The following is a 72,089-nucleotide window of genomic DNA, read 5'->3' on the forward strand; positions in this document are numbered from 1 at the left end:
GTGAATTCTAACCATTCTCGTATCGCAGAATGATGAAGTGTGGGCAACTTGAAGTTAGGTTTAGCACTGACGAAATAATTAATCTTCATCGACTAAGGTCTTTGGAGCATGCGTTACGTAGTCATAACCATCGTCCATATCGATGTTAGCTGCTGTATGATCAAGTTGGAATAAATCTAGGTATTCGCTAAGAAAGACTTAGTATCAGATCAGAGGTTGGATGACTGTTGGTCTGCACAGTATTAGATAGTGTAATTACCTAGTTGATGTTTGAGAGTTGGCCCTGTTAGTAGTTGAAGTTGATTATTACATGGCTCAGAATCTGTGACAATGTTAACGAGTGTCAATTAGGTGAATGCGATCAGTTATTCATCTTGTCTTTACTTACTCTTTTATTGTATCTCTCTTTAGGACCAATTTATACGAACGCTTAGCTGGTACTTGGAGATGCTTATTAAAAACACTCTCTGATAACGTAGGAGGTAAAAATATATCGTATGAAAATGTGACTTTGCACTGCAAGTAAATGTAAGCTAAATGAATAATTGTTTTCCGATTTATTAACTTCAATGTGTGTTTTAAAAGATTTTATAATGAGATATGTGACTTTGCTTCATTTCAGACAGATATTAGCAGTGAGGAAATACACGACTAGTGGATAGCAAGGCAATCCAAAACGAGTTATGTCGGGCTCATCAGCCGGATCTGTCTTCATCCTAATATTGATTCTCATGTCAGTACTCCATGCTGGTACCTTTCACTTAAAAGGCTAAACGGGTTATCCATATATCTTCATTGTTGATGTTAATTATCCTAGGAAATAGTCGGACAACCTTTATAAACGAATTGAACATCACCTTACTGCACAAACTAATGTTTATCTGAACTCTATAGCTCAGTGGATAGTGCGTTGAGTGTTTGGAGCGAAAAGTGCCGGGTTCGAGTCCTGGTGTGGGCATTAACTCCAGGGTGTAGCTACTCCCAGCCAACGAGTTTCAAATGGAATGAAACACACATCCTGGATTTTACTGCAACCCACTATCCAACTATGTTTAAAATCATGAAATATATCGTTAGAAATGTATCCGAGGTATTAGGTTTTGGAAAGTTATATATTTGAATCAGTGTGTTAATCCAAGTTGTTTAATGTCGATTGAGTGCAGCGGCATTTGTGAAGTAATTTGTTACTTCTAAGGAAAAGGTAATACGATCTCACGAGAATCCCATTCAGGGATGCATAGCAAACGAGATAATTTCTCTTTGTTTATTAACCGACTGGAAAATGTAAAGATACGTTTTTGAATACGTTCAATGAGATAAGCGGTGATAAGACAGTCATAGTGATTATGACCACAATGTTCACCTCTTTATTGAAACAAATCTGTAATGAGTTTACGCAATCAAACATGCATTAAATTTCATAACCAGAAACAGTATTTCATAGTTCGAAGTAATATTGACGTAAGACGTACGATTGGTGGAGAACTGAATGTACATGTACTTGTAAACCGCTTTTCACATGGTTATGTAAATCTAACAAGCTTCAGTTGATTAATTCTATTGTGGATGGATGTTTTCGGAGGGAGATCGTAACAGAGTTGAAGTTGAAAACTGGCATTCCTTTTAGTTTGCCTCAATATTGTCATTACGTCACAAGAATGTTAGCGTGTAGGATAGTGGCTGGCAGGGTGATCAAAAAGGCGTGTTTATTATTCCGGGCTCGTCAGCTGGATTCACCTGCATCCTAATATTGATTCTCATACCACGACACGAACCTCGTACCATTCACTTGAAATACTGAACACGTAGTCCACATAACTACATTGTTCGAACAATCACTAGTTTGTTCAACAGGGTAAATGTCACTTATATTAGAAAATAGTCGGACAACTTTTACAAACGAACTGAACTTCGCCCCGTTGCACAAGCTAGTGGCCATTTGAACTCTGTAGTTCAGTGAACAACGTGTTGAGTGTTTGGAGTGAAAAGTGACAGGTTCGGATGTCAGTATGAGCATCAATACCAGGGTATAGCCACTTCTAGCCAACAAGTTTCAAATGGAATGAAACACACATCCTGAATTCAACTGCTAGCCACTATCCAACCACACTAAAAATATTGAAATAAGTCGTTATAAATGTATTCAACATCTTGGATTTTGAAAAGACAAATGTTTGAATCAAAGTGTTAATCCAGATTCTTTTAATCAGTATTTCGTAGTTTAAAGTTATATTGAGGTAAGATGTACGACTGATGGAGAACTGAATGTACATTTAATTGTAAATCTCGAAATTGTGAATCGCTTTTCACATGGTTATGTAAATCTAACAAGCTTCAGTTGATTAATTCTATTGTGAAAATTCCCATTTTGCCATTTGGTAAATAAAGAAGGAACGAATCGAGCGAAGAAATTTCTTTTCAATTAGTTTTTCATCATGGCTCTACACTAATATATATATGTTTTACAATAATAATATAATACTCATCGAGTGGATACGTTACGTAATAATTACATAATGACATTTAAGTTAACATTGAGTAATTGGAAGAAAGAGGATTATTAATATTCAAAGTGATCAAGAAGTTGCTATGTTGCGTAATATAAGAAACAATGAAGGAATGGAATTTTACCGGATGGATGTTTTTGGGGGGAGATCGTAACAGAGTTGAGGTTGAAAACTGGCATAATAGTTCCTTAAATGTGTTAACATGAACTTACTTTAATAACCACTGTTAGACATAAACACTTGTAGTATAATATAATATTGAAGTGAACGACAAGTGGCGGAAGATCAATTGTTCTGTCTAGTGCAAAATCACACAGTGATTCATTAGAATGCTAAAGTCATACTTCAAATGCATCATTTGCATATCTGTCAGTTGTCCTTCACATACTTCATAATTCTTCCAATTCTGTTTTTATTCTGCTTCTTCACTATTTTCATTTCTATTCTCTTCAGTTTAATATTCTCAATGTTGATGTGATAAGCATTCCACTTCTGATTGGTGTTACATACTGATTACATATGTCAACACAAGTAGCACACACCACACTAGCAAATATGTTAGTGATATTATCGTATATACGGAGTGACTGAAATGAACGAACCGTTAAAGCTGGTTGTTCCACGTATGTAACACCTTACTGAATGGTGAGAACAGCTATATTGTGTTAAATACTACTTATGTTGACAGATATAAGTAATACGTGGCAGTAATCGGAAGTGAAAAGGATGTATTAGAAGATTGAATTGAAGACAACAGGTAGTGAAACAGATAGCAATTAGAATAAAGACTGAATTAGAGGAAACATTTTCAAGTCAGTTTGCAGATGAATACGTGATACATTTGGATGATCAAAACACAGTGACTGAACGTTCATGAAGTTTCCATTAAAAACTATGAGGAAATAACTTTAGACAGATTAATGATTCCATGAATCCAGTTGAAACGTCCACTACCTTGATTCAAACCATAGACTCATCATCAGTCTTAAAAATCTGTGTATTAGTCGGGGTATGTGTGTGAATGCAATAAAAATGGTCTGAACATCAGTTAATTGTCGACTGCTTTACTATCTTTTCGACACAACTTTAATGAAGTTTATTCTGGACTAGGTGTTAACACTAACATTTAGTCAGAATGACCTTTTCGAGATGGATAGATTTGTGTGATCCCTTCAGTATAGTATAAATATATAATGCTGTAATGTTTGTATTTCATTCAAATATATCTGAAACAAGACTATCTATGTATACTAGGAAAGAATGTAAATTGATCGCATCATAATATTTACTGAATCGATCATAATTCTTTGTTGAATTATAATGGAGACAAATTGTAATGTTTGCAATGTAATGATCGCTATGTACGCTAGATCGACCAAATAATTTACCTAATATATTAGCTAATATTCTTTTTCATTCCACTTGAACATTTCAAGCTTATCATCTGAATACGTTTATACTTCCTTAGTTCCGCGCTTCACAAGTGACATCTATATTTGAGAGAGGTGGACTGGAAAAATAAACTAATAATAATCATAATAATCTTGAAAATAAATCCATAATCCATGCGGACATATAGGTTTGATCTGGTTAACACAGAAACCATTGTCAAACGCAAAAAGTATATATAAATGTCAGAATATGCTTAATTTGTTGGAAATAATAAGGTTGACAGATTGATTTTCGCGGATATCTGTCACCATCATCCATGATGTAGCGGTTGGAAGACATTAATTCGTAGTAGGAGAGCTAGGACGTCCAGAATTATGTATCAATAGGGTTATTTCAGGTGACATTACACTGAAATTGTAGTCATCAATTTCATTGATCATATTGCGTGATCGTAAAGTAATGACAATGATTTATGACAGTATCCATAAACCATTATGAGTAACTAGTTATATCATCGATACCTTGCGTCCGGTTTCAGGGATCGTGTGGTTGAGAATCAACAACTCTACATAGAATCGAAGATGCGAAGCCCAAAATCATGTCATTAACACATGTGTTGATGATGTTGTCGCATTTACGGACTGACTGAAGGGAATGGACTGGTGAGATATGTTATTCCAAACAAGTAACACCTCAGTGGAAGGTGAGTATAGTCAATGTTGTGGTGTATGCTACTTATATTGACTGACACAAGAAGTATGTAGCAGTAATTGGAGGTAGAATGGCTGCAGCACAAAACTGAGATGATGGGAGCAGGAGGTGAAATAAAGAGCAGTTAGAATAACGAGTGAATTGGAGGAATCATGAATTATGTAAAAGAAAAATGAAGGAAGATAGTGTATTTGATGTATGATGTCCATAGTTTATGAAAGCGCTGTGTAGTTATGGATAGATCGACAAACTGATTTTTCCCCGCCACGTTTTCATTCACTACAATATAACGTTATGAGGTGTGGTGAGTAACCGATACACCTACTACACCGTTTAATATTTTTTTGTTGTGTTCAAACTTATCATTAATGATACAGTTCAATCTCGTACTGTATAATTCGAATTCGAGTCCTTGACTGTGTTTTGTTGAAGTTCTAGACTAGTTGAGAATAATTCTACTTTGTGACATTGTTCTAAATATACTTAAGGTCAAGTGAGACGTGAGAAATGCAGGTGTAGATCTGTTGCTTCGAGTAAGCGAATCAAAAAGTCACCTATTTTCACTGGCCACATTTATTGGTAAATGTATAAATTTCAATGGTTAGGATCATGAGTCAGTTGAAGCTAGACAACCATGGAAAACCTGGAAGCACTGGGCGGCCGTGACTGGCCGCACGAGGTATATCCTGGAGTTCTAGTGAGAAGTAGTGACCAGTGGAGTTCAACCAGGTCTATTGTGAGACAGTAACTCACTGAAGACAGTGTCGCTCAATTTCGTGGATTGGTTGAATTTTGACACTGACGCCGTTGGATGGTCCAGTGATTAAGTGCTCGTGCGCGAAACCAGTAGGTCCTGGGTTTGAATCTCACAGGGGCGGGATCGTGGATGTGCACTGCTGAGGAGTCCCACAATAGGACGAAACGGCCGTTCAGTGCTTCCAGGCTTCCCATGGTGGTCTAGCTTCGACTGGCTCATAATCTTAAACATTGAAATGACTATAATATCCACAAAACCCATCAAATGTATAAATGTTTATCAATGTGGGTAAGATGTGTATCATGTGATCCAGGTTTCACGTTACCTTTGAATTCTTGACATCTTAATCAGGCGAAGTGGTTAGGAAAGCTCCATGAGACGTGCTTTGCAAATGAATCTGACAGAAGGTCATAGCACGGATTCACCACGTAATTGTTCATCTTTCCGTCATACAATTACACTGACAACCGAAAAATTAATAGATGTCGTTATTCAACACTGACAACAGTTCACGATGAGCTAGTTTTGGTGATCGTATATTTGACTCCAATTAGATGGTATTGTGATTGTTGTCGAAATATACATTCCGACTACCCTCTTTTATAATCATCAACTTAAATGGCGTAAGTGAATCATGGAATTAAATAAGTGAAATACGTGAGTGGATTTCGGATATGTTTATTTTGTATAGTCGTTGATCAGAACAGACAATAAGAGAAACAGAGCGAAGGAAGTGAAATGAAATAACGCGCAATGGAGAAGGCGAGTGAGCCAACTCAATTTTATGAAGCGTGGTTTAATATTCATATTCAAACAAAAATAGGTTACAGATATGTGGCGAGTAGGGTAATGGATTGACACGCTGTCATATAAAACAGTCAATGTTAACGAGTGAATGAATAACAACGTCAAACAATGACTTAAGAAGAGTGATTAAATAGGCTCGTCTTGAAACTAGTATAACCTATGTGAGATTAACATAGTACCGGCCACTATAAAGTCACGAGATGTCGTTGCATGAACTTATAACTGATTTTCACACAATGATAGACTTAATGTTTCAGCTTTCATTCTCTCTGTCAATCAGAATTAGTGATTCTTCAAATTATAGTAGTGGACATGGTTTTACTGTACTCTTTATTTTTAAATTAGTGTAAATACGTTTCTCTCACTTCTTTTTAGCCAGGTGTAAAATAAACATTTCCTTATGTTTTTAAAAGTATTCTATTATGTTCTAGACATTGATATCAGTGCAGCATTTGATTATCAGTTTAAATGACCACACATTGAAAGTGATCAATGTTACTTTCATGGAATTTCACTAGAGACACTTCCACTTGAGTTGTGTTCCTATCATCTCAAGATATAGGTAACACAACAAACGAAACAACTTTAAACATCATGACATAAGTCATTTCGAATGGTAGACCTTTGGCTTTTTGGAGCACGGCAAAAACCTCAGACACTTTCAAAGCCGCCTCAACGACTTTGAATGGCCTCACAAGAGGCAGTTATTCCGTATTTCGAATGCTAGGGGTTTGTTGGGTGTCCGTTGGGTTGCACGAATATCAAGTATTCTCATATTTAAGTGGTCTTTTGCTGCAGCAAAACCACAAAATCATTGCGAAGAACATTGATTTAGCTCTCTCTATCCTGTAGTACACACGTTGGATCGATTGTTGCTCCGTAACTCCCCAATCCCTCCCCAATTTTGGGGAAACTTTTGTCCGGTTCGGGTAGATAATTTTGGTCGAGGGCGTCCTGTTATGTTTTCCTGGAAGCAAAAATTATTGCGAACAGATGTAACCTGAATCGTAGATGAGTTAGGACATGCCGGTGTCCTTGACATCATATGTTTCTGGCATACATAAGCAAACGAATTCTTACAGGCAAGCTCGATCAACTACGAAATATAAACTGTATAGTTCATCGTATTCTTAGACATTGCAGTCGATGGAATATAGATAACACTCACATCTATGATAACCTTGGTGAAAGTCATTTGACTCCGGGGATTTCCCCAAACTTGGGAGATTGGGATGTGACTTTCACGTAAGATCTTACAGAATAGACAGTTATATCATGACAAACCTACAATTTTAGGATTAAGTCTATTATTAGAGAAGTACTAATAACGAAGTGGACTATAATTCTACATGGTAACCGTTTTTGAAAATTAAAAACAACTAAGTGTTTGCTCTATAAGTGTCCGTTTCGTTAAGAGAGCTTGTAGTACTGCATCATTTTAGACGCTTTACTGGGATGTTGTGTCGTATATTCAAGTTCCTTCACTATGACAGTGTATTCGGATGGATACTTTTAATGGCATTGTTTCCTAACCACATGGTCTTCGAAGCCAAGAATAGTGACTGAAAAGATGTATATTCGACATGTAGGACTTAAGGAAGGTCGGCAATGGTGGACGGGAGACATTCATTCAATCAGATATCATGGCCCAGCCTTGTTGACGTACTCATTATGTGTAACCCACCACTATTCACATTAAATATATCATTCTATACCCAGCACAAATATATTCTTCAGAAGTACTGGGTATCACTGTTAATTGTCACGATACGATGAGTCACTGTAGATAGTGATGCGACTTCCACGTAAGAGTTTACAGATTAAACAATCACATGACAAATTTACCGTTTTCGGATTAGGTCTATTAGTACCGAACGAGACTTTAATTATGCATACTAACAGAATTTATAATGCAAAAGACTGGGTATAGTTGTTATACATATATTTAAATAATTCATTAGATGAATGAACGTGGCAGTAGTCAATATAAAACAGTTATCGTCAACTTGTAAATTCGTTCTCCACATAATCTTCCATATTCATAAATTCGCTTAGTTGTTCACTGGCAGAAATTCAGTTTCAGGTTGGAAGAGACAGGAGGCTTGATGGCCTGTGTTAGTCCTGGCAATGGTGGTCTCTCAGTTGGTCCAACTCTCTTTTGAAAGAGTCGACTGAGTTGATGAGTTCCACCCGTTGATGATTCGATGGGAAAGTCGATAGTCAGCTGACAAATTTGTCCAGGGCTTGCGAACTTTTTTGCAGTGTCCTCGTAAATTCTCTGTTTTAGAAGACAAGAAAAACGAAGGCGTATCAGGTGAAAATTTACCACTTAGCAATTTGAAAATTGTAATCAAGCCGCCTCTAGTTCTTCAATATGACAACGGGAATAGGTTTAGCTTGGCCAATCGAGAGTCATACGGGAGCTTCGCTATTCCGGGAATCAGCTTAGTTGCTGTCCTCTGAACTTTATCCAAAAGCTCAATGTCTTTTTTAAGCAGTGGCTAGCCGCTTGTATGCAGTACTCAAGTTTAGGACGCACGAACACTGTACACAAAGTCAAAAACGTTTTAGCGTCGACACGACTAAAAGCCTTACGTATTGACCATAAAGTTCTAAAATCTTTGGCGGATATTGCACTGCAGGGTGCAGTAGTTTTAAAGTCTTGACCGACGATGACTCTTAAGTCATTGTGTATCTGGACAACAGGTGACTCAGTTGTCTTCAACGTGTACGCATCTGTACATTTATGGCTGATATGCATCACAATACACTCTATGTCATTTTGGAGTTCTGAGCTATTATCTTTACTTCGTATCGCTCTCCATATCTTGACATTGTCAGCATATAGCAAGACCGATGATGATAGAAGACAAGAGAGGTCATTTACATACAAGAAAAAGTTTGAGCCTTTCGATTCGTTGACAGAAGCCATAAGTTTCATATCAGAAAACGTATGAGGACTTCCTCAGCTTAATGCAATTCTGTTAAACAACAAATAAATCGTGAAACAAACGAACAAACTTCGTTTTCAGTATCAAATTCAACAAGTGGATGAAATAGCAGCTAACAAAATGTATCTATAGGTGTCTTGCTTGTCGTATACAGTGCTCTCCATTTTCTAATTCTTCTAAAATGTACCCAGTCATTTGGTATCAACAAAGAAACTGGCAAGCACCATTTAGATATTACTAATCAACATGCACTAAAACTTTGTTTATAATTTGGTCAGTAATTGCGGATTTAGTTTACAGAAATTTATTCGTAAACCCTATAAGCGGCACATCATAAATTAGTATTAACTGCGACACGGTCTAGTTACCATGCTCAAAACAAAAGCACATCGCTTTACTTATGAAGAACGTGTGACTAATTAATGTGGCACTTACAGTAACATTGTACACAGCTCCTGTATATGTTCATAAAGTGAGGAGAAACGGCTATCAACGTCAACTCTTACTCATATAATTTTTCTCAGATACGTTACATAACAATATGTCAGTTCAGTTGAAAACGATTATACTTATAATGGGTAGAACGGTGAGGTTATAATTTATGGACGAATCAATCACGTATAAGTTTACAGGTCCAAACTCAATGAATTATCTGCATAACCCTGAGTATGCACTGGGTTGGGATGACGTAGTAATGTAGTGGAATTTTTTATATCCTTATGAATCACTTTACAAAATCTTCTTTTACTGCGTTCGAAATTTGTATACTGAACGTAGTCTAGCAGTAGTTCCTTGAGAGCTGTATAAGGAAGCAAAGTGGGCTTTTCCGGTAAAGCCAGAGTTTCTAATAATCTATATGCTTCTTCATTAGGAAAAACCATATCTAGTACAATAACATGAGAAATCTGATAAGTCGATTGACTAGAAAATGTTGTCTCGCAAGAATTCTGGGTTTCATTTAACTCTGAACTGCTATATGACTCTACACTGTCTTTTAAAATCGTTGATAAGGATAAATAGTCAATAGGAACACTGGACTTAATAGAATCAGAATTACAAGACTTAATATTCGTTGCAGCGAAATGAACAGTAGTATTACAAACTGACTGAATATGTCCAATATCACCACATTTAAAGCACTTAGAATTACGAAATTTACATGGATTAAAAGAGTAGAACCTACCACAGGACAAGCATTGACCAGTCTTGTGTCCATCTTCGTGAACTGCATCGCAACTCCTCAATGAATTATCTGCATAACCTTGAGTATGCACTGGGTTGCGATGACGCAATGTAGTGGAATTTTTTATATCCTCACGAATCATTTTATTAAATCTTTCTCCTTTACCTCATTCGGAAGTTGTACACTTAATATAGTCTAGCAGTAGATCCTTGAGAATTGTATGAAAGCGAAATGGGCTTTTTCGGTAAAGCCAGAGTTTTTAATAAGCTATATGCTTCTTTTCCAACGAATGTGAGAAAATGCGCTACAATATTAACATCCTCATCATCTTCCTTGGTCATAGCCTAAATTTCGAACCTTTCAAAGTAGTCCTGAAAAGCTTCAGAAGTTGAATGAATATCTAACTTTTCCATCACAGGCTCCATTGCGACGCCAATATGATATTCGTAAGTATTTGAATTATAGTATGAACTAAGAATCCCAGCAATAACGTAATCGGATCAAGAAGTACTAGATAACCACAAACGAATGTACAAGTACAAAGGAATCATCAGTTCATTCAAACACCACAAGATCTCGGATTGTGGCGCGAAATCCACTCAACCATTTGGCTAAATAGAGTCTTCGCATTATAGCTGATGTCAGTTCGTGATGGAAACCCTAAATCTAATTCCTATCATTAACCATATTAATAATAATAATCATGAATCGAATTCCTCACACTGATTTATAACCCTCATTTGGTCCTGGTGATCAGATGGACACACACAGGGTCAGTTTGGCGTCGCTCAAAGGTTGTCCATGAATTATGGTCTTAGAGTTCACTTTGGCATAAAACTCTGATTGCGGTCTACTTTTGATCTGTTAAATGGTGAATTTCATTTGTTTGAGTTGGTAATGTTACAAACAACCGCATTAGGATGACTAAACATTCACCCAGGTTGTGAGCAACAAATACGTCAAACTACTAACAAACTGAAATAAAAGCTATGTAACAAGCACAAACATTGCGAAAAATTGACGTATGACGGAAAAATTCTGTTCATAGCTGACAAATAATGACATCCCAAAACTCCCGACAATATTTAATATGTTCGCAAAAACCCATGGACCAGCGTCCTGACTGTTCTTTTACAAACTGACTGGATCAGTGAATTTCCAGGAAGTATGAACATGACGTGCTAGCACGTATATATATATATATATATATATATATATAATACAAGTGACAAACACTGCAATACCTGGCAAGCACAGTACGATCAACGGAAACCTGGTGTTGGGACATGAAGAGATGCAATCAGATGCGCCTTCTGATATACGGCAAGTTCCTTTTGATACATCTTCATGTCATGGCTCTAATACTAGGTTAGTAAGTAGGCACAGCAAAATTAGCTCAAGCATCACCTTAGCAGAGTCAAAAGAAAAGCAGTTGAGGGAAAGACAATTATTAGGGATTAGAGACTTGAAAGATAGGTAGAGGAAGCAACTGTTGTCCCTTTAGAGAGAGTTAGGGTCGTTAAGGCTAAAAGAGAACATGTGTAGTAAAGTATCTTCTGCCTCCAATTGTGATAACAGAGGGCAAGAGTATGTTCACAGTTCCGTAAGCCGTTCTTATGACCTTAGAATCAAGTCCCCAGAAAAGTCAAATCTGTTAGACTATCCACGAACGAAGAAGAGGGAAGTGACCTTGGCATCTGTAAGTGTGGGTCTTGAGCTCACAAAAGTAGAACTGAGTAGTTTTGGTGGGCAACCATCAAAATACTGGAAATTTATCAGACAGCTCGAGTTATATGTGGTATCCAAGGTCGAAGATGATGGTCAACGGCTCTTGTTCTTGTTACATTATTGTAAAGGAAAGGCTCGAGAGGCCAGAGAAGAATGCATAATGCTTCCACCATGATCGGGATATCGTAGAGCATGTGATATACTGAGACGTTTGTTCGGTAGAACACATGAAGTAAACCGAGGTTTGCTAAACGATTTGACTGAAGGTTCCAATACAAAGCACAATAACGGAAAAAGTCTGTCTAGGTTAGCAATAAATATGGAAAGTTAATCTACAGCCTTAGAACAAATAGATTATTCAGCGGATCTCAACTCTGTAGGAACTATAGAAAGCATAGGGAAGAGGTTGCCCACGGCGTTACAGATGCAATAGGCATATTATATCAAAAATATATTTGCACCTCTTCGCTTCTGACTTCTGATTTCACTGGGATGGCACGGTTCGATTATAAAAGGTGTTACTGGTCAAGATGTTGTCAAACTCCGGATACCTGTGGCATCTTTCAGTCAAGTAGCTGCGGAAATGAAGAGGTAAAAACTGGAGTTGCTACGAAAAGGTAAAACCCATTCAACTCAAGCTGGACATAAAAGATTAGATTCATGAGCCGTTATGCACTCTCGTCATAAAGAAGTAAATGCATCGTACAGTTGCGCTCATATTATCCAAAGAAGAATGCTAATCACTTATAGGATGTTAGTCTTGTGGCTTCAGGGTCGTCAGTACATCATTTCAAACAAATAACGAAGTAATTACCACGAATGTCATCAAGTGCAATGCACCCACCAATGATAACAACGAAGACGATCAAAATCAGTTTTGAGTCTAAATTTTATCGTGGAAAACTACCCCGGGTTAAAACGGGATCATCCTGATGGAAAACCTGGATGCCGAATTCGAAATGGACAACATCGAGTATGAAGATATCATTTGACGACATAGACTGGGCGAAAGAGACGAAAACGGTGAGAGATTTGCAAGTTAATGAATCTTCAACAAAATGGTTGTAGGCAGCACGATATTGCTCCACGAACGCATGCAAAAAGCTACATGGCTTTCACTTTCAGTGGCTACGAAGTGCCAGTGGGTTCTGGGTCGTAAGAAACATCATCATAAGGAATGGATCACCATCGGAACCTTTAGCAGGATTCAAGAAGGAATAAGCAAGGAGACACCTGTTAATAACAGTGATGCATTTCTTATCCACGGTCTACTTTGGTTAGTTCAGAATAAGCATCAACTTATTTTATGGTGAGCGATTGATTTTGGTGCTAGCAATATGCTAAAGAGTAGTGAATGAGTCAACGTTTGCTCATCAGATCAGAAATTTAATAGCACTGCATAAAAGCTAATTCAAAACTTTAGGAATATGTCCATGAAATAAGTAGTCTAGATATCCTAATCACTTAGTCTGCAGTACCATCATCAATGAGCCTTTATACAAGCACTGACAACCGGTCATATATACGCGATATTTCCCCTCTAGCTCAGCAAATGAATAAACGAGCAGTATCGGTCGTTGTTAGACCTACATCATCCAGTATATCGCATTTTCTGTTATTGCTACCTCATTTTTTCTCATCCAGTGATACTTCCTTTGAACCTCCTACGGAACTCACTTGATATCCTCTACAACTTCGGCCAGACTAACAACTTCCAACATCAAAGAAGAAGTGATAATTTCTGTTTTCAGACCAACTTAACAGGAAAACCAAATGTTTGGTAGTGTTACTTAGAATCACGATGAACCTCCAAGTAAATTTATTCCTTTCTACTGGTGAGTCATACGAACACTGAACGAACTGCCACTTAACATGGAAGATCATTAAGTGAGGCTTCTTCTATCCCGTTTTTAACTTTGGATATTCAATAAGGTTTGAGTTACGCTCTTAGCGCGCTGCTTTAGAAGCTGCGCAACGAGATGTCTTAGGCAGCGCTCCAGGGGTATCGCGACACTTTTTGCGCTACTTTTTTATCTCTGCTTTGTGCACAACCAAATTTTGAAATTAATTACGAATAAATTTGAAAGTCTGTTTTCTCTTTTCATAATTAAGTGAAAAGGGGTTTTTCCATTTTGCGTTACATGGTATCGCGAAGTCCTTGAAAATTCATTAATCAGGTGCTGCTATAATAGTTTTTTCATGTTTGCATTACAGACTAGCAATTATTTCTACTTAGATATACACTGGTGGTAAACAAATCTTTTATTTTTATATGAAATAGCATGATTCAGGAATATATCGTCATAAAAATTGTATTGTCGTCAAGGCTACCAAAACTGCGTTACAACTAACGATACCATGGTAAGATTTATCGTTTTTCCCGTCTTTATCACAATTTCGGCTGATTTTCACTGTTTTTTCGACTTTCATGGCATAAATAGGTTGATAGTGAAAACATTAGGTGTATCGAGTGTTGTAAGTATTATATTAATGCTATAGATGATAATAACACATACCAAGATGTTAATATCACCTTCTACAGTTAGATATATTAGCCACTAGATGATTATATTGCAGGAAATAAATCACAATCATGCGGAAGAGGTATAATGTGGAGGTTTTATCAGAGACCAGTTTGAGATAGCATTACTACCTTTTGTATAGATCTACACAAGTATTTGGCTGTACCAAAGCATGTCATTGAGATATGGTTGTGATTTTTTTCTTTTTTTAATTCATAATTCACGGGACGACTACCTCAATTCTCAATAGCCGTGCAATTGTTTTGATGTCCTACCTACACTTCAATAAACATTATTACTTTTTTACTTACATGGGAACCTGTAGAAGTGTTGAGAATGTGTGTTTGAGTGTCAGTGAACTTTTGATTAAATGCACATTCCTTATAAATAATACATCACCTGTTCCTTCTTTTGCAGATAATTTCAAATAACAATGAAGTAGCAATTGCATTGGATATGCAAAACAATCGATGCTTAAGCTTCTGCTCTAGTGTTGTACAATAATACGCTTTACCTTTTAAATAAAAATTTTCAAAAATATGCCGGTTTTCCACTGCATTGCAGATTTATTTTGGTCTGTTGTTGAAAATAAAGGCGAACATAGGAGACCTTCGGGGTTATGTCAATGGATGGAAAATAGGGAGTTCTGTGTGTATTTAGGCGAAAAGTAGACAATTCAGCGGACATTTAGGCGAAAAGTGAGTAATTTATCGACAAAACGGTGAAAAAGGGGGAAATCCACATTATTTCCCCCGGACAGGTGAAAAAGGCGACATTCTGATGCGTTTTCCCCTTTCGCTACCAAAGCATTTACCCCTTTTTGGGTTGTCTGGGGAGCTACAATGTTTTGGCTGCCGGTATTATTGCAAAAATACCTAATAACAGAAATAAGTACTGACATAAAGCTGTCACGAGAAAGCACTGAGAAGTATGATTCGATAGTCAAGATATCTTGATCTAAGGTGACCAGATTGTGTGAGATCTGTGGTTGAATACTGGTTTCCGTTTTTATATTAGTTTCTGGTAAACATTTATACTGAAATAACTTTCCTGTCTATCTTATTTCCAGATAGCTTCGCAAGCGTTCACAAACCTAACGGGAACAATTCCTGAGAAATAGAAGTTATTTATTAATGGATCATCTGTGCTAGATTCAAACTTTAATAAACGTTTTCATTTATAACGCACCAGTCTTTTAATTACGGCAATTCTTATCTATCGTGACAGGTCGAAATCCGAACTACTAGTATGGTACACCATGTTCAAGGTAGCAGTATTTGGTAGACGGTATGCATGACTAATCGCGTGTGCGCCAAACTGGTAATTATTACACAAGAACGCGAAACAACATCCCTGTCTCACAGCCACATAAGACTGCACAGTATACTCCCTGCCGTTACGCTATAAGAATAAGTCAATGGCCATATAAATGAATTTATGTAAAACTAAAAAGATTACAGTATTAGAACTTCTTGTTATCAAGAAGCATAGCTATGGTCTGTATTAACAATGGATTCTGACGTTGTAGCTTCATCATTAGCACCGATTGAACTCATCACTTGTGCGCATATGTCTTCCGATGCTTCGAGGCATGAACGGATGAGTTTACTTGCCAAAGGTTCACTAAGAGCATGGATTGAGTGGTAGTTGCTAGTGAACTTCTCTAGCAGATCATCTCTCTGTAGAGATTGAGATGTTGTCCAGCGCACGAAGAACCAGGTCCATTATGTATTTTCTTGTCCACCGGTTGCTATGTCGAAATAAGCCTACAAAACTTAGAGATAAAGGAACAAAAATACCCCCACGAATCAGATCTTTAGAATGTGCATACAAAATATGACCACAGGGCAGCATGTAGTCATTGAAACGCAATATTTTAACCCGAAGAATAAATTCATTTGAAGTAAGGCATACGTAGATGACCGATGTCGTCTCCTTTGCCTAGGTTGTGTTGGCGAGTTAGACGTTGTACGCTCTTCAGAAGAATGATTATTACTATCATCATCTACATCCTGAACGCAAGCATCTGACTCTGACGAACTGCGTTTACGTCCATATGTAGTGACATATCTCACGAAAAAGTACTTTAGAGTTGGATCATCACTGTTCTCTTCGCAAACTGACATAACGTAGTTAGTATGCGTATACTAAAAAAATAATTACTAACCACAGAAGTCGTATTACCTTATGTACTTCTTTCAAACAGGTCTCAAAATTGTCCCAACTTGTAAATCTTCGAGATAACATAATATTCAAATGGTTCAAATGGTTGTGGACGGAATAGAAGAAGCTTTCGCTTAACAGGCTTCCGTGTCTAGTAGCAGGGGATCACCAAATCCTCCAGGCAGGAACCTAGGTATGTTAACAATAAAAAAGGAAAAGAAATTGGTAAATCATAATGTGATGCTGTCCTTGGTCCTTAAGAATAGGTCAAGTTGCCTCTTGAAGGACTCCTGAGAAGTCGCTTGGACTAGCTCGGCCGGCAGCGAATTCCAGCTTTTGACAACTCTTAAGGAGTAGAAGTTGCGTCTACATTCCGTCTTGCTATGTTGTGTTTACAGTTTCTGGGTGTTACCCCTTAGATTATTATTCGAACTAAGCTTAAGTAGGTGTTTAAGAGGATGTCCAGAAGTGTTAAGAATACTATAAGCCATTAGTAAATCACCTCTAAGACGCCTATATTCTAGTGGGTAAAGGTCTAGTGAACGGAGGCGTTCTTCGTAAGGCTTAGATTTGAGTCCTCGAACTGATTTCGTGGCTCGCCGTTGGATACGCTCCAAAGTGACCTTGTCTTTATGGAGTGAGGGGGGGAGTACTATGTTTCCGTACTCTAAATGGGGACGGATGAAACTATTGAAGATTGTATGGAAAGTTCGTCCGTCAAACTGTCCAAAAATGCGCTTCAACGTTACCAGTGCAAGGTTTGCTCGGAAGGCATTTTTGTCACAGTTAGCGTAAGACTTTAAGTCATGGGGCACCAGGACTCCTAAATCTTTTTCGACTTGGGATACTACTAGAGAGGAGTTTCCTAAGTTGTAACTGTAGTTTGCGACATGTCGCAGATGGACTACTTTACACTTTGAAGTGTTAAAGGTAAGTCCGTTGTCGTCTGCCCAACTTTGAAGTCGAGTCAGATCCTCCTGAAGTGCCTGTGTATCGTCTTGGTTGCGTATCTCTCTCCAAAGTTTCACGTCGTCGGCAAAAAGTAGTAAGTCTGACGTTACCTGTTGAGGAAGATCATTTATGTAGATCAAGAAGAGAAGAGGCCCTAGTACTGAGCCCTGGGGGACCCCACTAGGACATTCCATAGCCTGAGATAAAGTGAAATTAACCCTAACCTTAAAGTGTCGATTTTTAGGTATGAAGTAAGCCAATCGATTAGAGGTGGTTTGATACCTAGTCGTTTGAGCTTGTTGATAAGACACAAGTGGTTAACCTTATCAAAAGCTTTTGAGAAATCAAGGTAAATGACATCAACCTTTCCCTTGCAATCGAGGATGCTTGTCCAGCTGTCCACCGCAGTCAGCAGGTTGGTTATACAAGAGTAACCCTTCCTGAAACCATGCTGTTGGGGTGAGAAGAAATTTAAGGACAGTAGATAGTCATTTAAACCGTCGCATATCAGGGACTCCATGAGTTTTGAAGGTAATGACAGAAGAGCCACCGGCCGATAACTTGAAGGTTCATTGCGTCGACCACCTTTGAAAATTGGTGTGATGTGAGCCAACTTCCAGTTTTCCGGTAATTTGCCTCGGCTAAGCGAGTGTGAAAACATCACGCTAAGCGGCGTTGCCAGGATTGAGGCTGCCTCCCTCAGTATGGCAGGATGAACCATATCCGGGCCAGGAGAAGTGTCAAGTCTTAAGTGCTGCAATTTCCGGAACACCAAGTTAGCGCTTAGGTCCACTTCAGAAAGTCCTGTGGAGTTGGAGATGAGACTGTCGTCAATAAAGTTGATGTCAGCCGGTTGAAATGTTTGAGAGTAATGGGCCGCCAGAAGGTTAGCGGCGTCGCCATCGTTGTTGGTCGGGCCGTTAAGACCTAGCAGTTGAGAAACTCCTGTTTTGGCTTGACGAAGAGAGGCTGCATAACGGAATAGGCTTCTAGGGTTAGAGGCGAATTTGTCCATAAGCTTTGTTTGGTACTGAAGCCTGTCTTCTCTTATAGCCTTCGTGCATGTGTTCCTGATATGTTTGTATTGCCTATACGCTTCATCGTTATTAGTTCGTTTGTATTCCGCCCAACAGTGCCGTTTGCGGCTTAGGAGGCGAAGGGTACGGTTCTTGATTACTGTAGGTGGCTTGAAGCTTTTGGGAACCGTTTGAGGAACTGAATGGTCTGTAGCACATAAGAGCGTGTACAGTAAGAAGTCCCAATGACCATCCACATCGATTTGAGGGTGAACATCCCAAACCACCTGTTGTAGATAGTCATGTAGAGCTGGCACATTCAGCCGTTTAAAATTCCAACGCAAATTATTGTTGGGATACCTTAGCTTAGTTTTGATGACAAAACTGAAGGCTATGACGGCATGATCGCTTTTTCCCAGAGGAGCCAGGATTGAGAGGTTGTCGACTAGGAATTCTTCGTTAGTGAATATACAGTCTAAGCGCGATGGTGTCTGACTGTTTCTCCAACGAGTTGCCGACCTCACATTTTCATATAAGCCCAAGTCATCGATGAGGTTGAAGAACCGAGCTTCAATTGAGTTGTCGCCTCCAGTGTACGTGTGTTCCGCGAAGTTGACTCTAGGGAGATTAAAGTCCCCTAGAATCAGGATGTGTGTGAAACCGAGACGGATAGAGCGGGATAGTCCTTCCAGCATACGACTATCGTACTCGGTGTCGGCAGTTGGCTTCCTGTAAATGACTCCGACTAGACACCTGGAAGTACTAGACAATCTTACAGAGCACCATATGGATTCCTCAAGATTGTTAAACTCGAGGTTGTGAACCTGGTGCACCTCCAAGCAAGAGCTTATGTATATGGCTACTCCGCCCCCAATTCCTGTTTTTCTGTCGTTGCGAAACAAAGTCATCCCAGGCAATGCTAACTCTTGGTCCGAGAACTGAGAAGATATCCATGTTTCAGATATTCCTATCAGATGGGCCTTATTAGCGTTGCTTAGTTCACGTAGTTCATCCAGTTTGTTTGGTAGACTCGCGGCGTTCATATATAAGCAGTTTATGCTTTCAATTTGGAACGCGTGAGCTTCGTCCTGTTTTTCTGTATGAACCTTATGTGAATGGACAGGTAGCCCACCTATGTGAGGTTTGCCGAGGTGGTAGGCCCTGTCCTTTACACGTTTTTTTATCGTTTAGACAGTCCACAAGTGGAATGGTCAGCTCCAACTTGTCTTTGTTCTTGGTCCTAACTTCGTATGGCCTATCCGGGTGCATGTGGATTCCAGGTGGCAATCGACGTCTATTAGCACGAAATGCTTCCAGAACTGCAGCTGCCATGTGGGAAGATGGGAAGGTTATCTTCATTAGACGGGGTCTAAGATCACCGTCCTTCTTGGCTAGTCTCGTCACATGCTGAGTCAGTATGTGTTTGAGCCTCAAGGACTGTTTGATGAATTTCCATTCCCTGATGTCAGAATTTGATTGAGTAGGGTCTGCATTTTCCGGTATACCTTGGACAATTATGTTTCTTCCGCGGAAAAACTTCTCACGAGATTCTTTAGGGACGTTTCGTATGATACTGCGCTCAGAGTACGGTATGTCGGGCAGTATTCTTACGTTACCATCTGATTTCAGCAAGTGGCTTGCTAGCAAGACGTCCTCTACGTCGGTAGCAGCCTTAAGTGTTACTCGGAGAAGCCTCGGGTGATTTAGATGCTTAGAATCCTTTCCTCGAGTGAGCCGGGTGACCGTCAAAGGCTCTATTCTAGGAAGTTCGAGCTTCTTGTTCCATTCACCCCAGAGCATCCTGTCGTTTTTGTCCTGCAGACTGAGAGGAAGATCAGGCTTGTCAACGAGGTTCATGATAATGAGAGAATCGTCACGAACTGTTGTTAATTTACCAGGTTTCACGATGGGTTCAGGTTTAGTAACTTGTTGTTTGGAGGTCAGTGTGCGTTTATGAATCATGGGCTCTTTATTGACCGGACGAACAGTCTTGGGGGTAGACTGTGCGACTAAATTACCAGTTATTTTCCGTGCAGCAACTCTTGGGTTGCTCGGCTTAGGCGGTGATGCCTGGTTCTTTTGGGCTCTCTTAACGTGAGTCGAATCACATGCAGGGTTTTTGGAAACCACTGTTGTGTTCGGGGACCCTGAGCTGGGAGACCCGAGTTTGCCTAGAGAGTTCAGTACCGTCGACGTAATGATGGTACTGAGCCTCGACACGTCGTCGTTAGTGTGGATGGATGCTCCATCGATGGAATACCTATCGATATCCCTGTTTTTGAGTCCGTTGCACTCTCTTGTTTGTATATCAGTTTTTTTACTATCGTATTCCAAGTTAACTGACAACTTGTTCCGAAGACTTGTCAGTAGGACAATGATGTTACTCAGCAAGACTACGGAGTCTGTGTTGCACGTGACACACACCCACTTTTGCTCTGACTTGCTGAGTCTGTTGTAAGCAGTTGCTGTCAGATCTGTGCATGCTTCGTGGAACCAACCTTTGCAGTTGTCGCACTGCATGCCAGTTGTGACAGCAAAACGGCATCCCGGACGTTTGCATGAGTTTTTCATGACGGTGTTGAAGCAAATTATGTTATAGATGCTTGCAAGAGCCTAGGACCTTTTAAAAAAAAACACTAAAAAGCACACTGAAAACGGACAAAAATGGACAAAACGAGTGATATAAACTGAAACTAGTCTATACGTGAAAAACAAAAAAAAACCGAATAGTAAGCTGAGGCAAAACCACAGGTAACTATTAAATATAGTGAAACTCAAAAAAAAAGTAATCTACCGAACGTATAGCTCAGGATAGATTCTTTAGAACTGAAATGGTACTTTTGTTGCGTAAGAACACAGCAAAAGTTTGATAAATGCAAATCACGTTAGGACTAAACTTCCCGTTTGAAGATTCGTCCTATATCATGCATCATCACGATGGCATCGTCTTCGTTACTTGAAGAATGGACGTTACCAGACATGCTGTGGCTGAACTCAATTCAAATCTAAAAATGTCTTGATTTGACCGCTTCTGAAAATTTTCACGGATTGTCGATGTGACGCACCAATCATTATGTGACGGTTTGACCTTCAAGTGCTCTCAACCCCCATCAGTGGACGATACCCTAGGAGCGTTGCTGATGTCTTACTCTGAAGCGGATGCAGTTAAGAAGTTGCAAGGTCTAGATAATTCTCAAGTTTCGGTAGAAAGTACATCCCAGTGGTTTCTAAGTAATAAACAAATGGCTAAAGACTTGGTCAAGCTCTGGTTTAAAGAGTTTCGCAAAGGTAATTCATTGGGTAAAATTATTCTTTTACTAAGCTGCTCCTAAGAAGAAAATCGCTTTTCTGCATCTGGCTAACGATGTTATACAAAGGGGTATAACTACAGCTCCTCAGTTCAAGAAACTGTTTGAACCAGTTTTGCCTACGGCGTTTAAAGAAACATCAAAGTGAGTTTGCTAATTCTAGTCTCTGTCCCGACAAGTTCTAATTTGCTATCCTGGTTTTGTTATATTCAAAAGTTTTTTTCATAGTATTTTCTGACCTTGCACATCTTATATCTATGTAACGGTCACAAAAAAACGCAGCTAGCTGGTAATGAGGCATCTGCCTCTGTATGGTGCGTACCATATTATTCTATAAGGCGCCCTATAGAATAATTGTGGAAATTCAACTCACAAGCCAAGTACTCGCTCTCTTTCTACGCTTTTGAAAATGTCCACTGTGCAAGACCCTATAGCTTTTAAAACTGATATGGACATTGCAGTATAATTATTGTCTCCAACTGAAATAATTATGCACAAACAAAACGAAATATAAATTCAGTTAATGGTTAAATATAGTGCCCAGGTAAAAGATTGTGTACTTTCGGCTGGTTACCTTTGCATCATATTGTGAGAATTTCCAGTGTATCACGTCCAACCTAGTTATCTAGAACTTAATTACCTCGTAACTAGCCGATCGGAATAACGTTAAATCCCGAACAGTATTGTTTTCAATTTCCATAGTTATAACGAGTAATTTTAAACTAGTCTACCATGAAAACGAGTAGGGTTTTTATGACAAAATGTTCAAATTCTCCGGTAGAGTCGAAAGTATCCAGATTTCTGCTATTATTTCTGGTGTATGTCATCCAACACCAACTACCAGATTCTAACACACTAACAGCAGATAAGAACGATAGCGATATATTCACGTTTAACAACTCTATTGCTCCATCTTTACTACTCCCGATATCATACTACTAAAGTGCCCTTATTATCCTAACCGTATTTGGCTTAATCATGGTTTACATACGTTACTTAAAATCGTCACTCAGTAATTCTACCACACAACGAATACTTATACGACAGGTTTACTCCATCATTTTTACATATGATAAGTTAAATTAGTATTTAAGTATTAGTTTATTTTGTACATTTGTGTTATTGTTGCCCATTAGCTGTAACTTGGTCTATTGTATACTTTCTTTTGTATGATTGATCAGGCGAGTAGATTTTCTGTTTATCTGATTAATAATTAATTTTAGAGTACAGCGTCATTCAGTGCGTTCATCTGTCGCTCATCTTTTAATCGTATGGGCTACTCGTCGAGTGTATTCTAAGAGTTTTCTTAGACAGTTACGTTTTATATGCCAACGAGCGGTCGCTGAAGCAGATACGCCAGATGCTAGTGAAGAGATTGTAAGTTAATCCTACTAAGTGAAATATATACCTATAAAATCGTTCACTTCTACCCGTGTACATTTTAAAATTTAAATCTGAGGTTAAAATTGTCTTTATTTAGTATAAATCTCACTAGATTGAAACTTGTCGTAACCTAGATCTTCTATTTGACGTGTGCATATTTTATTGCTCTCGTTTTTATTAAGATAATGAGTAGTTTTATCTGGATTTGTGCTGGAGTTTAACTGACCACTTAGCATTGTAACGAATTATCCACTTTTTGTGTCTGATGGTACACTAGTTTAAACGTAGTTTTTCAACAATGAATACATGTATAATATGTAGTTGGATATATCGATTCTTCTCAGAATCGGAGCTATTTTAATAGTAATGGAATGGAAATGGTATTACACCATATTAAGTCTTTTCCGCCTACTTGACAAAATGTAATAATTTTTCTTAAAATCACTGAAATTTAATTTCAGTGCTATCAGTCAGCCTAATCCACAAAAATTGGAAACAAACAACACGTTTTCACTCCCGAAAATGTTCTATTGCTTCTGCTATTATCAGAATCCACTGGCCACTATTCGGCATTCTGCTACCAGTTCAAAAATAAAGTTGTAAACAGAGTTAGGATGTCCATCAAGGTGCATTCTTTTAAATCGCCGTACTTTACAGCATGATCAATGTATTATGTGGTCCTTCATGAAACCACCTAGTTCTTAGAATTGTACCAGGAAATGTAAGCCCGTTTTTGTAGAGCCCAGGTTTACTTCAGATTTGTTCTTGATACGTAATAACCCGACTTTATTTTATGTAGCCACTTCTTGACATAGTAGGAAAAATGATTACGCATACATCCTTAATAATGGCTTCCGCTGTTTCACTATTCCATAGCTTCTTATGGGTCTGTGAATGTACGCTCATAGATTTTCACTAGTGAAATATAAAACTCACTTTTTACATAGTGTGAATTCACCTCCTATAATAATCATTCATCTTTTTAATTTTTGGCACAGAAACGTAACATCATTGCTGCATCACCATTCGCTTTCTCATTCACAGCAGTTTTGACAAATTCATCAGGATTATCAGGGAATAAAGAATCATCTGTTGCTGGTAATAATCTTCATACACCCAAGTTAATTGACAATAACAAAGTGAATCGTAAACGACACCGTTCTTCAACTACAAAAGACATCTCAACGGCTCCAATATGCTTTGACCCTAAAAATTATGGAGATAGTAATATGTCCCGTAATTCAATTTCTGCATTCCGTGAAGAGTTAGACCTTGAACTACAAACTGAGGCTACCGAACCTCCAAAGGTATGTTGTTGTTTTGATAATCATCAACTAGCGTGCTTAGTTTTAAACTGAAATCATCTTACGACTGACGATGTGATCTGCTTCTGTTTGGGCATATGTATGCATATGCGTATATGTATTCGGCGCCCCTTTGTACCAATATTCATGTGTTCGAATAATAATAATATTAATGTTAATGATGATGATAGGACTGACGATATCAACTGACTGCCTACATCTGATTATGTAATGTAAGGCTCGGGCGCGCAAACTGAGTCTCTGAATCAACAAGTTAAGTCCCTGTCACCAGTCATATCCAGCGTAGAACATGGCACATATGTGTATCAGTCCAAGTTCCCGCTACACATTACAGTCCCTGACATTTTAATAAATAAATAACACTCTTGAACATATTTCATTAAGTTCCCTCCTGAAGGATAAACTCTACAAAGTAATAATTAATGGTTACATGTAAACAATTTGTTCATATGTGGATTTATTTATTTGTTTAACAGAGCTAATGTGAGCTGACTTTCTGCAGTTGTGAGTGTCGGATTTAAAGTCTTTACGTCTTACAAATGTGTCAATCCAGAAATCACACGTATCATATAGACTTCATGGCGTAGGATGATTCTTTTACCGGCTAAAAATATCTATACACTACTAAGCAAAACTCCATGGACATTCATATCACTTGTTATAAAATATTCGCGTATTCAGTAACAGTCATAGTTATTGTACAACAATATGATTTTATTGTGACGTTTGGTGCCCGAAATCTGATACTGATACACGGTAAGCAAAGATGGATAGTGGCTAGCACTGGAGTCCAGGACGTGCGTTTCATCCTATTTGGGACTCGTCAGCTGGATGTCCCTGCATCTCAGAGTTGATTTTCACTCTGGGGCTCGAACCCAGTACCGTTCGCTTCAAACGCCATCGTGTTATCCACTCAGCTACTGAGTCCTGATAGCCACTTGCTTGTCCTTGATTCCACTGCTAGCCACTATCCATCTTCGCTTATAAAAGCTTGTAAATTAAGGTAATATCGAGGCATACGCACAGTATGCACATGTGCCAATAACGAACTGATCAATTTCAGTCCTAAACATCAATGGGAAGATACAAGCTAAACAATACCAAGTGATACACGGTATGCTAGCGAGTGAAGTGTATTGAACTACCGAATGAAATGCACAAATACTCATATATATCGGGATTTCATGCATTTTACTGGTGCTAACCTGTCGATTAATTGTCTCGTTTTTTTAATCTACATGTAACTCAAACATAATCGGATGATGATGATGTAAATGAAATATCTGGTGTGTCGGTGAAAATAAACAGATTTTCATGTTTAGTTTATCTGAGGCCTGTGAGGTCGAACCGATAGACAAGAGAGCAGTTATATTGATCTAGTCCGAGCACTGATTAGCTCTCCTAGACTGTCTATCTGGCATTACTAACCTTTGGCTATCCAATAACACGATAAATGTGAGCTAACAGCCGAGAGTAGCACTAGATGAATATTGGTCCAGAATACAGTTTCACACATTCGCTCGCCTGTTAGTCAAAATAAAGAACAACTCACCAAGGCTGATATTTTCTGATTATACAGTTCGACTTTCTGAACCATTTATACAGTAATATAAAGCACAATGCTGACAACACATCAACAGAATTAGGAAATCATAATATGGGCACAACTACACGACAGGTGGAAGAGGACTGAGTGATAGGTCCATAATAAAATAACAACTTTGGAAAGGTAAAACAAGTGTTTATGCGACAAACAAAAGCTCACTAGTAGGAGAATATAAAAATACAATAGTTTAATTATTTAATGAACAAACAAAAAAATCCAAACTATAGCTTCAGATCGGATTGTCCAATAAGTTCCGCTTTACCTAATATTCATCTTGACATAACGATATCCTATTTACTTCTGTCGACAAGCCATGTTTATACGGGCCGTATCTAGGATACATATATTTCAGATATGGTAACATTAAATATTAGAGATGCACATCAAAAATCCAACAAGTATATAAAGCATTTGAGTTCGGTAATACACAGACTCCGCGAATAATAAGGTGACTCGGTTTTTCTCATTTAAGAGAACTACTTGGAGTGGATAGACCCCTACATGCCATCATTTATTTATTTAAACAAACATTGATACAAAAGGACATCAATATATATATACTCCACACAAAGTACTTATCTCTCAATTAGTTTGCGGGCTAGCATGCCATCCGAGTTCCCAAACCGAAACAGGTGGTTCCCTTAGGGGGCAACTTCCCGAGCCTTTGACCTAGGAATCCAATCCACAAAACAGTGGAGTAACCTTAGGTGTGACCAAGAATAGGTTCATACGCCATTTGTTCCTCAACGATCCTAAAGCCCTTTTGAACCATTGGTTTGAAATCTGGGTTTTCTTACTCCCGATTGTGTAAACAACACCTCACCATAATAAGTCAGTGTGTAGGACTTCCCTCATGCATCTGTATGTAAAAAAACACTGATCAAAGTTGCACCTGAGTAATTGGTAAGGGTAAATATATATGAGTGGTGGAATAACTTGAAAGAATATTGTAATTAATCTACCTGAAAGCTAGAATCAATCACGTAGGCGCTATAAAAATGGAACTAGTAAAGCCTCCCTTCAGATTACATATTCCGATACACCTAGTATGATGGCCTATTGTTTTCTCGTACGTAAAAATACCTTATGATGTGATGTTCATTATTAGAAAACGATTTTTTAAATTCTTTTTATCTTTAGGTCAGTGAACTTATTCAACTTTTAGAAACTCTTCAATCAGCTGCTTCTGCTGATGCTGCTACACGCCGTGAAATAGCACAATTCCCGCCGGAAGTTTCTGATCCTAATAAAGCAATGGAAATTATGAAGTCATGTAAGATTTTTTTAAAAATCTTATGAAGATTATATATATATATATATATATATATATATATATATATACTACTGCTTATTTCAAAAGCCTATTGATTGTTTGATTGCTTATGATATTTCACTTCACCTTCATAACAGTAACATAGACTATTGAGAAAGATATGTGTAGTTATAAGTCTCGAATTTTTAGACTTATCCCATTGATTTGATAGAAAATGTCAACTATATCATGAATTCTAGATGACTAAGAAATTGAGTTACTATGAAGTAAATTCAAGTGTTTAAATTATTAACAATGGCGTATGAATAGTATGATTCATTTGGGAAAACCATTTGCAACTGTTTAGCCTTTTAGCGTTTTCCTATTTTCATTGCTAAAATATCCACTTAATCAGTTCATTAGAATTTGTTTTTCCGGTAGTTTCTTTTAAGTAAGCTTACTGGGAACTAAACATGTACTCAAAAGGCTGTGTTCACTTTTTGTAATACATGTATGTGGCTCATTATTCAATAATTAGTACAGACCAATATTCAGTCATAGACACCTTCGAAGCATTACTTGTGTATATTGGCATCACCGAGTAAACAATGCTGAGGTTAGACGCAGAATACTAAGTAGTGATGGCAGGTCAGTTGATGAGATAATAAATCTTCATCGATTTTGGTGGTTGAGACATATTCACGTTATGCCCAAGCACCACCTACCTTGACTTGGGACGCTCGCTGGTGTTGGACTAGGTTTGAAGAAATCTAGAAGCATCCAGTCCAAGATATAGTATCAATGAGTGAATACATTGTCTGTTGAACTGGTCCGTGCTGCTAGATTCTTACTACCTGTCCCAGGTCCTCGTGATTATCGTAACTAATGGCTGAAGACTTTTAAGGTGGTGGTTAAAGGTAGTTGACCTTACTGCCCAACATAGTGTACTCGATGTCAGGTCACTTCGACTAGTGACCACATTGTGAATTGCTCGACAGAATCCGGTTAGCACTGAAAACAAATTGGCATTCATGGCATTGGTCACTTCCAAGTGATTAATCAACTTTAGATGACATGGAACACAATCGGTCACAATGATTTTGATGCACTCATTTCCCCCTTTAGATGTCAAGTCTCAAAATTACTTTATACTTACTCCGTGAATTCATTTTTTCTCGAACCTTGTCTATACCTGGTCTACCACTGATAATACTATTATATTGATATTCATCTTGATCATTTCAAGTCTCTGTACTTATGTAGGTGTGACAACTAGGACCGATTCACATATTTTCCAGATTCTGTGTTGCTTATGACTGATTAACTGACTTCATCCAGTCTACTGTTACCGGCCTACAGTAATGTTGTGAAGATTAATAAGTAAACATATCTCATCCATCTTGTCTATAAACTAACATTTTGTTCGTTAATCTCAAGTTATATTTAAAACGATATCTGGTGGTGTCGTAAATGCACATTGTCTAGGAATCCCTCAAAATTAGGACAAAACAGCTATCCAGTCCTTCCTAGTTGCCAACAGTTGTCCAACTAAGATCAGCTCATGATGCAAAACTACAAAAATTCAATAATCTCCACATATCTTTCTGGTAAACTAAAATAGACAATTATCTTACGCAACATTACCCCTCTTATTCTCATATTACACTTTCTTTTTACCAGCATCTGAACAAGAACAACAAGCATTAATAGAACTTATCAGTAAATGTTCCTCTCGACTAGATGTCTACAATCAATTGTTAGAAGAAGAAACAACTAAACGTAACCAGTTAGCTCTTCAATTACGTGCTTTTCATAGTCATTTGAACGAACGAATTTTACAGGCTAAGATTGAAGTCGATGTAAGTGTTCTGTTGCTATTGTTATTCTTAGAAAAGATGATTTTAAACTGACTTTTTTTGTTGATTTACCAAATTCCATTAACTTGAAAAATAAGTAGCATAGCTTATGTACATTTGACCTAGAACAGCCACACATTTATTTAAATCAGAGTTACCTATATTGAAACAGTTGAAGTAGGATTCGAACCATAATGTAGCGCTTAGTTGTAGTTATCCAAGCAAAGTGATAATTCACTGGATAGTCGTACAATCTTTTTTCTTTTCTCGTAATTGATGTCTTGTCGATCGAATGCTACTTGTTATATCTGATCGTCTCTGATTGTTGTATCGGAAACGCCTATCACTTATAACCGAAACGAGAGACCTCGGCAATTCTCACGACGCGAAAGTAAAAGTACAAAGACTGGTATAAGTAAAGATTTATTAACCCCCAAAACACGACGACGACAACCCTAGTCAAAAATACACATTTATATATTGATTGTACTCACACTTGGATTAATAATTAGGATGAAATGACATATATAATAAATACTCAGTTATGACAAATCATATGTTGAGTATAGTTCATGTCAATGGAATACACGAATATCGTATGTTATACAGAATAAGATATCATACGAGAAAACAAAAAGTACTGCATTGAGTAATCATTACATTGAATCAAAACGGAAATAATGTTGAACAAAACTCATAATAAGTAAATCAGTCGAATTTTGACTTTTCTTCCCGTCATATCACCTTCCCTTCTTTTTTTTGAAGACTCAAATTTTAGATCCTGACTTTATCCTCCCCCACGAAATAATGTTGGGTCCTCATATTCCCAAGTTATAGTTAGTGTGACTCTATTTAAAACATATTTCCCGCATTGAATAGAGAGTTCACTAGAACTGACTAGATGATGAGGATCAACGACACTTGATATGAGGTCATTAAGGTTTGATTCTTCTGAAACATTTTCATCAAATTTCTTGAAAATCTCATTGGTAGATAGGGGATCACTAGGATAATCAGCATCTATCAAATTTTCATTAGGTTCTTGATCATCATCCCACATATTTTTCTCATTTTCGTAAGAAATTTGATCAAGATCATGTGAGTCATTAAGATAACTCATATCTGGTAAAACAACTAGAGAACCCCGATGAGTAGATTCATCATAAACTTTTGTCGTAGAATGATGAGCTCCATTTGATGCAGCTGTCTTCATTATGCTTCTTGATTCATTTTCTGTTTCTTCGTGGGCGATTACTGCATCGATTTCATGTGCATTTAACAAAACATCGTCCTTCTGTGAGTTGGACAGGTCAGTGTTTGTACATAGTGTTTCGGGGACAATGGGATTTGAACCCGCTACAGAGAATGTCTCTGAAATAGACGTTTCTGGACCACTGGGCGGATCATGAATGACTGCTACTGCTTCGCTTAAATTGCTGATTGTCAAGGATTCATAGAGGCTTCTGTCGACACATTCATACATTCTGCAATCATTTTCCAGCTCTGTACTCAATTTAGATATTAGTTCATTAACTCCTGTCACATCTCCATGATTCGGTAGCCGTGTTTGTAATTTGTCTAAAAATTTTCAACTGATTCTTTTTAAAACGCTGCTGTTGTCGCTGAAATAGCAACTGTAATTGATCAGAAGGGAGAGCCATTTTCTCTTTCTGGATGAATCAACACGGTAATAGAAAATATAGCATGACAAGTTAATAGCCTATGTCGTTCAAGGACACCGATGACAATTCTGTATGCTGATTGTCTTGGCTTTTTTTCACCCCATCGCCACTGATATGTTTCAGTTATATAATTGAATCTTATAGACAAATTATTTATTAACTCTTAGATAATCACCTAGCCTATTACCATTGTTTATTACGTCAAAATGACTTACAGTATATTTCGATAGATGATTTATCGCTTACTTTCCATCCTTTTGTCAAATTATACAGTTTCTCAGTACATCTTTACAACTATATATTCACGATAACCAGTATTTGTGTTCTTGTTGCAAATTAATTGCATTAGTTCAGTCAGCGAGACTATGATTTATGAACGAACCAATTAGATTTATAATGCCACGCCTTGGATTTTGGCGCGAAATTCATCCGCTTATTTGGCTAAATACCGTTTTGACATTATAGCTGATGTCAGTTCGTGATGAAAACATTAAATCTATTTTCTAACCCTAGCGTTCAATTGTAAATCCTAATTCTAATTCCTCGCACTAATATATAACCCTCATTTAACCTTAGTAAGTAGGTGAACATTCCAAGGTCATCTTAGCGCTGCTCAAAGGTCATCTATAAATTATAGTCTCACCGTTTGGTCTCTCATACCCGTGCTATGAACTTCGTAAAAATATGTTACAGACTGTCAGTTATTCAGTCGGTCGGTCATAATCAATGTAGAATCTAGCCATCATCTAGCCATTCGTCCTAGTTATTACATCACATCAGAACAACGAGATGACTATCAATGTAGATAGACGTCGTAATAATAATATCAGTAATACAAAGTAAATTAGGCGGAAAAATGGATTCACGAAATAAAATGTATGAAATAATTTCAAAACTTAGAACCTGAGGAAAAGCAAAGAGTGAAGTCATCTCCACAACTGCAATTGATTTTGAGCCACATTACCCAACATTATAGATGAGAAATTTTATGGATAAATAAATGGTTTAAAAACTGTTATAAGAAATGCTTAGAATACCAATTAATAGATAGAATGCAATAATATTATTTAACCGAGTGATAACCCCTCACGATAATGAAATTGTTCATGTAAACCTACGAATAAACTTAACTTGGAAAATTAAACCACTAACTATAAAAATAGGTCGTTTATCTAGTAAATAACACGTTTCTATGGGAAATATTAACGTTTTACTTTACGGCAGCGAAACATGGCCATTAAGAGTAGGAGACACTCGTAAGCTATTAGTATTTGACCACAGATGCCTTAGAAATATTGCTGACATCTGCTGGGATCACCGGGTAAGTAATAGTGAGGTTAGACTCAGGGTATTAGGAAATGATGGTAAATCAGTTGATGAGGTTATGAATCTTCATCGACTGAGATGGTTGGGCAACGTGTTACGTATGCCTGAACACCGATTACCACGACGTGCAATGCTATCCGGTATTGGAGATGGTTGGAAGAAAGTTAGGGGCGGCCAAACCAAAACGTGGCATCAGTGCTTGAAGACACTAACTTCTAGTCTGAGCCATGTTGGTAGATGCAGACTACTTGGTTGGGGTCCGCGTGACTATCGTAACCAATGGTTGAAGACTCTTGGTGACATGGCTCAGAATCGATCACAATCGCGTCGGTGTATACACTCTTTGTCTTCCCTTAAACTAAGAGATTAAAATCACTTCATATCTTTCTTTTTACGAACCAATTCTTTCTTCTTGTACTATATTTCTATATGCAATCCTTCTCATATATTACCACCTTTGACCTAATCACTGCTATGAATCCGGTGTTCATCTTGTTGTTCTGATGCGGTATGGCAACCTGGACCGATGCACATATGTGCCTGGTCCTACGTTGTAGCTGACTGACTGACTGACTTATGATTAGATTATTATAAGCAATTAGAGAATAAAAATTTTGTCGGTCACTCACTTTCAAATGAAATTAAAACGTGGTTGTCGGGCGTAATCCTTGTCTATTATCAACAGTATTCAAATAAAATTTCAATTGTATTACACTTTATGAATAGTAGGGCAAGAAATGTGTCGAAAAGGTACTGTTAACCAGTAGTAATCGCGTTCACTTCCATTCGCAATAGCGTCTACAAATTATCGATCACTATATGGTGCGATTTTAGGCGGTAGGAGGTAGTCGGCATAAAACGCTAAACTAAGTTTTCGTACTAACCGATACCCGTTAGTAAGAAGTGTCTAGAATGTAGAAATTGATTCGAATCTCACAAGAAGCATCAGTTCCCTCGAAACTGCACGTACGCCTCCATGATAAATGCCAACTAGTATAAAGCTTGAGTCCAAGGTTTCTTCCCCCACTACCTTGAGCAACATTACAGCGTGGTGGATGAAATTTCAGCACTACTGAAAAACGAATAGATAAGCGTGATATTACTCAATACTCAGTGATTAATCGTTTATAAAAAAGTTAATCAGTTTGTTCCCTGTTCTTATTATCTACATCAGTTTATATTTATTGTTGTTTGTGTTTATTATTCTTGCACAGGACTTGAAGTCGAAATTAGATCATGGTCACTCATTAAAAAGTGAACTGAATAAACATATTTTAAATCTTCCTGATCTGCATCTTCTACCTGATATGACAAATTTCGGTTTAGATCCGTTACCAACAGTTGGTGATCTATTCGGTTAAATTTCTAGTCTCAAGTTATGTAATCATCAGTTCATGTAGTATTGTCTATCTTCCTTCTTGACTTACTTTTCTATGTATATCAGTCCAATGTATAAAGCTTAACATTTTGTAAATATAAATTTTATTTCTAGTAATATGAATTGTGTTTTTCCCCCGAGTTTATATTATATGATATCTGTGTATATCTGTTCATATGTTCAGCTCCTCTTCAATTTCTTTCACGTGTATGTATGATTGAATGAATGAATATGTGTATGAAACAGTTCATTCAAGTTGCACACCATTATTTCATTGGTGATTTCCTTTCTTTCAATAGACAAATGTATTTAAGACTTTCTTTATTATTTCAAGAGCTCTACTTGACAACTCAGTTTAATAAAGTAGAAGTCTACTTTTGAATAACTTTGCCAATATTGTTTAACTTCAATTAGTACCTTATACGGAGTATAATTAAAACGAACTATCACTGGCTTTCAGTTTATTTTGAAAACACTAGTTAATATTTTTGGTTGAAATGGGAAAAAAATCTTTTTAAGAATAAGCACATTATACTAGTTTTCTATATAGCTCCCTAAACTATGAAATCCTAAATCCTACACAAATGACTAACTTCTAAGTAATGATTGTCTGATTAGGATTTCAGTTTACGGCTTACTACTGGTTTAAATTAAAATCTGTTGGTAACTAAATTCTGCGGTAAAAGTATACTATACTGACGACCTTGGACAAATTTTCACTCAATAAGGAAATTCTGACTAGTCATAAAACAATTAGCAATACAAACCAGTGAAATAACAGAGGAGTAATAGCTTTAATCTGAATAATTAAACATCTCCAAACCCTAATCTTTCCGATTGCTGCTTATACTTTTATTGTCTCTACCACTACGGGATTTGAATCAACAACTGCATCTCTGTGCTAATATGGTGGGGCAACTCGAACTGATGTACGTACGTACGAAGTTCTACGTTGTTACTGACTGACTGACTGGAATTAAACCTCATATGTCAAATTATCCCTTTTAGTGAAATAAATAGGTCAAGTATACACATATAAATACAAATTAAGAGTCGAGCTAGTATTATCACCCCTTAGAGTTTTCGTCACTAACTGACATCAGCGATAATGCAAAATGTTTAGTGTTAGGCATTATAGGTTTAGCTGGAGTTCTGAGAAGGGTTTACAAAATCGGGTTTTCTTCACGAACTGACTTCAGCTATGAGGTAACATTTTGTCAACCTTCTGTTTATGAACCTAGTAAACTTAGAGTTAATATTTAAAATAAGGGTTAGTGGGAGAGAGCACTATCTAGCTCCACAAAGCACTCGACTACGCATCGAATCGTGTAAATTACCTTAATACACAATCTGCCCAAAGGGCAAGTATATTTTTCGTAGTTTAGCTTGAGCATCATCTTAAGTTCACTTTTAGGTTACACAATAGATACTTTTGTTAATTTTAAGGACCAAATATTTCCAATACGTTTTACTTTATTAATAATAACACACAAGATATCTATCATCGCACTTTAAATTTTGCACAAAATACATGAGGCGTTATCTTAGTTCTGACTGGTTAGCCCAAGATCATCAGTATACTATACTTTCACCAATTCTGCTCATTGATGTGCAATGTTAACCAAATTAAAAATTCAAAAGTCAGAAAATACTAATCTCAAGACCAAATAATTAGCTACTAGTAAACTTGAAGGGATCCTGGTAATTGTGAAATTTTATTACTTGCACTACAAACCGGCTTCAGTTAAGACAACCAGTAGGATCTCTGAATCACTGGATAATTTTTCCGTTCCAGTAAACCACTCGAGCAGTGGACATCTACAATCCCGCAGTGAATCGAATCTAGAACCTCCAGGTCTCACAGCGATCTCTTAACCTTTAGATAACCGTGAGTCGATTAATGTTAGTAACTGTCTTGTTCTTAAACTCAGTACCGTTTACCTATAAACACTTTTTAAGTGACGTTCAAACCTAACATGTTATCTCTAAACCGATTAATAAAAATTCCGCCACCTGGTGTCGACACCAAAACGTTCTGTTTGTAGTAACATAATTCCTGAAACTTTGTAATATGTTAAGATTATTGACTTTTGGAAACTGACTAACCATAACATGTTAGCCTGCATTTCTTGAGTTCGTTCTTGTCAAGGTTCCAAAACTTGCAGTGTCCACTTAGTTGAATGATCAATAACCTTGTGACGTGAAGATAATCAGATCTTAAAATGAAATCAACCTGCTTTGTTATTAATTTCATTGGCTAAACTGACAATAATAAAATATACTTTTTCAATTGCCATGTATGTCCGAAACTTGTACTCCCTATATGTATGGTTATAATCTATCTATCTGTAGTTGTTATGACTTGTAATGCTAATCGCTATCACGTGTTAAATTCATCAATTAGAATTCCGACTATAATTTCCCCTATCTTGCTTCTACTATTTCATTCATAACCTGGTATCCTAGACTGTACCAATAACACTTCTGATCTAAACCATTAACCGTGAGCCAACAAGCTAAGCTCCTATGAGCCTAACATGCTAAAGCTCTTCTCTATGCCGCGCTTTGAGTTCAAAAAGTCAACAACCAGTTTATTCAATTATGACCCAAGACTCGTACAATAATATACTCGAAATGACTGATCACGTAGAACACCAAATGCGAGACCATACTTTAAACACAATCATACCACAAGTGGTGTTAAACACAGCAAATAGCAGGTGGAATCCATATTTATATTTATTGCGAGAAGTTAAAAAGTATTTACATAATGCCCATACAAAGCTCCAATTGTCCATTTTCATCTTTCGATGTATACTTCCATCTGAACTGTCTTCGCGTCTTGTCTCCAAGTGTTCTGCCAACGCCGTGCTTTCGATGCACTGAAACTCTTCACTCCGTTTGACAATCGTAGCAACTTTGACGTCACTTCTCGCAACACACTACTTACAAGCAATCTTGTGAGTAGCGTCCACTACAGTGGTAGACGGAGGAGTAAACAGTGCATACTTAGTTAACAGTAACTAAGAGATAATAAAATGTATAGCGACAGTTAATAGGTCTGCTCAAAGCTTACGATAAGGGAATATAGAAATGCAAAAATACAGTTGTCTAGTGCTTCTGCACTAAAAATATGGGTAATAATAGTCCGATAAGTAGTACCGAAAGTCCCAATATTCGTCCCATTATAACAGTTAATATCATATAAATGTTGTCAGCTTTAAAACCGTCTCACATCAGTATCCACCAACCTTCTCCTCTCTGGTCCTGTCATTCCCGAATACTCGAATTAACATATCGAAAGATTTTATTTTGATTTGTATTCAGTCAAATGGTGACATATTACTCATGTAAAATTAAATAAACGTAGGACAGCAGCTAAGACGTTCGACCTTCAGTCACTAAGTCTCCTGTTCGAACTACGTTCCACTTCGGTTTACGCAGCTGGCTAGTCTCACTAGCCTTCATGTTTAAAGTTTGACTCGAAACCAAATGTTAGAATCTGCACCCGGCAGTGAGTTAATGCTAAAATAAATTCTGTTCATCCGTTATTCATCGTTGATATACTTTTGTATTGTTGTTAAAGAATTTTTCTTACAATTTAAATTTTCTAACCATATTACTTAAATAATAGACAAAACAATTTTGGTACATGATTCCCACCGGTCTAAAATGAATAGACACAAAGAACTGTATGCAAAACAATTTCAGCATAAAGAAAACAAATGGAGAGATCTACTACACAAAGTAAGTTATGTTCTCTATAACAAAGTTTTTATGATTATGTCTTGGCAATGTTTGAATATGCTGTCAATCTACGTGGTTACTTCTGTTGTTATTTGTGTCATAATTACTATTATCTTGTATGGCTAACACTAATGATAACGAAATTTATCACTATAGTATAGTAACTACCAATGTCCAACTCTATCGGGTAAGTAATAGTGAGGTTAGACGCAGGGTATTTGGTAAATCAGTTGGTGAAATTGTGAATCCTCATCGACTGAGATGGTTGGGTCACGTGTTACGTATGCCTGAACACCGATTACCACGACGTGCAATGCTATCCGGTATTGGAGATGGTTGGAAGAAAGTTAGGGGCGGCCAAACCAAAACGTGGCATCAGTGCTTGAAGACACTAACTTCTAATCTGAGCCATGTTGGTAGATGCAGACTACTTGGTTGGGGTCCGCGTGACTATCGTAACCAATGGTTGAAGACTCTTGGTGACATGGCTCAGAATCGACCACAACGGCGTCGGTGTATACACTCTTTGTCTTCCCTTAAACCGTGAGATTAAAATTACTTTATACCTTTCTTTCTACAAGATAATTCTTTCTACCTGTATTATATCCTTATATGCAATCTCTCTTTTATATATTACTACCTTTGAAGTAAATACTTCTCTGAATTTGGTGTTCATCTTGTGCTAATGAGGTGTGGCAACTTGGGCCGATACCATGTATGTGCCTGGTCCTACGTTGTAGTTGACTGACTAACTGACCAGCTCTACAGTACTTATTATCAGGTTAGGCTAATTCAATACCGTATGTATTAGTTGTCTATGAACAATCAGTATCATTCTTCAAGGAATTTTGTTCGATTTTCTACTCTCGGTTATAATTAGATAAAGATGTGTCTGATTCTTCAACAAGAAAATTATATGCATTACTTCCTTCAGTCGTTATAATACCCGGTAATAATCTAATTTTTGCTGAACTAGCTGTAAGCTTAAGAGCCCAATGGTATGTAGTATTTCAACACTTAGTATTGTCATCTTTTATCTGTTTTTCTGGTGTACCGTAAGTTTTTGCAATATATCAAATACACTTACTAAATTTTTGTCATTTAAGAAAAACTAAAAGCTTAAGCCTCTCCAGTTCGTACATTTTGTAGGAATAAAAGTCATTATCTGTAACAAACAGTTGTTAATCTGTAAACTATCAACACATTCAGGTCTGATGATCAACTTCTGCTCCAGTATCAACCATCATAGTTTCTTGATAAATATTAAATTATGAATAGAACTTAACTGAGAATATACTGATGACCCTATTGATATGTAACTTATTGTAATCACTAGTTAACTAACAACTATCCTAAGGACTGTTAGTATGAGAATATAATAGCTTCCACAGTTAATTCATCAGATGATCTGCAATTATATTTATTTTTTTAAAAATTTCTTTACAAATTATCAAACTTATTTTTTCGTAATATTACTCTCCATTAATTGCCTTTTATTGTGTCTTTTTATTGCTACCACTTTGCAATACAAGCGTTTTATGGAATCAATGAAATTGAAACGTACACATTTTATCGATCACCTTAGAAACATATACAATTCAGAACCAGATAGTTTAACCGATCAACTACTTCAAGAGAAAAGAGAACTTTTAAAAAGTTTGGTCTCAGGTAGTGAAGTATGTAGTGTATTTATCTATTTGTATTTATATTCCATTATATAGTTATCACGATCTATCAGTTAGCAAAGACGTGAAAAAAATCTTACAGCATTGTTAATTTTAAATTTCTCTTTTTTGTTATCTACCATCGAATATTATGCAACTTATATACCAAATATAGATGTAGAATTTCTATAGTTTACATCATCCATAAGCCGTAACTAGATAACCATTAAGAAGTATTTGACAGCTCACTAAGCATTATACCCAGGAAATTGTAGATCTCCTAATGAACATTTAAAATTTAAACGACTGAATAGGTACTCATTGGTTTGCATCCATAACTTCAACCAATTCCCGGTATTACACACTCATCTTTCTATGTCATTATTGAATAACTGCTTCACTACTCATATAACTGAACTCCGCCTATCACGGATTTTCTGACCAGAACTCCGAGGTTCGCTTCAATCTGTGACATAAACTTTGAGAACCGTTCAATTTGTACGTGACATCATGTACGGCTTGTCAATTGTTTGCAATCACTAATACACTGGTCTAAAGCTTAACTTTATTAGTTGTTAGAGAAGCATCTCGTTCATATCATCAACAGTTGATAAACAGTACATAGTCATGATATCTTGTTTGCATCTTATTTCTATGAAGGTGACAGTTTTATTGCACTATCACTGAATATATATATATATATATATATTCTCAAGTAATGTCCATCGACCGGGAATAATCTTAATATTAAGTTAGTCGTAGTAAAAATATTTTTGCTAACTAATGGAAAAAATAATTATTACTATCGGTATCAGATTCTATATTTAACAGTCATTTCTTTCTCTCTTTCCATCTACCGTTGAAAATCTCCCTTGCCTCCCCCCCCACTTACCAGGCGGAACAATTAGATCTGGATAGTTTAATCTTACTACAAGACAGAGTTCTAGATGAATTATCTGTTGGTTAGTGGAACTGTTGCTTTTCATTTAATACTTCTTGTATTTTTACCATTTTTTTCCGTATTTCCAAACTGCATTTGATTTGTATTATGTTTTCATGAATATTAATCCGATTATGAGATAGATGGTAGAGATTGGTAGCTCTGATGTGTTGTTTTAATGCAGTTTCGTTCTCTGAACTTGGTAATTTAATTGTGAAGTTTTTAATGTCCTTCTGAACAACATCGTCAGCACAAAATTCAGAAAGTTGTGTAAAAAGTGTGGTTGTTCTTTAATGGAACCCTAAATGACTAAAGTTTTTACTGATGGTGTTGTAAAATGAACAATGAAAGTTCCACGATTACACTATGCAACTTAGATAATGAAACTTCATCAAAATCTGATTATTACAGGATTGTCTTCTTGACTATCTGAGCTACTTACATAATATAAGCTTTAATATTTCAGGGATTTACCTTAATCCTAACAGTTTGATTATTTTACTCAATCATCTTATTTGCAAGGGTTTGTACCTTCCCACTGTCAATGTTAACGACTGTTATTTATTAATCTATTTTAGCATACGTACGTCCCTAGTGAATTGCCCCTATATCGCCATCTAGTTATGTTTTTTCTGAAGTTGAATAGTAGCTAACATCAGAATTCAGGACGCACTTTTTATTCAGTTGCACGAATTAGATGGTATCAGGGCTCAGTGTTATGTAGAGTTATGTATGTTTATCTAGTTCTTAATGCTGATCGAATTCTATCAGTTAAGATACAATGCGCTAGTAACTAGTCTACATGACTTGACATCGTGTGTACTATGCTGAAATAGTAAATGGTAGTCGGAAGTCGCTAGGATACCTTGAACCTAGGTTTTTTGTTAATCGACATGTCAGTAGTGCATACCTGCCGTCTTCAGAGAACTGATGTGTTCTCTGTGAGATTTGTATTCGTGTCTCCCTGCTTCATAGTTTGAGATGTTTCAAATAAGCTATTTAGGCCTCCAGATAGCCATTTAAAAATACTTTAGTTACATATATCTTAATTCTTAATGAGTAAATTACAACCTGCACTTTGGAGTTAAGTGCTAATTCGTTTGATTGTATGTTATCCGTGGAATACAATACTACATTTTATGACTGTCATTTTAGAAATTGAGGAATATTTCAACCCAGAATTTTGGAATAATACAAATAGTAATAGTAATGGTGCAAATCAATTTCATTTGCTAAATGAATCTAACAGTGAAAATGTTCTTTGTCCTTTATGTCGAATGTAAGTTGTAGTTTATGCGAATTGAATGTTATTCCAATACAGTTTTTCTTCTCTGTTTGATTAATTAACTTGACCTTGGATGGATGCATACAATAGTGACTGATGATATTTAACAACATTAATAGACAATTAATGTGATTTACCGGTTATATTCGTCATAGATATTAATCCCTTGCAGCTTAAGTATATTGGTCAAATCAACTGGTGTGACTTACTTCAAGAGATTTCTTAAACTTCTAGTGATAAGTGGTGACTTGTCGAGCCTAGACACATTGGGAGTGGTAAAGTTGTCACTGATGATACTAGGTGATCGTTGCGTTATATGCCGGATTGGTTGGAGTGGAAGTTGTGCCAATGAACCCCTACTTAATCTATCTAGCTAAAGGATTCTAAATAGGAAGAAACTTCCATACTAAATTCCACTGCTACTACTATCCACCTATTCTATAAAACGTTTGAAAGAAATAGCTACATCGAGGTTGACGGTTAATGAATGCAAGTATATACCAACAAAGATTGATCAAAATCCAGTCCTGAATATTAACAACGGAATAGTTCAAATGCCTAACTAACATTAATGTAAACTTCATTCCACCTTCAAACAAACACAGCTAATTAACTGGTAATGTAAAATCAGAGGATTTTTCGGTATACTGACCATAAATTAAAACCTTGAATATTTAACTGTTGAAAACTATTATACTCACCAGGATATTGGAAAGATTGACAACTTAGTCTTTGAATACACCAATTTAGTTTAAATCTTTTTGATGACTGTCTGGTTTCAGTAAAGTGCATTAAATTTAAGGGTTATCTCCATGTTGAATATTTTGGAAGATTTTGAGATATCAATACCTCATGAACGTGTAAATGACAAGAAATCGCGTTGTTGAAAACATATTATCTTATTATTATACTGGAAGCTAGTAGTAAGGATAGGGGGTCAAGTGACCCATGTTAATCATACTTGAAGCAAGGACTCGTCGCTTGAATTCCATATTCCATGTGTGACTTTACAAACGTGTATAATACCCTAAATATTTCTTAATTTAAATTAAGAAATGACTTACGAATAGTCCATAACGATCCTAGAGCCTTTGGCAGTGGTAGCCTTACAGTTATTCGTAGTTCTTGGGTCATTTTTAATTATGACTCCTCGATTCCTCGTATCCGTTTCTTTAGGCAATACCATTCCACTTATTGTGTAGCAGCGCAAATTCTGTAACTATTTGCAGATCCATTAGTTTGATTTTTAGCTAAACTAATTGTATAATTATCATATTTGTTCTTCGGGCGTAAGAATCAAGATCGGTGAAACCCCATCTTCGTACATAGGTGAATATTTAGAACAAAGACACAGAAACCCTTAAACAACGACTTCATCCATAACTAGTGTTACTGAATATGTAAAGAGATCCCATGGGGTTTTTATTTCGTCTACATGCAAGCTACTCAGTTGGAAAAAAATTACCAAAATGAGATAATCTGAAAGCCTTTAATTTCAGTCCGGCATTGTAACTCCCTAATTCTTTTCTAGACATACTAATTTAATTTGAACATCACTGCTAATTCATCATTCTTCCGTTCTGTTTCTAGTGGCTATTTATCTATGAATAGTACAATTCTCACTTGTTCTTCATGCAGTTTAAATCTAGATACTCAAGTGAGTACACCGTTATGTGCTTATGTGTCTTTTATTATTAACGAATATATTGTTGTTTTCATAAAAGGTCACATCATGATTCCTCACATTGTGTTAGAACTGGTTTTAACAACTTAGAAGAGTGATTATAAATCCTAAAAAACAACTGATTGAACCTTGTCACACAAGTCCTTTGCGCAAGTAGTTCTTGATGTGTTAGCTTCGTATATTAAAGTCTTTACCGATGACGACGGGAATTTGTGAGGCAAGATGAATGAGGTTGATTTTTTAAAGTGCCGACCCATTTCTCCCATTGTGAAAAGACACCATCACTCCAGATGCTAGTTGCCTAAGATGAACCCTTTACTGTTTTCACACTAAAGTACAGTTATCAGTACGATATTCCACTCACCCAACGTCTGCTACTTTTTAAAGATTTTTTTGAGGAATTATAGAGGGCTCTTAATGTATGGCACTCAAATTTGGTACTACATTCAAGTTCCAATCTTAACATCAACACTGGCCCAGTTATATCCGACTGATGACTCAAAAAGAGACTAAATGCGCTCACTACTGATTAGTATCCAAGGTTATATTGTCAGTGTTAAACCTGCTCGAGGATTCGTACCCAAACGATTGGGTAACACGTGAAATATCAAAATCAAAATACAGGGCCAGCGCTTGCGATGGTGTAAACAATGGATTTTGCAAAACTCAATTCCTAAGCTATATAAAGCATTTAAAAATGTCAAGGTATGATTAAAAATGTGTTTCATTCAGTAGTTACTCAGGAATTATCTACAGCAAACTATGCAACGACCAGTAGCTGCGTTAATTCACTGAGACATCCGACAGATTGACACGAGAGCTAAGCTCATGAATTATGGGGATTGTTACAAATAAATAAATAACAGTGAATACATGAAAAATGAGAGTAAATAATTTAAAATGTTAAAAGGATACAATTACAATAATTAATCGAATAAAGGTCATATGTTCTATGAACAGGTAATTTCAGTTATTATTGTGAAAAATAGTTAGAATGTTATAAGTCACTGAATTTTAGTCAGTAGTATACGTAATATACAAAATTTAACAGTCTCCGCCACCCTACACTGATAATAATGATGTGAACACTAGTGACTGGTTTCAAAATGGATTTCGTGGAGTTCTAATGAGAAGCTGTGACCAGTGGAGTTCAACCGTGTCCGATGTGAGGCAGTTACTCACTGAAGACAATTGAGAATGGTCGCTCAATATCGTGAATTGGTTGGGGTTAGATACTAACATTGTTGGATTCCGGCTCAGTGGTCTATATGTTAAGCGTTCGCACGCGAGACCGAAGGTCGTTAGTGTGAGTCCTGCGTGCGGATTGTGGATTTGCACTGCTGAGGAGTCCCACACCAGGACGAAACGGCCATCCAGTGCTTCCAGGTTTTCTATGGTGGCCTAACACTGATCCGTTCATGATACCAATCAAAACTCAACAATCTTCACAACCCTGTACTGAAGAAACCATCGTATGGTGGGAATATGTGGTATGAATAGCTAGCGAACACCTATATATGATTAGTATATGAGGAATTTGTAACGGTTTCAAAATTTCGATAGTTTATGTCACTAATTGTTCTTAGCCAGACTATCATTGAAAACCTAAAAAGCACTGGTCAGTTGTTCCATCCTGGCTAAAATCATTTCGTGATTTAAACTAACAAAAAGTCAATAATTGAATATATGAAACGTTTCTTTTCTCCTACAATTCCTATCGTTTTTTTACTATTCTAGACTGATAGTCTCAATCTTACCACCATAAAAAATAGTTTAATTGATGCAGAAACAAAGCATCAAGCTTCCAGTTGTTCCAATACATCACTACATGCTTGGCTTATTGATCAAAATACTATTAATTGTCAATCACTTACACAAAATGATGACTCAAATGTTAATGACATGCTTCACAAATCATCAGAAATTGTCCAACTGTTATGCGTTGGGTGCGACCAATGTTCATTCATGGAAGTTGTTGTTTGAAACAAGTAGATAATTAAAGAAATCGAACTTTTATTCCCATTATTTATTTATATGTTTGTTGAATGCAATTAACGACTGAAACTGAATTACTTCGGACTGATGATGTTCTGTTCTTTCTTCCACGTTTTTTATTATTGTGGATCATCTTTGTAATGACTGTTATGGACACATTTACAAGGTTGATTCATTTATGATGTGTGAAAAAATAAGCTTTATTCTTGATAATGATGTTGTCAAGACTGTCGATGATACCTGTATTCTACAAAATGTTTACTTTGAAGTAAATAAAAGGCGAATCTGAAGAAATCTTGCAGTGTTTTTTTTTGTTTAAATCAACAGACAGATATTTGTCATTGATATCGGAAGATGGTCGCGCAGTTTCGCAAATTTACTACTGTTAAGTGTCTAAAATATTCGATGCCTATAAGTGAAGTTTTTGCTCCAATATCGGTTCAGACCCTAGTGGGGTCGGGGATCCCCACATCTAGGGTGTTGCATGCTGAGATAAAATAGGTGTAAAATGTATCCTACTTTTGAATAAGTGTCTCAGACTAATCCATGATGCAAAGCTTACTATGTACTGTTACTTATGCGCGATACTTTAAGTAAGATCAATTAGCTTTCAATTAAATACGAGATGAAAATTTTTATTTTAAAATTAATCCTATTTGAATATTACAAGAGTAGGACACATTTCCTCTATGCTTGTCCCACTCTTTCAGGTCACCTCTTCAAAGGTGGATATACCTTCTAGTTAGTAATATCGAAAACCAGGATGCTCAGGATACCAAGCTACATTATAAAGTTGTAAATTTAATCTCTAATACTTAGTGAACACTGAAAACACAATGATAAAATAATATTGACAAACGTTTAAAGACTAATAAAAATTGACCAGTGAACTATCAGTAAACTGTGAAGCCTGCCTAGTTAAAAATAAGAATCTATCCAAATAAAAACACTCTGTATATATCCCTTTTAGGATTAATTCAGGTCCCAAGCCAGGGTAAAGAAGGACGGTTGGGGATGGGGTCAGCCAACCCATCTTCCAAAAGTCGACCTTGTTAAGATAACGCTTACCGTAAAAAATCATTTTTACCATTTAAACTCCGCCTGGAGAGTTAAAAGATCTTCATGTAGAATAATTAGGACACGTCAATGTGAAAATTGACATTCTTCTAAAGTCACGAGGACGACGCTCTTTCTAACAACCAGATCAAAAATGTCCGGACAATGTGGGAGACTGGGAGGACCAGTCAATTAGCCGCGAAAATGAGGTGATACAACTTGCAATTCTCTGAATAAATGAAGCCCAAGCTGGACAGAAAACAGTAGCTTCGGGAAAGTTGTTGTTGTAGTCTGGTCATGAAGGAAAAGATGCTTCGTACATGCGAAGTTGCACTGGTGTTTTCCAAAGAAGCACGGAAAGTATGGGAACATCTTGGATCCAGGATCATAAAAGCATTCTTCAAAACAAAGAAGGAACGCAAAGTGTGAGAGACTTGAGAATTTGTGTACCTGCAACAAACTGGTTATAGGCGGTGCTATATTCCCCCAGAAAGATATATGAGTCTCACGGATCACAGTATAGAGACCACATTTGCTTCAATAAATTTCAGAATATCCATGGGACAAGTGAGAATGAAGAAAGGGACTGTCATAGCTACAGGTCTGCACCTGGTGGTTGCCAGGATGAAAATAAAGCTAAATAAAAACTGGACAAACAGCACTACAAATGTTCAATACAGCCTTCCTTCGAGATACTAACAAATCCAACGAATACAAGTTAGCTCTCAACAACAGGTTCCAAGCGTTACAAGATCTACTCAGTCTATATTACTATAGAGAACAACTGAAAAAGGAACAACTAAACAGTAACTTCAACGTATCAGGGAGTCATTGGCCGCAAGAAGCAGCATCATGACGAATGGATCTCTATGGAAACCCTGCACAAGATTCAAGAAAGAAAGAAGAAGAAGACAACAATTAACAACAGTTCAATAAGGGTAGAGAAAGCCGTGGCACAACCCGAATACACAGAAACAAACAAGTGTGAAGAGGAGCATTAGAGCCGACAAGTAAAAATACGCGGAAAAAGCACCAAGAGAAGGAAATATAAGACAGCAACGAACAAACTAGTAGGGAAATATGGTAAATCAGAGAGACCGGTCAAGGACAAAGAAGGCAAGACAATCACCGAGGTTCAAGAACAGAGGAACAGATGGGTAGAATACTTTAAGGAAATCTTGAATAGACCAGCTACATTGAATCCACCGGATATCGAAACAGCACATACAGAATGCCCCCAAATGCCCTGGTATGGACGAGAGTGAGGTGGGCCCTCCCTCTCGAAATGCTCTCACACGGCCACGCGTATACAGCCTCTGCCAGGGAAGTCCTACTCACTGTCTTCTCGTGGCGAGGGTGTTGTTTACGAAAATGAGAAGACGAAAAGCGAATTTCCGGCGCTTTAACCGGATCCAAACCAATGGTGCACATGGGCTCCAGTATCCTGAAGGAACAAATGGTGTATGAACCAATTGTTGGTCACCGGCTACCATGGGACTACATCTCCTCACGATGCTCCACTGCCTTGTGGATCAGACCTTTAGGTCAAAGGCTCGGGGAGTGGCCCCCTAAGAAAACCACCTGCTTCGGTCTGGGCACCCGGGAAATATCACAGCCCACACACAAATATGAAATGTTGTGGTGCCCTCTCGTACCAATATGTATGTGTTCAAATAAAACAAAATAATAATACGCACAGAATATCCTGTAAATGTCACTCCACCAACGATCGAAGAAATCAGGATGGCCATCAGACAAACCAACAGTGGGAAAGCAGCAGGACCTGACAATATATCAGCTGGAGTCAAACATGGAAGCAACTGCAAATATGTTTCACACTCTATTCAGGAAGATTAGGGGGGATGAACAAGTGCTGACAGACTGGAAAGAACGATACCTCATCAAGATACAAAAAGTGAGATCTAAGCGAGTGTGAGAGTTGCATAGGCATCACACGTAACTAGGCTGCATCATTGATAAAAATGGAGGGTATGATGTATATCTAAAGGCACTGTTTGGAAAAGCAAGGACAATACTCCTGAAATTGAAGGTGTGTAACTCAGAACAATCGTTAGCCGACACGAAATTCAAAATCTTCAGTGTGAACGTGAAGACAGTTTTTATTTTAGGGAGCTGAAACTTGGAGAACGACCACAGTCATCATCATGTTGTGCCAATCATAAATCTAATGACAAGTGTATGTCATTGGCCAAGGAACGGTTTCATTTTCTAAGGAGTAGTTTTTTGTATATACATGTACGATTAAGTATTTGATTCAGTTTAGGCCAATTAAACTTCATTCTCCACCCTTTGTGTTCTCACTCAGTAGCCGATTGAGGACTTGTGTATCAGTAACAAACACGAAGACTTTGTGTCATAACGAATATCAAATGTCTTCGTAATTTATGTATTATTTATTTATTATTTATTTATTTGAACACATAAATATTGGTACAAGAGAGCGCCAATATATATGCGCCACACAAAACAATGAAAATTCGAAGAGAAATAGAAAAAAAAAAACTAAGGAACGCAAAAGAAAAGGAGAACAATGACGAAGAGATTGGAGTAAGGTAGTGTGGTAGTAACGACGGAACGAAAAGGTACAATCAGAAGAAATCTTTCAGGTAAAGGAGACACAACCACTTTTTAGAAAGAAAGTAAAAGAAGGTTACAGCAGGATCGCCACTGGCTTCTATTCTGAGCCATATCTGATAACGTCTCTAGCCACTGTGTAGCACCATCTCTCGGACCCCAACCAGGGAGTCGTGAAGGACCAACACAAGCCAGTCCTTTGCAGCTTTCTTTCATACCACGACACCATGTCATGCACTGACCACCTCTCCGCCTCTTCCAACCAGTCCCAGAGTCGGCAAATAATGCACGACGTGGAATTCTCTGGGACGACATTCGGAGAACATGTCCAAGCCACCGAAGTCGGTGTTTCAAGATGGTGACACCAATTGAGTTATCATCTCTGTGCCCGAACACACGATGCCGAACCTCTGCATTACTGACATGGTGTTGCCACTGAATGTCAGCAATCCTTCGGAGACAGCGATGATCGAACACAGAGAGTCGTCTAACGTCCTCAACTCGGAGAGGCCAGGTTTCACAAGCATAGAGCAAAACTGCTCTCACCGACGCGTTGTAGATCCGACCTTTTACAGCCAGACTAACATCACGAAGGCGCCAAAGGTGGCCCAGATTGGCATAAGCCGCTCTGGCTTTCACTATTCGTGCATTGATCTCATCACTCACACCCCCACCAGCACTTATGCAGCTACCCAGATACACGAACTTCTCAACTACGTCTATCTGCTCACCGTCCAGGGTGAGTACAGGATTAGAATCCTGCCAGTCTTGTAGAAGTACTTTGCACTTCGAAGGTGCAAAGCACATACCATACCTACGGACACTGATTGCCAACTGATTAAGTGCGGATTGCATGCCTTGGGCATTATCGCACAGTAAGACAATATCGTCCGCATACTCAAGGTCGAGAAGTCTTTCTCCAGGCAACAGATCCACACCACCATTACTTACATTCATCAGAGCTGTTTCCAGAATGTCATCGATGGCAAAGTTGAAGAGGAATGGTGAGATTGGGCAACCCTGCCTAACCCCACTGCTCGAATGGAACAATGGAGAGAGGTGGTTGTATGCCCTCACTCTGCCTGAGGTGTTTTTATATAGGGCTTTCAGGATGTTAATAAACTTCTCAGGCACACCCTTCTTCAATAGACAATCCCAGAGAACAGTCCTATCCAACGAATCGAAGGCAGCCCTGATGTCAAGAAACACTACGATTGTTGGCCTTTGAAAAGTATGGCGGTGTTCTAACATTTGGCGGAGGGTGAAGATATGATCGATACATCCTCGACCAGAACGAAACCCAGCCTGCTCCTCGCGAGTCAATCTTTCTCGGGTTTTGAACAACCTACGAAGAATGATGGAAGCCAATAGCTTAGACGCAATCGGAAGTAGACTTATCCCCGATAGTTGTTACAAGAACGACGTGAACCCTTTTAAAGATAGGGACAACTATCGACTCATTCCATGACGTTGGTACACACTCTAGTTCCCAAACCTTTGTAAACAACGTCGTCAATTCCTTAGTCAAAAGTCACCACCATCTATAAAAAGAGCCGGAGGTAAGTCATCTGGGCCAGGTGATTTGTAACGCTTAAGAGTTGGAGTTCCTTGCGGACTTCCTCCTCATTAGGTGGATCAGTCGTCACCGGCCATGTAGGGCAGGACAGTCTGACCGATGTTGCCGGAGCAGCAGGCCAGTTGAACTGCCCTTCAAAAATTCTGCCCATCGTCCAAGACGTCGATGGATGTTAGTGATTGGCATCCCATCATCCTCGCAGATTGTTTCACTCACACCAGACTTCTTGCTGCCAGTGGCTCGGATGAGCTGGAAGAGCTTCCGGTAGTTACCAGATGCAGCTGCTGCTTCCAGCTCATTAGCACGCATCGACCACCAGGCTTCTCGGTCCTTACGCAAGCTTTGCCCAATCTCCTTACGTAACATCCATCGTTTATGGTCAAACTCACGGTCACCCGGAGTAGACCGACGGGCTTCAATGAGTTGTAAGGAACCAGAAGAAACCCAGTGCTTAAAGGCGGGACGTTTCGCAAACCCACAACTGACTGTTCCCGCCATTTTCATGGCGTCATGCAATTGCAACCAATGCTCATCTATACTTTTCGGTGGAGTGGTAGCTAGCCTAGAGGCTAGCTCGGTTCGATACTTACTTGCAACAGAAGTTGCAACCAGCTTGCTAACATCAATCCGTTGATGGCGTTCACTTCGTTGTCCACTGAAAAGTAAGGTAAGATTGGCGCAGACCAAGGCATGGTCAGAGTCCAGATAGGTACTCCAAAAGGAGCGGCAGTCTTTTACACAACCACGCCAGCGGTAGCTGATCGCGATGTGATCAATCTGAGTCCAGGCTTGAGATGCAGAGGGAGGACGCCAGGTGGCACATCGGCGATGACTGTGCCGAAAGTTAGTGCTAGCCAGGAACAGGTTGTGGTCTGTGCAAAGTTGCAGTAGACGGTCCCCGTTATCTGACCTGCGACCAACGAGTCCCCATCGGCCACCTAAACGACTCTCTTCTGTGCCTAGACGCCCGACCTGAGCATTCAAGTCTCCGGCTAGTACTACAATATCTGTCGAACGCACTTTCTGGAGAAGAACTGATAACTGGTGGTAAAACTCATTCTAATCTAACAGCACATAACCGACTGTTAATGGGGATCCAATCGACTAGTGCTGCCTCAGCTCTAGCGCTTAGTGCGACACCAACGCCAGCAAGACCAGACGAAGATGCCACAGGGTCCCCGGATAAGCGCACGTAAAACAAGCTTTTCGAAGCGACAGATGGAGATCGAATTTGTAGTACTTCGCCAGAGTCTTGAATACGGGTCTCGGATAGACAACACACGTCGATATTAAGACTTTCCAAAGACATAGCCAGCCCTATCTGTTGTCCGACCTGCATAAATGTGCGAACGTTGAAGGCAGCCAGTTTGAATGGTGCACGTGGTTTCAGAAAATCTGCTTCAGTCCTCGTATTCGGTGGTAACATACAATTTTCAAACCGGACAGTGACTCGAGAACGTATAGATACAGTCGGATTTCCGCCAAAGACGAGCCGCTGTATAAGTATAAAAGAGGGTGAGTAATGTGGAAAATAATAATAATAATGATAATAATAACAATAATGACAATAATACTAGTAATAATAATAACAGTATTAATAATGACAATAAATGTAATGATAATAATCTGAATCAATTGTTTGTTTTTCAAAGCAAGAAAGGTAATTTCCGTAGGCATAAAGAGTGCCCCCCTGAATGCCCTGGTACGGCCGAGAGTGGGGAGAGTCCGCTCTCCCTCTCGAAATACTCTCACACGGCCACGCGTATACAGCCTCTGCCAGGGAAGTCCTACTCATTGCCTTCTCGTGGCGGGGGTGTTGTCTACGAAAATGAGAGGACGAAAAGCGAATGTCCGGCGCTTTAACCGGATTCCAAATCAATGGTGCACATGGGCTCCAGTATCCTGCGGGAACGAATGGCGTATGAACCAATCGTTGGTCACCGGCTACCATGGGACTGCATCTCCTTACGATGCTCCACTGCCTTGTGGGTTAGACCTTTAGGTCAAAGGCTCGGGGAGTGGCCCCCTAAGATAACCACCTGCTTCGGTTTGGGCACCCGGGCAGTATCACAGCCCACACACAAATTGATGAACTCTTTATATGTATTTCAGGAGTTTTCTTCCAACTTCTTCCTCCCAAACAACATTTATAAAGAAAGCTGTAATGCTATCAATTTTTAGATGACTTACTGCAACCTCTAGGATACTTATTTTCTATGTTTAAACATTACCTTATAGCGTTCAGTACTATGTCACGCTTATGTGGATTATTCTGGCCTACGGACAGAACGATTAATCTATTCTTCTTGGTCCATTATCCACACATATTTTGGCCTTGTCAGTAATTTGCTTATAACCTTTACCGTTTTTATCTGAGCGCCTATGTCTGTATCACTTACTCTATTCTTCGTATAGCTTTTGCTTATTTTTCTGTCTGACAATAACTATTGAGTCATGCTTTATAAAATAGAGTTCTCACGCTCTCCTCTTCTGTGCATACCTTAACCGTGGAGAAAAGCGTTCTTTCTGCCCTTCACACCATTTCTCTTGTGTTCAAGTTTCTATGTAGATTTAGCCTGAAGTTATTAGAAGTAGAAAGTAGATGGGACCGAGGGTTCATTTAACAGACTTAACAACCTATGGAGTTTCATGAGAGTTAACACTTATTGAAAACGCTTTCGAATGAAAATGAATGATATTACCATTCAGCTTCTAATGAGTAGTGTGGAAGTTAACAGTAAAAATAAAGTTCGCAATTGAATTCTAACACGATTGTGGGATAATAGGCATTATTTAGAGTTCGAGTATGTATTACTGGATCCATTAAAAGGACGAATACTGTAAAAGTTGTAATCAGCTTTTTGAATTTTTATTAATCATAATGACTAGAATACTATGTATACTATATTCCATTTATCATAAGCTTTTGGTTAACCCATTAACTACGATTATGCGATGTACTATTTCTAATTTGTTGCCAGTCCAGTACTTACGGTCTCACTTATTCACATCTACTCTTGTCTTGTTTATGCATAATTGTTTCACTTTATGCACACACGGTCCGGCATATCTGTATATAAACCACCGCTGCTTGAAACATAATATTGTAAAGATCAAAATAACTATACACAGATTTCCAATTCGTACTCTCGATAATTCAGCTCGTTTGACTGTGTAGATTACTCTGAAAAATGACTTTAGTAAAGTAGCATGACTTAAAATGCGTACATGTCCTCATATTGAACTACTGATTATTCTTTATTATCTTTTTAAAAAACTAAACTGAATAATATTCTGAGATGAATTCAATAATGCTTCATCTTATGCAACCAATATAATTTATCCCATAAGAACAAGTGTTGGCCGGACACTATCAGCAACAACCTACTATGAGAGAGAACAAATCAGATCCCAACGGAGGAAGAATTCAGGCAGAAGCTCTGGAAGTGGATAGGACACCCATTGAGGAAAGCACCCAACTGCATCACAAGCTAAGCCCTCACTTGGAATCCTCAAGGACAAAGGAGGAGAGTAAAACCAAAGAACACATTACGCCGAAAAATGGAGACAGACATGAGAAGAACGAACAACAATTGGATAGAACTAGAAAGGAATGCCCAGGACAGATTGGGTTGGAGAATGTTGGTCGGTAGCCTATGCTTCATTGGGAGTGACAGGTGTAAGTAAGTAATGAAAACAAGTAGGCTTATAAGCGCATATCGATTAGTTTAATGTATTTATGATATATAGTGATACCAATGAAATAAAAACTATTCAATTCCTGTTGGGGTGATTCAGAAAACTTCTAGCAAAAGACAAAAAAGGCTCAGGAAACACTAAGAAGCATTTTATCCTATCAGCGTTCACTTGAAGTTTACCCAGAAACATCAAGAAAGTGAAAAGTCACATGTAGAGTTCCTGATTGGCTGATTACTATACTGCTACTATGTTTAGTAGCATTCCAGAATTTTCGGGAAACCCAAAGACATCTAAAATACTTATATTTTCTGTACTAAAACGAACCTTTGGAATAAAATGCTTCTCGTTTATTTTGTGCCTTTTCTCTCGTGTTCAGGTCGCTGTGTAGTTCTAGCTTGGAGGAGGGGTGGGGTTACGGGAATAGCTCAGGAACCGAATATAGCGTTCAATTAGCAAGACTTATTAATTCCAAAAGATGAATAATAACAACAACAAAGAAACCTACAATAAACCTGTTGAGTAAATAAACAAAACTAATGTAACAATATAAACAAATATTTACTAGTATAGGGGTTGTGGAGATTATTAAGTTTTTGATTGAGATCACGAACCGATTGATGTTAGACCACCAGTGAAAACCTAGGAGTACTGGATGGCTGCTTCGTCCTGTTGTGGGACCCCTCAGCAGCACGCATCCGCCATCCCGCCCGCGGGATTCGAACCCAGGGCCTGCGGTGTCGCGCGCGAACGCTTAGCCTACTGAACCACTGAGCCGGCGTCCAATGGTGATAGTGTCTAACATCAACCAATCCACCAAATTGCGCGACCAACTTCCATTGTACTGAGGTAGATACCTGTCTCTACCCGACATGGATTAGCTCCACTGATCACGGCTTCTCACTAGAACCTCTAGAATTCCCTCATGAAGCTAGTCACTAGTGAGCACATGTTGATTACTAGTATAGGGTTTGTGGCGATTATTAAATTTTTGATTGAGATCACGAACCGACGAAACGGCCGTCCAGTGCTTCCAGGTTTCCAAAGGTGGTCTAACATCAATCGGTTCATGATCTCAATCATAAACAAATATTTGTTTGTCTGTTTGTTTTTAAAAAAAATCTAATGTAATTAAACCATGAAAAGTGTAAGAAATATATGATGATAAAATAAAACATCACACATTTAAGGTTGTACAAGGAGAAATAGTCAATTTTTTTTTCTTTTACAAAAGTACGCAAACTATTCATTATTTTTTTTTTCATAAAAAAAACTATCATTGAAAGGATCCATCCTACACGTATGTTGCCTACCGTCAGACAAAAAAACGCATTTTTTTTTCTATTTAGTATCTATTTATACACTGTTCATAATAGTTTATATTTTTGTCTGGAGTTATTATTATTATTATTATTATTATTATTATTATTATTAGTATTAGTATTAGTATTAGTATTAGTATTAGTTCACAACCTCTTTGTTCTTTGTAAACTATTAAAAATAAACAATAAAATTGTTTTCTTTTTTTTGTTTTCTCAACAAAATGAAAATAAAAATAGTCTTGTTATTAGTGCCTTTGTTTATTTAGGTCAATAAATGAATACATATTAATGCCTTTAAAAATTTTTTTCATGGTTTGTTTATTCATTATAAGACTAAATATCAGAATGAAGTAATATAATTGAAAATATGTTTTGATGTACTATTAGCATGTTTTTACTATTATATATATAATGGGAACCCTGGAAATAGATTTTATACTAATTGGCAATCGTTAGTATCAGAAAGGGTTGTGAGATAGTAACTTACTGAAGATAATGATGGATGTGTCGCTTAATTTCGTGGACTAATTGAAGTGACACATTAACACCGTTGGATACCGGCCGGCTCAGTGGTCTAGTGGTTAAGCGCTCGTGCGCACGAGGATGACAGGTCCTGGGTTCGGATCCCGCGGGGCAGGATCGTGGATGGGCATTGCTGAGGAGTCCCACAATAGGACGAAACGGCCGTCCAGTGCTTACATATTTCCCATGGTAGTCTACCTTCAGTTGACTCATGATGTCAACTACTGAAATCGTGAGTAAAGTGTATCTACAACTTTAAGTGACTTGTTAGTGATCGATCACTTCTAAACACCTCAGTCCTACAGATCATTCTCTGACTATACAGCTCATTAGTGACTACCATCGGTCATTGAATAATTAGTTGTTGGCGTTTAACAGTCTAACTTGTACTTAGTATTGATAGAATCCTATCAACCGAATTCCTATTTGAGTATACTAAGGCGTATACTAAGGTTTATTGAAGCCTTAGTCATACGAAAATCCAAACCACCTTTGTGTATTCAAAAACAGTTTGTTCTCACCTTAAACATACCCTGGTAATATTAGCTTATTATCCCGAGTGATGTAGTTTCACATTGTTTTTTTGATTATTCTTGTCTCCTCTTACCCTCCATTTCTAGTCTAGCTGACCTTTTATTTTTATGTATAAATGTTCTTAACAAGTATATGTGCGATCAGATTGTTCGAAATGTATTGCTCTAATATATCACATAGTTCTAATAATCTTCGTCTTATTACACTATCGATATTTCAGTTTAGTCGACTCAACATTAGTTGATGCCTAGTAATATTTCAATTTCCAACTTGAAATGTAAGATTTATGAATATTTTTCATTCTGAAGTCAGCCAATAATATAAACTATGTTTGAATTGAAAAATCTTCACAAATCACATACCTACTAGTGATTGACTTTGTGAAGGATTCCAAAAGTTCTAGTTAAGAACTATGATCAGTAGAGTTCGACCATTTAAAGATTAAAAAATTATCACACGTGACAGTGGATGACACAGTCAAACAATAAAATGGACAGATGGAATCATTCAAAAATTATCATGCTCCACAAAAATCTTAAAAGACTTTGGTTTGATTCTCTGCAAAGTGAGCACTTTTGAATATCTCGATACTAAAACAAAGAAGTTTTCCTTTCAATCAAATTGACCAATTGTCTACTGCCTTATTTTTGAAAATCATATGACACAAATGTTTTAGACAAGTTAACTAATATTCTTGAAAATAATCCACCGTAATTAACTTGAATTTCTGTATATAAAACGAAAATTCTGCATGACATAAATAATCGGAATAGATTATTGATTCGGGAACAGGAACGTCACATGACAGAAAGTAGATGTACCCATTACACAAAGAAATAAATTCATTCACATGCTCCACACAACGTAAATAGAAAGAGTTATACAAGACAAGCGAAATACAGACATGCTTAAGTGTTATGCAGAGATGTTATCTGTTTATCCTGTTATATTTTTTTAACGAAGGGGTGTCTGTATTATTTCATTCAAACGTTGAAAACCGAATATCACTTGTTAAATTTACCAGTTAAGCAACCGAAGATACATATTTAGAGTGGTCAACAAGTTTGATGTTACTTATTTACTTACTTACGCCTGTTACCCCTCTTGGAGAAGCATAGGCCGCCCACTAGCACCCTCCATCCAACCCTGTCCTGGGCAATCCTTTTCATATCCGCTTATGAAGAGATATGAAATTTCATACTTTCAAAATGATTGCAATCAGATTTATCCGATTGAAAATGAATAACTTTAAACGCAATCCATTGTCAAATATAATCCATTCCCTTTTTAAATTAACTATTGGAATGACTATAATATCCACAAAAATCCCCTTCTGATATTAATCATCAAATGCTCACTAGTGACTGGCTTCAAGAGGTATTTCCTGAAGTTCTAGTGTGAAGCAGTGACCAGTAGAGTTCAACTGGCTTAATTATGAGATAGTAACTCGCTGATGACAATGGTGGATGTGTCGCTCAATTTCGTAGATTAGTTGAAGTTAGACATTAACATCGTCAGATGCCGGCCGGCTCAGTGGTCTATAAGTTATGCGTTCACGCGTGAAACCAACAGATCCCGTATTCGAATCTCGCGAGGAGAGATCCTGGATGCGCACTACTGAAGAGTCCCGCAATAGGACGAAACGGCCGTCCAGTGCTTCCATAACTTCCATGGTAATCTAGTTTCAATTGACTCATGATCTCAACTATTAAAATTATTATAATATCCACAAAAGTCCCCTTCTGATATTTACCATTTAGATTTAACTTCTAAGTAATTTTAAAATGAAATTCACTATGAACAACAATGGATAGTGGCTAGCAGTGCAATCCAGGACGCGCGTTTCGTCCTATTTGGTATTGTTTTACTTGAATCTTTCCATTGATATTTAGCACTGAAATTGATCAGTCTCTTATTGGCATATGTGCATACTCTGCGTATCACCTCGATATTGTCTTAATTTACAAGCATTATAAGCGAAGGTGGATAGTGGCTAGCAGTGGAATCCAGGATGCACATTTCTTCCAATTTGAGACTCGTCAGCCGGATGCACCTGTATCTCAGAGTTGATGTTCACTCTGGGACAATTTCAGTCCCAAACATCAAATGGGAAGATTCAAGTAAAACAATACCAAGTGAATGAAATTCATTATGTTTCATTCAAATAGGCGTTGGCTGAAATCATTATAAAATCTTTCTAACTCTTTGAATTAATCAGCATTAATGTTAAAAAAATAATAATAATACTAATTTTATTGATTTTCAGTTATATACAACCTTGATTATTATTGGTTAATTAGAATGATACATTATTTACTCACTCATTCGTGATTGGTTAATTTATACATTGAAAATATTAATGCTGACGTATTCTTACATATTATCAAAATGATGAGTCAGTTAATAAACAAACCGGATTATAAATGAATGAATTCTATGGTCTGTTTTAAGGGTAATATTAAATCATAGATAGTGAAAGTTGAAGCTAAGACATATTTCCTGTGTAACTAGAATAAGTTTGGTACTTTTGTAACTATTTGAATTACTTTTTTTTACTTCTGATTTTCCAATCTTTATCCAAACTGAAGATTGTCTAATAGAATAGTCGTTAAATAAATTCTATAGGTTAGTTTGAGTGAACAGTTTCCAGAGTACTTATATATTACCATATATGAATTCCGCTAGTTGTTGAGATAGGAGGAACAACTGTACAAGATAAAATATTTTTTTTAAGAACAGCAAGTGGTAACCAACTCCAATTAAATATTGTACGATTAGATCTACAAATCGTATCAATAATAAACTCCACCTTTATGTCTTTTAAATAAATGAACAAAGAAAAACGACAGTATTTCTGTAGTTGGCACGGTATAATGTATTGATGACCTTGAGATAACCAATCGGAATTAAGATACCTCAAAATTTTTGCGCAATTTGATGTTCATTGATAAATAACATGTTTGCTATTATTAACCAAGTAAAAGTTGAGAATATTTAATTTCTAAAATGTCTCACATCAATAGAAATATTTATCGTACAACGATAAAGTGAATTTTAGAAGGTGCTTAAACAAACCTATGTGACATAACTCCTCCTAAGACAGAGTGTATGTTAAAGTATTTGATATGATTCAATACGTAGTCAAGAGTGTTTGGTTAAGCTAGATCATATTCTCCCATTCTCACTCCTACTCGAAATCTCGACCCGATGATTGTCACATTTACAAAAGGAAGGTGGCAAAGTATTACATTCTAGCTGATATCATTTCCTGTTGAAAACACTGATTCCAATTAGTAAACCTATCTAAAACCTCAAATCTTCTTACATTATAACTGATGTCAGTTGGAAATGAAAAGTTTATGGAGTGATAACCATGAATCACAACACTAACCCAAATCGTAATATGTGACGTTTTCACTGTATTACAAGTGATAATTTGATATGTGAATGTTGGTTACTCAGATCCAAGCTATTATTTTATTGATATTTGATTGCTTTGTCTTGTTAATTGTTTTATGACTAGTGAGCATCTCCTTACTGAGTGAAAATTTGCCCAAAGTCGTAAGTCTGTTATTCTTTTACACTGTTGCAGCCTTTCTCAACCACGTTAAAGTCATCAAAATCTAATTAAAGGAGCCAAACAATGTCAATTAGGCAATCACATTGACAGTAGTCATTGATTTATTATAACTCACTGCATCCATTTTTTCAACGTTAATCTCAGATACATAACACATACGACTAACTGAAAAAACACTCTATAACCATCTTTTTTCACCATAGATGGACATTTTCATGAATTATTTGATTTTTGGTTGAGCTTGAAAGGTTTTACACAAACAACTTCGTCTACGTTTTACCATATATCACTAGGACTCATTCATCAAATCATAACAGTCAAATACGTAATTAATTGAAATAATGATTTTAATCAATGTTTCAGATATATTCTCTATACAATTAATTCCATCTAACAATAAAGTATACATTCGACATTTTATTTACACAATAGCAATGAGAGACCTAAATAAAATGAGTAATCTTGACGAAAATCAAAACACATAAGGGCAAATCATAAAAACAAGCTTTATATATAACCTATCATACACCTGAATAACCAAAATGAATAACATTCACTAATAAATTTACATATAGTTATCTTAGTGTTATTTTATTTTTTTGTTTTGTTTTGTTTTGTAAACCCCAGTACCAGCTGAATACCTCCACTGAGATGTTTAAATTCTTTAAAATCTTTTAAAATGTTCATTACCATGTTGCTTTATCATCTTGGCTATACTTACTTATTCACTTACTTACGCCTGTTACTCCTCGTGAAAGAGCATAGGCCGCTCACCAGCATTCTCCATCCAACCCTGTCCTGGGCAATCCTTTCCAGCTCCGTCCAGTTGTCATTCATCCTTTTCATATCTGCTCCTATTTCCCGACGTAATGTGTTCTTTGGCCTTCCTCTTTTCCGCCTTCCTTCAGGATTCCAAATTAGGGCTTGCCTCGTGATGCAGTTTGACGATTTGCGTAATGTATCTCCTATCCATTTCCATCGTCTTTTCCTAATTTCTTTTTCAGCTGGAAGCTGATTTGTTCTCTCCCACAAAAGGCTGTTGTTGATGGTATCCGGCCAATGGATGTTGAGTATCTTGCGTAGACAGCTATTTATAAATACTTGTACTTTCTTGATAGTGGTTGTAGTAGTAGTTCTCCAAGTTTCAGCTGCGTACAGTAGAACTGCCTTGACGTTCGTATTGAAGATTCTGACTTTGATATTGGTTGAAAGTTGTTTTGAGTTCCATATGTTCCTCGATTGTAGGAATGCTGTCCTTGCTTTGCCAATCCTCGCCTTTACGTCTGCATGTGATCCTCCTTGTTCGTCGATGATGCTTCCCAGGTATGTGAAGGATTCTACATCTTCCAGAGCTTCACCATCAAGAGTGATTGGATTGCTGTTCTTCGTGTTGTATTTGAGGTCCTTTGTTTTCCCCTTGTGTATGTTGAGGCCTACTGATGCAGAGATTGCTGCTACACTGGCTGTCTTTATCTGCATTTGTTCGTGTGTATGGGACAGAAGAACCAGATCATCTGCAAAGTCCAAATCTTTTAACTGATTCTGAGCTGTCCATTGTATTCCGTGTTTTTCCCTAGATGTCGAGGTCTTCATAATCTTGGCTATAAACATTTTAATTTATCTTACACTTTTTTCTGTGTTTCATTGATTTTTAATCTGTTGGTCTTTATCTATCTACCTTTATTAATACATAAAGATCATTACAATTAATTTATTAAACAACATATTCTATTGTATCATATAACATCAAATCATTACAATTGTTATTAATATCTTTGAAGGTTACCTGTCACAAATTATGTAATATATGATATTATTTATCAAATGTTTGTGTATGAATTAATACTCAACGTATCAGACCAGATTACTACATTATTAAAAATTGATTAGTCAGTCAAAATAGGTAAGTGTGATGAGAATGAGGCGACCTAGTATGTGTGTGTGATTATTCACTTAATGAGAATGTTAATACTCATTTTAAGTATTGTGTTACATATTTGATTACTTATTTACTCATTACGTGTGAGTAGAAGTATAATGAAGTCGACTTACATACTATTTGTTATAGGCTGACCAAGAGGACAGATGATCTTCGGTTCGAGCTTTGGTCAGGTCGGGCGAATGCATACTCCTGACAAATCTTATCTTGGGATGGAAAAGTTGTCTGGTTCTCACTGGTTTCCAGAGTTTGTGTAGATGGGATGAAGGATGTTTGATCTATGACCTCAAGTGACGTTTAAATAACCTCGTCGTATTTATATCCATTTCATTCTCGTAAGTAAGCAGACTATGAAAATCGAGAATTTGTCTCCAAAACGTAATGAAGTTTAAGTGTATATTTTGCTTGACAAGATTTATTGACTTCTGGAGTTCGTTTTCTACACTTTCAGGTTGACTAAAATATTCAACGGAAGATTGGTTCTCGTGCTCATTATTTATTAAGCTACAAATGCTTTAATTGTGCATTTTCTTACACTTGTCACATAATTTATGAGTAAATTACTGCAACAATCTATAAAATTAAATCGTGAACGTCATCTAATGCTATACGCTGACCAACGACTACAGTGAAGACGTTAAAGATCAATTGTCAGTAGGCTGCAGTCAATCATTGAGAAATGACCAAAAAAGGACTTGATCATTCTGATGGGAAACCTAGATGCCAAGGTCGGAATGGACAACACTGGATATGAAGACACCATGGGACTACATGAACTAGGAGAAAGAAAAGAAATTGGCGAGAGATTTGCAAACCTATGTGCATTCAATAAACTGGTCATAGGCGGCACTATATTCCCACACAAACGCATACACAAAACCACATAGGTCTCACCATATCCCGCTACACAGAACCAAATCGACCATATCTGCATCAATAAAAAGTTCAGAAGGACTATGAAGGACATGAGAACTAAGAGAAGGGTTGATATAAACTCACTTGCTGGTCGCCAAGACGAAACTGAAACTCAAGAAGCAGTGAACAACGGGGCGGACAACATCACAAAAGTTCAATACGGCTTTTCTTCGGGATACTGACAAACTCAATAAATTCAAGATACTATGGGAGAGAACAAATCAGATCCTAGTGGAGGAAGAAATCAGGAAGAAACGCTGGAAGTGGATAGGACACACATCAAGGAAAGCACTTAACTGTGTCACAAGATAAGCCCTCACTTGGAATCTTCAAGGACAAAGGAGACGAGGAATACCAAAGAACACATTACGTCGAGAAATGAAGACAGACATGAGAAGAATGAACAACGATTTAATAGTAGTAGAAAGGAAGGCCCATGACAGATTGGGTTGGAGAATTCTGGTCGGCGGCCGGTGCTCCTCTAGGAGTTACGGGCGTCAGTAATTAATGACGTAAACTAAAGATCTGTAATTTTTCTATTAAACTGTAATTTTTAAAAGCAACCTACTTTACAACTTTCGTCCGTGTTTACTGTTTAATTCAAACAATTAATCGGGGTTTTTTCATTAATCACTATTTTCCCTACCCTGCTAGACTAATCATACAAAGTAGACGCAAAAAAGTGCAAAATTCTTGTCATTTTCTTTAATTGTAACTCTTCATCGTTGGTACTCTCGATTAGCATTAAATTGTAAACAACTATATTGTTTTAACGTTATTAATTTATTAATTTGACAAATTTGTCAATGATAATAAGTATTTTTTAAAGTAAAGAGAGTACAGCAAAGAAATTTTTCTGTTCGAAGAAATCATTTACTTAAGCTGTATATTCATATTTAACTTCGTATTTATTGTTGTATAGTAAATGTATTTTTATAGAAGGTCAGAAAAGATTCTATCATAAAGTGATTTGAGACTTCAAATATCAAATGAGGTTGCGTAATAATCAAGGGGTTCGAGAGGAACAGAAGGATAATTTCGTCAAAAAGATTTTCTTAGCACAATTAAATTTATTTTAATTTAATGACATAATAGGTTATTTTAATTAGTTTTAGATTTTATGATTGAACGTGATTTAATCATTTTCAAGCGGAGAAGAGTATAAGGACAACAATCAGAAAACAGCTTTGGTAAATCGATAGTTTATAGGAAAGATAACAATAATATTGCAAAATGTAAATAGAATTTACATAATTAAAGAGTCTATCAATATTTTTGGCAGGTTACTATGATTGTAAATTTAAAAAAAACAACGATACGAAAATTCGTCCTAATGGATAAAGATTATCCTTCTTCTCTAACCCTTTTCGGGAATGAAAAACGTTTGCAGACTCTCAACATACACACATAACATCGATAGATCAGTTGTAGATACATGTCAGTATTACAGGAGGTCAATCACCTTCCGGATGGCTCAGTGGAAATGTCTTTGATTGTAGAGCTAGGTAATACGAGATCAAATCTGTCAGGGACTATCATTTCCATCAAGATTACAGATACACCTTGTTAACAGGTTCCAGATAGCATGTAATCTACATCTACAGGAGCTTCCTGTCGACTACCTCCAAACACAACAGTACATCCCAACATTGTTCTAATTTACAGTTAGTTATGGAGGGTAAAGGCTAGGAGTTTTGAGGTTACGATTTTCATTACGAACTGATATCAGCTATAATGCAGAAAATGTTCACCCAAGAAATATAGTGCCACCATGATAAGGTCTATTTCATGATGAATGGTTTATCGTTCGGATTTGGGAGTATTATTGATTTGCTTGTCATATACAATCTAAAAAGGCAAAATCAAGTATTAGATTCGTTTAACTCTACCATCTTTACCCTATGACTGCAAAACTTAACCTTTGACAACAATCGTTATATAACAGTTGACAAAAGCTAAAATTTTCTTTTACCAGTTTGTGATTTATCATTTTGTACTACTGATAAGATAATGTGACTTGAGATATATTCATCAAGAATTCGAACAAGGTAATTAACACATAAAAGACTTCTCCAATCAATAATATAGAATTTATATTACCTACTTATCCGGTAGGCTCATAAATATACTGTCAAGGTCATATGTTCTAGATTGATAACCACATAGAAAGAATTTTGTCAGCAAACGTGTATCCAAAACTTTTCGAACATATAATCCAGACAGCAAAATACCGATAAAACCTAGCCTAATGAATGATTTCTTAGGTATATCAATAACTGTCAGTAACTAAATATAGTAAAATAAGAATTTTTCCTTATGCAATGTGAAAATGAAACGATTTCCAACTTTGTAGTTTAATCAACACAAGGAATGCTGTCATCATTAACATTAATACGCTGGACATAAATCAAACAGGAGGCATATGAGAAAAAAAACGGTACATAAAAAGACTAAATGAATTATTATTTCAACGGTTGAGATCATGAGTCAATTGAAGCTAGACCACCATGGAAAACCTGGAAGCTCTAGACGGCCGTCTCGTCCTATTGTGGGACTCCTCAGCAGGTAGGTCCTGGGTTCTAATCTCGCGAGGCGAGGTCGTGAATGCGCACTGGTGAGAAGCTCCACAATAGGAAGAAACGGCCGTCCAGTGTTTCCAGGTTTTTCATGGCGGTCTAGCTTCAATCGACTCATGACCTCAATTATTAGAATTACTATAATATCCACAAAACCCTTCTGATACAAATTATTATTATTGTCTATTTTTTCAAATATTATGATTGGCTTACTAATTCAAAATTTAAGGTTATATCTAATTTATAATGTCAATAAAATCGTTTGAGAGACAAACTGATGACCTGGGAAGAAAAACAAAATCTGGCCAACCTTGAAAAGATAAAGGTATTAATTTACATGTTTTTTTTTAACATTTAGTACAAAGATAAATTTTCAAAACTGAGCTATGTAATATCTGTATATCATGGTCTAGACATTTTGAACTTACCATGAAGTAAATATTGTGTTGTACTAAAATTAAAGAATAAATAATCCGAATGGGTTTTTGTGGATATTACAGTTATTTTAGTAGTTGAGATCATCAGTCAATTAGAAGCTAGACTACCATGGAAAACCTGGAAACACTGGACGGCCGTTTCGTCGTCTAGCAGTTAAGGAAATCAAATTCCAGTTGCTTAAACAAACTTCGGCTGATAAATGAATGATAATGAATTTTCATTTGTAAATATTATGCTCCATTTCACTTTTCAAACCATTTATATTCAATAAGATACATGCTAACTTATCTTTGGTTAAACTTCTCCATCCAGCATTACATTTATTGAATCGTATATGTTAAAAAAACCTTTCTCATAGACAATATTGAAGATGAGGATGAAGTGACTGGGTAAGACCAGATAAATTCAGGCAATTAAAGAATAACAAGATTCCGAATAACCATGTATGAATATATTCATACTTCTGTAACTGACAGCCGTCAAGATCATAAATAACACAAAACTATCTTTAATTAAAATCTCATGAAAAAAATAATGGGTATTATGTTAGACAACCGAAAACAGTTCAAGGAAATCTCCAATATCTGTTCTGTATGCTAGTTGACACTTAACAACAAGATATATCCACAATCTTTGGAGAATTGATGCCCCTCACACAATTCGAACCTGTCTCATCATCTAACCTCGAACATATTACATCGCTATTTCAAAAACACTGATTGCATCACTGCTCGATCTATAGAATTTCACCAACACTGAATACAACACTTGGTCACTGTTCATTAGTCGATTAGTTTGAAATTAAGGAAAATAAGTTGTAAATAGAAATCGAGAAAGTAGATAAACGTTCTAATAACTAAACCAGGAGAAAATTGTTTGTTTTAGTAGTTATTTGGCTAAACCATTGTACTGAATTCCCTGTCAAATTTAAGGTTATCATCTCGAGACAAATATTATTCAAAAGGGAACTTTCTGATCAGTGTTGTCTGAAGTTACGTTTTTATGTTTTTGGTGCTATTACTAAATAAATATTATATACCTGTAATCCCCTAATTTTAAGCTTTTATTTGACAAGAAAACCATTGTTTTGTGTTCTGCCGTTCCCAAGTTATTGTCAATTTATTATATATCTGTCATTCAGTTCTCTTCAACTTATCATATAGTTGTGCTCATATTGTAATTTTTTAATTCTCTTTATGTGTGATCAGTAGTTTTCTCTTTAACATTGTATGTATGATTCATAAATTCGAAATGTATGATCAGAAGTTATCGGTTTGATGAGTCGTGCTCTATTCCGGCTATCAACGCAGCGAGAATGTGAGACTGTATTCTGAACCAATAGTCATTTGATGTTACTCTCGGTTTTATTTCACATTTACCGCGTCATTTGTTAGCCAAAGGTTATTGGTACCACATAGATAGTCAGAGAAAGTCGATCAGTATTCGGAATAGATCACTAAATTTCTTCCTGTCTTACGGTTCGATCTCAAGTGCCTCAAATTAACTAAACATGAAAATCTGTTTATTCTCACCGACACATCGAAGGTTAACGCTGACAGTTTACTCTGCTTTTAGTTCACCAATTCGGCATCTAATATTTCAACTTTAGTCAGTCCAAAATATTGAGAGGTCATTGCTCATTGTCATAGTGGTTAACTATCCAACTTACATGATTGAACTCTACGGACCGTGGCTTTACACCAAGCCTCGAAGCAAATAACTAACGATCAACCGATGCTTATTTGGATGGGGGTTTTGTGGAGACATGTTGTTTTGATAACTGTTTCAGTGAGATCTCCACTATCAAATCTTCAAACAGCATTCATCTGGAAATAGCTCATGCAAAGAACAACTCAGAAATAATATTACATTCTAGTTTGATAACTCGTGGTATAATAATATCGATCCAATGTAACTCATGATATATCAATATCTTTGCATTAAATTAAATGTGATTTTCTCCTGAGTGGTCGTAAGAAAATTTTTAACCTCCGTATGTGTTTTCAGTATAGTTTGAAAGAGAATTAAACACTCACTGTCACAACTATACACTTTACCACTGTACCCTAAATTCTGTTCAACTTGTCCAACCTGAAAATTAAATCATACAAATTTCTGTAACACCTATAAAACAATATCTCTTTGAGAATATTTTAAACAATATCTTCGAGTTAAGACAGTCAATATAGATACCCAAAAATAGTAATATAGACAATAGTAGCTAAATTATCATCTCTCTCTTTATATTAATACAAAAGATTTTAACTATACATTTTACAATCAAGTGAAGATATAATAATTATCATGATCATTAAAGATGACTGACATAATTTCTTCCACTTCCATTATTTGTACCACAAATGTAGTTCATTTAATAAAGTCTCTTAGTTTACATTACATGCTATTATCCAATTTGTTCTATTCTTTTGAGATCTCGACAACAACTTTTTTTGTAATCATATTATTTATTGTAAATATTTTAAATAGACGCGCAAAAATATAATAAAAATCAATAATATATATTGATTAATTAAATGATTGACATAAATTGAAAATGAGTACATTGATTCAATGTTTTAAATGATGAATGAATGAATGAAAATCATGTTTTTATTGTTGTTTATTTACGTCCAATATTATGGCTGCCAATTTTTTTTTTAATGATTCAGTCTAGTATTTATCTTACTATCATTTAAAGCCTTGTAACTAATTGAGGGAATAAAAATATTTCGAATTTAATTCGATTGTTAGTTGATATGTAAGTGACTTTTGAATACTGAAACCCATTCAACTATTCTCTAGACTAGTGTACTGAATCATGACTGCCAACATCTTATTCAACAGATATACTATTTGAAAATTATGTTTGAAATATTCTCAGCGATTGAAATTTAACTAATTCCAACGTTTCGTCCAGCTAACTTGTCTGGACTTCTTCAGGGTAATAATCAAAATCAAAATTATCAAAGAAATATATAGCTTTTAACAATCAGGATTATACTGTGTTAAACCAATCATATTTAGATGTTGATTTTTTGTAAAATAGGATAAAATGAGTCAGTTAACTACAAAAAAAATCAACATCCAAATATGATTGGTTTAACACAGTATAATCCTGATTGTTAAAAGCTATATATTTCTTTGATAATTTTGATTTTGATTATTACCCTGAAGAAGTCCAGACAAGTTAGCTGGACGAAACGTTGGAATTAGTTAAATTTCAATCGCTGAGAATATTTCAAATATAATTTTCACATATAATGACTTCTCTATACTCGGCACTCAATTACTGTCAAACTATTCGTTCTAATCTTGACGAATATTCGTATAAAGATATACTATTTATTATTAGTCATAAGAGTTTTTATTTTTCCTCTATTGACTATCAGGACTGTATTTGATTAACCTTCGTTAATATACATGCTCCTTGATGCGATGCGATGCGATGCAATTAAGTTGATGTGTCCTGTCTGAACAGCATAAAATACACGTCCTGGATCCCACTATTTACACTATTGTTTTTAAAATATCAATAAAATTTTTAATTTAATATATGCTTCGCATAAAGTACATACATACTATTTGTTTGGATCTCTATCAGACAAATGTATTTATCTACTTGGGTGGTTTCTGAAAAAAAGATTCCTAATTTGCTAACTGGTGTAAGTGGAAGGAAAACTGACTAATATAGATTTGTAGTAGTAAAATGGTTAAACTACGTTGGAATAAATGTTTTGACATAGCAATATTTACTTCCTCATTACAAATGGAGTTTTGGCCATTACATGCTTCGATCTGTTTGGGGAGTCCTCACCTGGATGTATTTGAATATTAATGAGAAGACAGGTTTCCATAGAAGGATAAAAACACCTATCCTGGCTTCTACTGCTTATGAATACCTAGAATCTTATCAAATAACTAACAAATGAAAGTTGACGATTTTCATTCATTGAATTACAACTAAGTTGGCAACTGAAACTGCACTTATAACAAGTTCAGGGGAATCAACACCAACTTCACAAGGCTAGATATTTTTTCCAAATTTTAAAAAAGTGAAAAATCTATAAAGTTCTTTTTGGATTTTAGTTATGGATAGATAACTGTATAACGATAATATCTTGATATTGAGTGGACCATTGCACAACCTATCTGAAGATTCCTTCCTTTAAAATTATAGTTCATCGTAAAATAAGCTTGATAGTTATGAATGAAAACTGAAACAACGTATATTGAATTTGAATCAAGGAACTAAATATAGATTGCACCATACATTTTAATGAAACAATTAAAATCCCTGAAACTAATTTATATTTACTGGAATTCATTTGCCATAACATACTTTCGAACGGAAACCTGTGTGCATATCAATAATTTTTACAACCATAGAATGACTAATCACAATCCAATTCAATAACAACCCACATAACTTGATAGAATTATCAGATTATTCGATTGAAAATACTTAGGTATGATTCAAGCGTTCAACATCTTTTGTGCAGAGTTCGGGATAAACTAAACTGATTTTCATCTAATGTAACTTTATCTGTCACTGGATAAATGACCTATGCATTGTACATTTACGTAACGTACTTTTATGAATGAAAAGGTTTGGTAGCGAACGTAACTGCAATCACAGACACCAAATATACTAAAGATTGGTCTAATTTACTACAAACATTAGAATGAAGAGTTTAGCTAACAGACAAATATTAACCTAATCAAGATATCCACTACATGTTTCACTAAAAGTAGCATGCACTCCACCTGAACACTACAATCACATTCATTTTCGTGATTTTGTATCACGATTTTCAGGTATGAAAAATAAATGATCCGCCCACAAAATAATTAACCAATAACTGAAATGCATATTTTTAAGTTAGATCATATGACCTTGACCACTTCAAGGACAAATATTCACGTAATTGACACGCCCTAAATGCGTGACTGACAGCTGACTCAATTTTGATTGGCTAAATTAATTCATATTTAATATCCTTAGTTAGTCTATTCACTGGTCAGTTTAATTTCGTATGCAAGGGATGGGGCGTGCCAACTGATAAATAAACGTGGTTATGAGTTTGCATCAGTTAATCTAAAACACCACGCGAACTCTAGTCTTACTCATAATATGGGTATAGCCTACGAGTCTATATGCCTACCTGGTGCGACAGTGGATTCCGGATTCGATAAAGTTAGTTTTAAACTATTTCAAACAACATTGTATATTTGCTATAGTATTTATCTTTTTTTTACTAATTATGTGAGGTTTGTTTTACAGATTAATGAATTGCAAGCTGCTGAAGTTTTACTATCACTGGCCAAAGGTTCATGCTCGAACTGGTCAATATTTCCACAAAATAAATCATCAGTAACCCAAAATTTTTATTGTTCCGAATATCATCGAAATATGTTTAAAGAGTCAGTTATACAAAAAACAGGAGAAAATGAACCAAGGAGTAAATCTCAATCCTACTTAACATCATTAGATAGAAATTTACATCGGAATATAAAATTTAAACTTCATCGGATTAAATCTTTAACTAATAAGGAATCACAATCATCAATTAATTTCGATAAATTGCAAAAAGTTCCGGAAACTATTCCTCATCAAAATGTCAGTTCATTTAGCCCTATCATGAATACACCTAATTTACAAGTGAGTTATATTATTTATTAATATTTTTGTTATTATGAATAATATTTTAAGAATGAAACGTTAAAAGATGAAGTTGAACTTTTACGGGGTCTGAAACGTCGTTAGCATAGCCTAATACTTTCAGTTAATCTTTAGACTTGGATTTTATCATAGGTAGTATATATATACTGACTTCTCACCGCTTGAAAATGTTAGGTTAATGATGACATCATTGAAACGTTTGGAAGAATCTCTTTCTATTGTTGATATAAGCTGTTTAAACACAATTTTATTTAGCACTAAATCATAGAACAACAGTAAATCTATTCATGGAGGGAAATAATAATTCCCGATTCATTTTGGTTGGTTGTTAGGTGTAAGGTCGAAATTGAGAACAAGAGTGGAATTCATCCTCACCCGTTAATTGCTTCCATTAGAAGTAGACTATACCGCCGACCTTGGACGGCCCATCAACCAATCAGAAGACAGTATTTGGTTGTAAAGCAAAGTGATTAAAATACAATGGCTAAACTGTTTTGTCATGAATGATGTGATGTCGTTAGATGCTGAATTATTTATTAAA

At 36.6% G+C, this 72,089-nt stretch overlaps 3 protein-coding genes across 5 annotated transcripts in view; all 3 read left to right on the forward strand.

The window, feature by feature from the left end:
* Nucleotides 1-20,582: 20,582 nt before the first annotated feature.
* On the forward strand, nt 20,583-34,980 carry RPRD1B (Regulation of nuclear pre-mRNA domain containing protein 1B). Its single transcript, XM_051216794.1, has 7 exons — nt 20,583-21,976; nt 22,011-22,140; nt 23,220-23,373; nt 24,378-24,686; nt 27,451-27,583; nt 29,243-29,421; nt 33,641-34,980. Exons 1-7 carry the CDS (start codon nt 21,829-21,831, stop codon nt 33,785-33,787), a joined length of 1,200 nt encoding a protein of 399 aa, XP_051065410.1. The 5' UTR covers nt 20,583-21,828; the 3' UTR covers nt 33,788-34,980.
* Nucleotides 34,981-35,065: 85 nt separating this feature from the next.
* On the forward strand, nt 35,066-45,480 carry MS3_00008458 (uncharacterized protein; the record flags this gene model as incomplete). Of its 2 annotated transcripts, XM_012942736.2 has the most annotated exons (6): nt 37,477-37,551; nt 39,084-39,227; nt 40,111-40,177; nt 41,311-41,434; nt 43,031-43,097; nt 44,862-45,480. In XM_012942736.2, 6 exons carry the CDS (start codon nt 37,477-37,479, stop codon nt 45,105-45,107), a joined length of 723 nt encoding a protein of 240 aa, XP_012798190.1. In that variant the 3' UTR covers nt 45,108-45,480. The 2 variants fall into 2 exon arrangements, with proteins under 2 accessions (XP_051065411.1, XP_012798190.1); XM_051216795.1 differs by having other exon boundaries at nt 35,066-37,551; nt 39,084-41,434.
* A 23,564-nt stretch (nt 45,481-69,044) lies between these two features.
* The window catches only part of MS3_00008459 (uncharacterized protein), a 15,770-nt gene continuing 12,725 nt past the window's right edge, over nt 69,045-72,089 (forward strand). For both annotated transcript variants that reach the window (XM_051216796.1, XM_051216797.1), the window contains exons 1-2: nt 69,045-71,062; nt 71,150-71,527. Coding sequence is in view for 1 of the 2 variants with exons in the window: in XM_051216797.1 (XP_051065413.1) it covers nt 71,000-71,062; nt 71,150-71,527 (441 nt within the window). In the remaining variant the exon portion in view is untranslated. The remainder of the gene's footprint in view (nt 71,063-71,149; nt 71,528-72,089) is intronic.

This window comes from Schistosoma haematobium, chromosome 6 (assembly GCF_000699445.3).
Source record: "Schistosoma haematobium chromosome 6, whole genome shotgun sequence".
NCBI lineage: Eukaryota > Metazoa > Platyhelminthes > Trematoda > Strigeidida > Schistosomatidae > Schistosoma > Schistosoma haematobium.

Coding starts and splice junctions, on each gene's coding strand:
- RPRD1B (XM_051216794.1), top strand. CDS start 21,829: ATGTCTTACTCTGAAGCGGATGCAGTTAAGAAGTTGCAAGGTCTAGAT. Junction 23,374..24,377: donor CAGATGCTAGTGAAGAGATT/GTAAGTTAATCC, acceptor TTTTTGGCACAG/AAACGTAACATCATTGCTGC. Junction 24,687..27,450: donor AGGCTACCGAACCTCCAAAG/GTATGTTGTTGT, acceptor TTTTATCTTTAG/GTCAGTGAACTTATTCAACT.